At 33.6% G+C, this 52,182-nt stretch overlaps 7 protein-coding genes and 1 pseudogene across 18 annotated transcripts; 7 read left to right on the top strand and 1 right to left on the bottom strand.

The window, feature by feature from the left end:
* Positions 1-14,497: 14,497 nt before the first annotated feature.
* LOC107922405 (bidirectional sugar transporter SWEET9) lies at positions 14,498-16,059 on the top strand. The gene is made up of 6 exons (XM_041109224.1): positions 14,498-14,679; positions 14,785-14,821; positions 14,901-15,111; positions 15,181-15,342; positions 15,451-15,570; positions 15,656-16,059. The coding sequence occupies exons 1-6, from the start codon at positions 14,628-14,630 to the stop codon at positions 15,881-15,883; spliced, it is 810 nt and encodes a 269-aa protein (XP_040965158.1). The 5' UTR covers positions 14,498-14,627; the 3' UTR covers positions 15,884-16,059.
* Positions 16,060-16,150: 91 nt separating this feature from the next.
* LOC107937001 (syntaxin-related protein KNOLLE) lies at positions 16,151-17,147 on the bottom strand. Its single transcript, XM_016869816.2, has one exon. It carries the CDS (start codon positions 17,145-17,147, stop codon positions 16,206-16,208), a length of 942 nt encoding a protein of 313 aa, XP_016725305.1. The 3' UTR covers positions 16,151-16,205.
* Positions 17,148-18,279: 1,132 nt separating this feature from the next.
* On the top strand, positions 18,280-20,743 carry LOC107937017 (aquaporin SIP1-1). The gene is made up of 3 exons (XM_016869831.2): positions 18,280-18,896; positions 19,321-19,593; positions 20,306-20,743. Exons 1-3 carry the CDS (start codon positions 18,597-18,599, stop codon positions 20,453-20,455), a joined length of 723 nt encoding a protein of 240 aa, XP_016725320.1. The 5' UTR covers positions 18,280-18,596; the 3' UTR covers positions 20,456-20,743.
* Positions 20,744-22,959: 2,216 nt separating this feature from the next.
* LOC107937027 (apyrase 2-like) lies at positions 22,960-27,235 on the top strand. Of its 2 annotated transcripts, XM_016869841.2 has the most exons (10): positions 22,960-23,713; positions 24,183-24,311; positions 24,383-24,439; positions 24,529-24,621; positions 25,349-25,554; positions 25,725-25,816; positions 26,136-26,350; positions 26,427-26,616; positions 26,710-26,834; positions 26,927-27,235. In XM_016869841.2, exons 1-9 carry the CDS (start codon positions 23,393-23,395, stop codon positions 26,823-26,825), a joined length of 1,419 nt encoding a protein of 472 aa, XP_016725330.2. In that variant the 5' UTR covers positions 22,960-23,392; the 3' UTR covers positions 26,826-26,834; positions 26,927-27,235.
* A 7,392-nt stretch (positions 27,236-34,627) lies between these two features.
* On the top strand, positions 34,628-43,417 carry LOC107937035 (pentatricopeptide repeat-containing protein At5g15010, mitochondrial). 11 transcript variants are annotated; one of them, XM_041109223.1, is made up of 5 exons: positions 34,871-39,007; positions 39,177-39,270; positions 39,928-39,979; positions 40,350-40,414; positions 43,281-43,417. In XM_041109223.1, exon 1 carries the CDS (start codon positions 35,379-35,381, stop codon positions 37,170-37,172), a length of 1,794 nt encoding a protein of 597 aa, XP_040965157.1. In that variant the 5' UTR covers positions 34,871-35,378; the 3' UTR covers positions 37,173-39,007; positions 39,177-39,270; positions 39,928-39,979; positions 40,350-40,414; positions 43,281-43,417. The 11 variants fall into 11 exon arrangements, with proteins under 11 accessions (XP_040965149.1, XP_016725339.1, XP_040965157.1 ...); XM_041109220.1 differs by having other exon boundaries at positions 39,928-40,001; XM_041109219.1 differs by having other exon boundaries at positions 39,928-40,001; positions 40,342-40,414.
* LOC107937056 (NAC transcription factor 47-like) lies at positions 42,613-44,461 on the top strand (annotated as a pseudogene).
* A 131-nt stretch (positions 44,462-44,592) lies between these two features.
* Positions 44,593-47,022, top strand: LOC107937045 (pentatricopeptide repeat-containing protein At1g09220, mitochondrial). Its single transcript, XM_016869858.2, has one exon. The coding sequence runs from the start codon at positions 45,168-45,170 to the stop codon at positions 46,665-46,667; it is 1,500 nt and encodes a 499-aa protein (XP_016725347.2). The 5' UTR covers positions 44,593-45,167; the 3' UTR covers positions 46,668-47,022.
* A 1,033-nt stretch (positions 47,023-48,055) lies between these two features.
* LOC107937068 (thioredoxin-like 1-1, chloroplastic) lies at positions 48,056-50,772 on the top strand. Its single transcript, XM_016869879.2, has 4 exons — positions 48,056-48,643; positions 48,980-49,165; positions 49,684-49,848; positions 50,185-50,772. The coding sequence occupies exons 1-4, from the start codon at positions 48,395-48,397 to the stop codon at positions 50,437-50,439; spliced, it is 855 nt and encodes a 284-aa protein (XP_016725368.1). The 5' UTR covers positions 48,056-48,394; the 3' UTR covers positions 50,440-50,772.
* Positions 50,773-52,182: the final 1,410 nt, after the last annotated feature.

Below are 52,182 nucleotides of genomic sequence, written 5' to 3'. Positions count from 1 at the left end.
TATCACTTTAAACTACCTTATAACCTTTGGAAATCAGAATTTCAGCACTAAACTTTAATTCCAAACTTTTTCACAATTAGGTCCTACAAATCAATTTCTATTGGAATTACCTAATAAAATCATCTCATAAACAAATTAAAGCATCAATTTCATCCTATTTCCTCATAAACTTCCAGCACATATTCATATCAACTTTCAATATCACTCATAAAATAAAAACTAATGAATTTAGTAATAGGACCTAGTTGTAAAAGTCTTAGAAACACAAAAATTACAAGAAAAAGGCAAGAATTAACTCACTTGGTGCAAAACTTATGAAAAACCAGCTTGAAGAAACCCTTAGGGCGTTTTTTTGCTGATGAGAGTGCAGAAAAATAAAGAGAAATCTAGATAATTCCACTTTAGTCCTAACTTTTAAAGCAAATTTTGTAATATTCCAATTTTACCCTTATTCTTCAATTCTCCTTATTTTTCTCAGCGTATGCCGCCCAAAATATCTCCTTTTGGGGTTATTTGCAATTTATGCCCCTCCTCATTTCACAATTGAGCTATTTAATCCCTCTAGTAACTTTTACACCTTTTTCAATTTAGTCCTTTTTACTTAATTGACTACCCAAACATTAAAATTTTCTAACGAAATTTTAATACCATATTACTAACACTTCATAAATATTTATAAAAATATTTTTGACTCGGTTTTATGAGATCGAAGTCTCGATATCTTATTTTTACCTAATTTCTTCAATAATTTCTTTTTCTAACTAACCGCTTAATCAGTAAAATTTTTCTATCGATATTTTCATACGATTTTTCCTATCATATCAATATTCATGCAAAAATATTAAAATAAATTTCTCTTTAAATTGGATTTGTGGTTACGAAACCACTATTCCGATAATTTTGAATTTGGGCCATTATAGCTTAAATCTGCTTCCCTACTACATTGGGAATATAAGATTCACCGTCTTTGATCTGCTCCACTATCGCTTAGGGAGACAGGATCTACAATCTTCAATCTACTTCGCTGCTAATATAAGAAGACAAGATCTGCTATCTTCGATCTACTTTGCTGCCAATACAGGAAGATAAGATCTGCTATCTTCGATCTACTTCGCTGCCAAGAAAACCCACTTCTCGAAGCCAAAATTCACATTTATTGAATTTAGCATATAGCTGCTTTTCTCGCAGAGTTTGCAACACAATTCTCAAATGTTCTGCATGCTTATTTTCATCTCGGGAATAGACCAGGATATCATCAATAAAAACTACCACAAACCTGTCTAAGTACGGTCTGAATATCCGATTCATCGGTCCATAAATACTGCAGGTGCATTAGTCAGCCCAAACGGCATAACCAAAAACTCGTAATGCCCATACCTGGTTCTAAAAGCTGTCTTCGGTACATCTGACTCCTTTACCCGTAACTGATAGTAGCCCGATCAGATATCAATCTTTGAAAATACAGTGGCACCCTTCAACTGGTCAAACAGATCATCAATCCGAGGCAACGATTCATCGGTCCATAAATACTGCAGGTGCATTAGTCAGCCCAAACGGCATAACCAAAAACTCGTAATGCCCATACCTGGTTCTAAAAGCTGTCTTCGGTACATCTGACTCCTTTACCCGTAACTGATAGTAGCCCGATCAGATATCAATCTTTGAAAATACAGTGGCACCCTTCAACTGGTCAAACAGATCATCAATCCGAGGCAATGAGTACTTATTCTTTATAGTGACTTTGTTGAGCTGTCGGTAGTCGATACACAATCTCAAAGACCCGTCTTTCTTTTTTACAAATAAAACTGGAGCACCCCAAGGTGAATGACTTGGTCGGACAAAACCCCTGTCAACAAGTTCTTGCAACTATGTCTTTAACTCCTTTAATTCCGTAGGAGCCATACGAGACGGAGCTATGGAAATTGGAGTAGTTCCCGGAATCAAATCTATAGAAAATTCCACTTCTCTTTCTGGTGGCAACCCTGGTAATTCCTCTGGAAATACATCAGAAAATTCAAATACAACTGGCACTGCCTGTATCTTTGACTCGGATACCTTAGTGTCTAACACATATGCCAAATAAGCATCACACCCTTTTCTGATATACCTCTGAGCTGTCATCACTGAAATCACATTAGATAATTCCTCTGTCTGTTCAGATTTAACCCGAAGTAATTCTCCATTCGAACAAATTCTCTTTCATACTCAGATACTGATTTGTTGCCCTGTTTCAGCTCAAGAAATTCTTTTCTCTTCTGATCAAGGAACCTCTGGCTGATATATTTCTTTTTAAATTAGTTCTGAAAGAACTCCCATGTAATTTCTTCTTTCGGAACAACTGAAACTTTAGTATTCCACCAGTGATAAGCTGTATCTTTTAGCAATGATACTGCACATTTCAGACACTCTTCTGGTGTGCAAGATAATTCTTCCAAAACCTGAATAGTATTCTCTAACCAAAACTCAGCCCGTTCGGGATCATCATCAGCTGCAGCTCTGAATTCTTCTGCCCCATATTTTCTGATTTTATCAACCGGATCTTTCTCTTTTCGGATAGATTCAGTACCTGTACCCTGTGGAATCTCGAGAACCGGTGGAAGAGGAGGAGGAGGAGCTTGAGCTTGCTGCACTACAGGGTTAGTTCTTATATACTGAGCAAACCATTCATTCATCATTTGGTAGAAGGCCATTTTAGCCTCTTCACTTTGGTCCCTTGTCTCGGACCTTCTACTACTAGTAGCTTCAACTTCTCTTTGTTCTGAAGCCGGAGCATGACTCTTGGCTTCCTCGGGTTGAGCTCGGTCGGCAGACATTTACTATAAGAAAATCACATTTTAAATGGTCAGGAGATATCACACTATCAATAATAATTTAAATGGCATGTATAGCTAATCTCATATTTGCTATGTCGGTCCGAGAATCGGCTAAACCGTAGCTCTGATACCAACAAATGTAATACCCCCTACCCGTATTCGTCGCCGAAATAGAGTATGAGACATTACCAGATTTTACTGAATTTTTTTTTCAAGATAGATTTATCATATTCATAAGATAATTTCACCACATACCAAAACCAAAATTTGTTAGCCATACCAATGGCTAACCATACATTCATTTCACAATAACATCTAATTTACTAGCTCATACATGCCATTGATTTCCAAAATAAAGTTTCTTTATGTACCGAGATCTCGAGATTGATAGTGTGATGTGTCTCCGACCAAATCTGACCTCCGAGCTCTTAACTCTACTAACAGGGGAAAAAAAACAGGGTAAGCACTTTGTGCTTAGTAAGTTCATGCGACAGGAATTATACTTACCATACTTATACATCCATCATTTATTAACACAAGCACACAGCCAATTCACATAAACATATACCTATCACATACAAACTCAACCTCATACAAATTCATTACAAAGATAAATGATTGATGAGCTCATCAATTCCATGATTTCCATTTCCTTGTTATTTTTCCATATTTATCCCGTTGAACTACTTAGAATTTCGATGGATATTCAGGGGTACACCTAAGTGTACAAATCCGGGTCCGTCAATTCATATTCATGTGCGCACATTTCCATTTCAGAGAGCACACTCCCGCGAACCTCATCCTTACAGCGGGATTACCAGTCCAGGCTAAATCCCCTGTAATATAAATTCACAGAGTATTGTCGGGATTACCAGTCCAGGCTAAATCCCCTGTAACTTTTACACATTTTTCAATTTAGTCATTTTTCTTAATTGACTACCCAAACATTAAAATTTTCTAACGAAATTTTAATACCATATTACTAACACTTCATAAATATTTATAAAAATATTTTTGACTCGGTTTTATGAGATCGAAGTCTCGATATCTTATTTTTACCTAATTTCTTCAATAATTTCTTTTTCTAACTAACCGCTTAATCAGTAAAATTTTTCTATCGATATTTTCATACGATTTTTCCTATCATATCAATATTCATGCAAAAATATTAAAATAAATTTCTCTTTAAATTGGATTTGTGGTTACGAAACCACTATTCCGATAATTTTGAATTTGGGCCATTACAACTCTCCTCCCTTTAAGGATTTTCGTCCTCGAAAATCTTACCAGTAAAGAGATTCGGGTATTGTTTTCTCATTGTCTCCTCCGGTTCCCATGTCGCTTCCTCTATCCCGTGCTTTTGCCATAATACTTTCACCAAATTTATCTTTTTATTTCTAAGCTCCTTTGTTTCCCGTGCCAATATCTTGACCAATTCTTCGTTGTAAGTCATATCCGGCTGAATCTCCACTTCTGTTGGAGAAATAACATGTGAAGGATCTGATCGATACCGTCGTAGCATAGACACATGAAAAACATTATGAATTCTATCGAGTTCCGGTGGTAACGCCAATCGATAAGCGACTAGTCCAATTCTTTCTATGATTTCATATGGCCCGATAAATCTTGGACTCAATTTACCCTTTCGACCGAATCGGAGAACTTTCTTCCAAGGAGACACTTTTAAGAATACCTTATCACCCATCTGAAATTCAATATCTTTTCGTTTAAGATCAGCATATGATTTCTGACGATCAGAAGCTGCTTTTAGACTATCTCGAATCACCTTGACTTTTTCTTCTGTTTCTCGGATCAAATCCACCCCATGTATCTTCTTTTCACTGAGCTCTGCCCAATATAATGGTGTTCTACATTTTCTACCATACAAAGCTTCATACGGAGCCATTTTAATACTGGACTGATAACTATTATTATAAGCAAATTCAATCAAAGGTATATACTTCTCCCAATTACCTTCAAACTCTAATCTACAACATCGAAGCATATATTCTAATACCTGAATTACACGCTCAGATTGGCCATCTGTCTGAGGATGAAATGCAGTGCTGAAATACAATTGAGTACCCAAGGCTTCTTGCAATTTGTCCCAGAAACGAGATGTAAATCGGGGATCTCTATCTGATATAATGAAGATTGGCACTCCATGTAGTCTGACAATCTCAGATATATACAGTTCAGCCAATTTATCTAGAGAATAATCCATACGTACCGGGATAAAATGTGCTGATTTTGTTAATCGATCAACGATCACCCAAATGGCATATTTCTTCTTCGGAGACAATGGTAATCCGGACACAAAATCTATAGTAATTCTTTCCCATTTCCATTCTGGTATAGTAATTGGCTGTAACAATCCTGAAGGTACCTGATGTTCTGCTTTGACCTGTTGACATATCAGACATCTTGATACAAACTCAGAAATATCACGTTTCATACCTGGCCACCAGTACATTTTCTTCAAATCATTATACATTTTATTACCTCCCGGATGTACGGACATAATACCACTGTGTGCCTCGTGTAAAATCTTCTGTACAAGCTCTGAATTCTTTGGTACACATACTCTGCCTCTGAATAATAAACAACCATTAATCCCAATCTGAAATTCTGAATCATCACCTGACTCACATTGCACCCGTTTAGCCTGTAGCTTCTCATCATTTTTCTGAGCTTCATATATTTGTTGTAGAAATGTCGGTCTAACTCTCAACTCAGCTACAACTGAACCATCATCAACTAAAGATAATCGGGCATTCATAGCTCGTAAAGCAAACAGAGATTTTCGACTCAGAGCATCAGCTACAACATTAGCCTTACCCGGATGGTAATCAATAACCAAATCATAGTTTTTTATCAGTTCAAGCCACCTGCGCTGTCTCAAATTCAAATCTTTCTGTGTCATCAAATATTTCAGACTTTTATGATCAGTATAAATATGACATTTTTCACCATACAAATAATGCTGCCATATTTTTAATGCAAATACAATAGCAGCTAATTCAAGATCATGCACCGGGTAATTTCTTTCATGTGGCTTAAGTTGTCTTGAAGCATAGGCTATAACTTTACCTTCTTGCATCAAAACACAACCTAAACCATTTAATGATGCATCACTATAAATAATAAATTCTTTACCCGATTCAGGTTGTACCAACACAGGTGCTTTCGTCAACAAATCTTTCAATCGGTCGAAACTCCGCTGGCATTCATCAATCCACTCGAATTTAACATCTTTCTGTAATAAATGGGTCATCGGAGAAGCTATCATAGAGAACCCCTGTACAAATCTCCGATAATAACCAGCTAAACCCAAGAAACTTCTAACTTCAGATACATTTTTCGGTGGACTCCAATTGACAATAGCTGAAATTTTACTCGGATCTACTCTGATGCCTTCTGCGGATACAATATGTCCAAGAAAACCCACTTCTCGAAGCCAAAATTCACATTTACTAAGTTTAGCATATAGCTGCTTTTCTCGCAGAGTTTGCAACACAATTCTCAAATGTTCTGCACGCTTATTTTCATCTCGGGAATAGACCAGGATATCATCAATAAAAATTACCACAAACCTGTCTAAGTACGGTCTGAATATCCGATTCATCAAGTCCATAAATACTGCAGGTGCATTAGTCAGCCCAAACGGCATAACCAAAAACTCGTAATGCCCATACCTGGTTCTAAAAGCTGTCTTCGGTACATCTGACTCCTTTACCCGTAACTGATAGTAGCCCGATCAGATATCAATCTTTGAAAATACAGTGGCACCCTTCAACTGGTCAAACAGATCATCAATCCGAGGCAATGAGTACTTATTCTTTATAGTGACTTTGTTGAGCTGTCGGTAGTCGATACACAATCTCAAAGACCCGTCTTTCTTTTTTACAAATAAAACTGGAGCACCCCAAGGTGAATGACTTGGTCGGACAAAACCCCTGTCAACAAGTTCTTGCAACTATGTCTTTAACTCCTTTAATTCCGTAGGAGCCATACGAGACGGAGCTATGGAAATTGGAGTAGTTCCCGGAATCAAATCTATAGAAAATTCCACTTCTCTTTCTGGTGGCAACCCTGGTAATTCCTCTGGAAATACATCAGAAAATTCACATACAACTGGCACTGCCTGTATCTTTGACTCGGATACCTTAGTGTCTAACACATATGTCAAATAAGCATCACACCCTTTTCTGATATACCTCTGAGCTGTCATCACTGAAATCACATTAGATAATTCCTCTGTCTGTTCAGATTTAACCCGAAGTAATTCTCCATTTGGACAAATTCTCTTTCATACTCAGATACTGATCAGTTGCCCTGTTTCAGCTCAAGAAATTCTTTTCTCTTCTGATCAAGGAACCTCTGGCTGATATATTTCTTTTTAAATTAGTTCTGAAAGAACTCCCATGTAATTTCTTCTTTCGGAACAACTGAAACTTTAGTATTCCACCAGTGATAAGCTGTATCTTTTAGCAATGATACTGCACATTTCAGACACTCTTCTGGTGTGCAAGATAATTCTTCCAAAACCTGAATAGTATTCTCTAACCAAAACTCAGCCCGTTCGGGATCATCATCAGCTGCAACTCTGAATTCTTCTGCCCCATATTTTCTGATTTTATCAACCGGATCTTTCTCTTTTCGGATAGATTCAGTACCTGTACCCTGTGGAATCTCGAGAACCGGTGGAAGAGGAGGAGGAGGAGCTTGAGCTTGCTGCACTACAGGGTTAGTTCTTATATACTGAGCAAACCATTCATTCATCATTTGATAGAAGGCCATTTTAGCCTCTTCACATTGGTCCCTTGTCTCGGACCTTCTACTACTAGTAGCTTCAACTTCTCTTTGTTCTGAAGCCGGAGCATGACTCCTGGATTCCTCGGGTTAAGCTCGGTCGGCAGACATTTACTATAAGAAAATCACATTTTAAATGGTCAGGAGATATCACACTATCAATAATAATTTAAATGGCATGTATAGCTAATCTCATATTTGCTATGTCGGTCCGAGAATCGGCTAAACCGTAGCTCTGATACCAACAAATGTAATACCCCTACCCGTATTCGTCGCCGAAATAGAGTATGAGACATTACCAGATTTTACTGAATTTTTTTTTCAAGATAGATTTATCATATTCATAAGATAATTTCACCACATACCAAAACCAAAATTTGTTAGCCATACCAATGGCTAACCATACATTCATTTCACAATAACATCTAATTTACTAGCTTATACTTGCCATTGATTTCCAAAATAAAGTTTCTTTATGTACCGAGATCTCGAGATTGATAGTGTGATGTGTCTCCGACCAAATCCGACCTCCGAGCTCTTAACTCTACTAACAGGGGAAAAAAAACAGGGTAAGCACTTTGTGCTTAGTAAGTTCATGCGACAGGAATTATACTTACCATACTTATACATCTATCATTTAATAACACAAGCACACAGCCAATTCACATAAACATATACCTATCACATACAAACTCAACCTCATACAAATTCATTACAAAGATAAATGATTGATGAGCTCATCAATTCCATGATTTCCATTTCCTTGTTATTTTTCCATATTTATCCCGTTGAACTACTTGGAATTTCGATGGATATTCAGGGGTACACCTAAGTGTACAAATCCGGGTCCATCAATTCATATTCATGTGCGCACATTTCCATTTCAGAGAGCACACTCCCGCGAACCTCATCCTTACAGCGGGATTACCAGTCCAGGCTAAATCCCCTGTAATATAAATTCACAGAGTGTTGTCGGGATTACCAGTCCAGGCTAAATCCCCTGCAACGACAATTACTCTAATGAGCTTGGATCTGAATTACGAGTCCAGACTAAATTCAGACCCTAATTCGGATTACCCGTCCAGGCTAAATCCATTTTCACATATTCTTCGGGAGGGCTATATCAGGATAGGATCACCCGTCCGGGCTAGATCCTTTTTACCGTCAATTCCTTTTCAGAGATCCATCGAATTTTCCTTTCATTCAACCGGGATTTATTTCCTCTTTTCATCCAGAATATCAATACTTCATCAATTATCATACAATAAACATCCAAATCATTTTCACATCAATAACAAACATTTCAAGCATTTAAGAATATAATTCAAGTTACACGAACTTACTTCGACAATTGTTCGTAAACAAAAATCTACTAATCCCAAACTTTTTCTTTTCCTCGATCTTGCTTCGTATTTGAATTTTCCGGATCTAAATAAATAAATTTAATCATTAATCTAATACATTTCATGTTCATATGTAACTTTCTCTACAATTCCATTATTATTTAGAGTGCATTCAAAGCTGCCTCACTGAGTCACAGTCACTAAATTATTTATATCTTGAGCTACAGAACTCCAAATTAAGATCTGTTAACTTTCCCTGAAACTAGACTCACATATATTCTTACCATAAAAATTTCAGAATTTTTGGTTAAGCCAATAAGTACAGTTTATTCTTTAAAGTTTCCCCTGTTTCACTGTATGACAGTTCTGACCCCTCTTCACTAAAAATTAATTATCTCACTGTACAGAATTAGGATGATGCTTCCCTTTATTTCTTCAGAAAATAGACTCATTAAGGATTCTAAGCATATAAACTATAACTCATAATCATTTTTGTACAATTTTTAATGATTTTCCAAAGTCAGAACAGGGGAACCCGAATTCATTCTGACCTTGTCTCACAAAATATATTATATCTCATGATTTACAATTCCATTGCTTACACCGTTTCTTTTATAAGAAACTAGACTCAATAAGCTTTAATTTAATATTTTATTCATCCTCTAATTCGATCTCTACAATTTTTGGTGATTTTTCAAATTCAGAGTACTGCTGCTGTCCAAAACTGTTTTAGTGCATGGTGTTAATTACCATTTTTCCCTTAAACTTTCAACAATGATAATTTCGTCCCTGCTCAATTAACCTCTCAATTGAGCTGATTTTTCTCAATAAACACTTTATTATATCACTTTAAACTACCTTATAACCTTTGGAAATCAGAATTTCAGCACTAAACTTTAATTCCAAACTTTTTTACAATTAGGTCCTACAAATCAATTTCTATTGGAATTACCTAATAAAATCATCTCATAAACAAATTAAAGCATCAATTTCATCCTATTTCCTCATAAACTTCCAGCACATATTCATATCAACTTTCAATATCACTCATAAAATAAAAAACTAATGAATTTAGTAATAGGACCTAGTTGTAAAAGTCTTAGAAACACAAAAATTACAAGAAAAAGGCAAGAATTAACTCACTTGGTGCAAAAATTATGAAAAACCAGCTTGAAGAAACCCTTAGGACGTTTTTTGGCTGATGAGAGTGCAGAAAAATAAAGAGAAATCTAGATAATTCCACTTTAGTCCTAACTTTTAAAGCAAATTTTGTAATATTCCAATTTTACCCTTATTCTTCAATTCTCCTTATTTTTCTCAGCGTATGCCGCCCAAAATATCTCCTTTTGGGGTTATTTGCAATTTATGCCCCTCCTCATTTCACAATTGAGCTATTTAATCCCTCTAGTAACTTTTACACCTTTTTCAATTTAGTCCTTTTTACTTAATTGACTACCCAAACATTAAAATTTTCTAACGAAATTTTAATACCATATTACTAACACTTCATAAATATTTATAAAAATATTTTTGACTCGGTTTTATGAGATCGAAGTCTCGATATCTTATTTTTACCTAATTTCTTCAATAATTTCTTTTTCTAACTAACCGCTTAATCAGTAAAATTTTTCTATCGATATTTTCATACGATTTTTCCTATCATATCAATATTCATGCAAAAATATTAAAATAAATTTCTCTTTAAATTGGATTTGTGGTTACGAAACCACTATTCCGATAATTTTGAATTTGGGCCATTACAGCTTAAATCTGCTTCCCTACTACATTGGGAATATAAGATTCACCGTCTTTGATCTGCTCCACTATCGCTTAGGGAGACAGGATCTACAATCTTCAATCTACTTCGCTGCTAATATAAGAAGACAATATATGCTATCTTCGATCTACTTTGCTGCCAATACAGGAAGATAAGATCTGCTATCTTCGATCTACTTCGCTGCCAATACAGGAAGACAAGATCTGCTATCTTCGATCTACTTCGCTGGCAATACAATAAGACAAGATCTGCTATCTTCAACCTACTCCATTGCTTCTCAGGGAGATAAGGCTAGTGGCTTAAATCTGCTTCCTTATTACCTTGAGAAGATAAGATTCGCCGTCTTCGATCTGTTTCACTACTGCTTAGGGAGACAAGATCTACAATCTTCAACCTACTCCACTGCTTCTCAGTGAGACAAGGCTAGTGGCTTAAATCTGTTTCCCTACTACCTTGGGAAGATAAGATTCGTCGTCTTCTATCTGCTCCACTACTGCTTAGGGAGACAGGATCTACAATCTTTAACCTACTCCACTGCTTCTCAAGGAGACAAGGCTAGTGGCTTAAATCTGCTTCCCTACTACCTTGGGAAGATAAGATTCGCCGTCTTCTATCTGCTCCACTACTACTTAGGGAGATAGGATCTACAATCTTCGACCTACTCTACTGCTGCTTCGGGAGATAGGACTGATAGCTTAACCAATTTGTTCTCTGGAGAACATGACCTGTATAATGAACCTAATTATGCCTAATGATTAGGATGTCATGATAAAAAAATGAATCAAATGCTCCTAACTAGACGTGTATGCATGAATGCAAAATGTAATCTTCAAGGTCCAATCCATTGTAATTCTAGGACATAAAATTTGAACCATCCTCCTCCCACTGAGTATAAGATCTAGTTCTTTCCCAATCCTCTCCCACTGTAATTCAGGGATATAGGATCTGAATCTTTTTGATCTCTTACACTATTCCTAAGGTGTCGTACCAAATGTTTATGCACAATTGTAGTACTTTCTCTTCCAAGAAACCTCTTCTTATCACTCGTTGATCATCTTGTCATTTTGTTCAATCAATGTTTGGACAACAAAATCTGAAATGGTAGTCTTAGGCTTTTCCTTCTTAGACATTTCAACCTTTAAACTTGGTGTGTTCGAAACAATAGTCCTATTTCAGGTTCCTGTATTATTTAGAAACTTCTAAAGTAATATATTATTCTTATTAAAATGCTAAGGTGAATTTTTAAGAATTATCAACACCGTTAAAATCTCTATTAAATTCAAGCCCATTATAATATCATTTTTTGTTACATGAATACCAAAGGAGGTTTTTTTTTAATTTTAAAATGTCACATTAGAAAATTTAACATAATTTTAATAGTGTTAACAAATTGACCTAAATTTTAAAACTAAAAAACTATAGGGATCAATTGCCTAAAAATAAAAGTATGAAAATTAAACAAAATATATAAAGAGTGCAAAGACTTCGAGCATATTATAACCTTTAAAAATTTATCCTATAATTTAGCAAAAAATAATCAACCTAACATGAAGTGTGGTTGAGAACCATACTAATTTAAGATAATGCAAAAATCTTGAGTTGCAAATAGAAAAAGATAAAAAATTTCAATTGCTACACAATGGGTTTTTTTTTACCAAAATATTACAAAAAAATAAAAAAAAATACCAAAATAATATACAAAAAAGATTATTTACCAAAATAATACAAAAAAAACGGCTGAATAGAGGGCCTGCCACAGGCGGCACCAATGGTGCCTATGGCAGAGGCGGCACCAATATACTAAAATAATGTAAAATAATAAAACTAGAAAATAATATATATTTTTTTAAATTAATAAAATCGGGGGAAAAAATAAGAACAAATGGCTGAAATATGAACATGTTGGTGCCGCCTCTGCCAGAGGCACCATTGGTGCAGCCTGTGGCAGGCCCTACATTCTGCCTTTTTTTTTGTATTATTTTGATAAATAGTTTTTTTTGTATATTATTTTAGTTTTTTTTTGTAATATTTTGGTAAAAAATCCTACACAATGATTGTTCTGAAATAGTTTGGCATCGCCTAGTCTAGTTATGATTTTTATCCTTCGACTTGTATAATATATATGTATTTCTATAAGTAATTTTAAATATTTTTTAATAGAAAGAATGCAGTTAGGAGTGGGCGCTGGCTAAGTCAATTAAAATTGCAAAATATCATTGTTTCGATCCAAGTTGATTCAAGTTGGGTTGAATGATTAGCTTTTCCTATGAACACTTTGATGAATTTAAAAAGAAAAAGGTTAGAAATATAATTAGAAAATTATATTTTCAGTCACTGCGATTAATGATTTATATTTCAAAAGATAACCTCCACATATTCTTTAAATTTAAAAAAAAAAAAAGATTTCAAAGAAATTGAATACAGCTATTAAGAAAGAAAGCAGGATGAAGCTGTTTCTTGAATTAGATACACTCCACAAGTATTTCTATCACAAAAAGCACTTCTACATTGTTATCTTTCATATCAAAAATATAACATTAGATAGATAAAATAAATGATTTTTGTTGTTAAAATTATAGTTTGAAATTAAATAAAAACAAAATATTTTTCAGCTCAATAAAATTATTTATTACAAGTATTGAATTTATTAATTAACTTACATATCATTTACAAATATGAAACTCTAGAATTTATAAATTTTTAATCTCGTTATTAAAGGTTAGTTTAGTATTAAGGTTGAAAAGGACGGATAATGTTTACCATTACTATAAAAAAAACTTTTAAGAAGATAAAATGTTAATTTTAGACATAATATTGTAAAGTAAAAGATTTAATTGGATAATAAAAATGTAACTTTGTTGGAAAACACTTTCCCAAAAGTCAAGAGCTAAAACTTTTTAGCTTGAGTTAAAATCTCAATTTAAAATCGAGGTTGAACTTAAAAAGATGCTTGTTTACCAAATTTTTAAAATTTGAAATCAAGATTTAAGTTGAAAAAGTGCTTGTTCAGCCTTGATAATAAAGAGATAAATTTTAAAATTATACTTGAACTTTGATTCATTCTGCAATATGATACACGAACTTTGATTTTGTGCAATGATACACATGAAACTTTGATTGTAGTTTAAATGTATACATGAAACTTTAACTTTGATTCAATCATACACATTTTTAAAGAAATAACAACATCAATTCATTTTTATATTTGATAAATATAATTATATATGTATGCAATAAATAAACATAAAATGATGTTAAATCAATAATTATATTAAAATTTGTGAGAATTGTATCAAATCAAAATTTCACGTATAAAATTATACAAAATCAAATTACTTTTATAAAATTCAACATTAGAACAAAGCTTTAGTCAATCTCTCCTTTACATACGGATATTTATATTTTAAACCCACTTTTTTTTTTTTTTTTTGGACGCTGGAACTAATCTAGTCCTTATTGGGTTTGAGTATTGCTCATTTATGGTAAACAAAACAAAGGGGCTAGATCTTATGTGCATTTACGTGGCTGAAAATGCTTTGCTTTTCTAACTCAAATTCACTGAAAATGATCACATTTGCCTCCCACTTTCTTTTGATGAAGATGAACAACTAACTTCTTTCTTGGAATGTAAAGGTCAACATAAAGATTTGAGAATGTTGTTCTTCAATCATCCACCAATGTATGATGAGGATGAAGTGGAAAATTAAACTCGGCCGACTTATCTCCCTGGCATGACACTGTATGCTTTGAACTTGAAACATCAATTACTGTCCTAACTCTTATTTTTGAATATATATAAATAATGGGATTCTAGTGTATTTGGACTTAAGTTCTTTTCTACTGAGAATCAGTGTAAAGAGCTTCAAGCATATATCAATCAAAATGGGATTCTTTGGACCTCATCATCAGCTTGCTTTCATATTTGGGGTCTTGGGTATTTTTTTTTATGTAATTCAGACTAGAGATGAATGTTGCCTTTGCTTTTACATATTGCTTATTGATGTTGCTATCCTTTTTTCTTTTCTTTTTTAATTTTCAGGTAGCATTGTTTCATTCATGGTGTTCTTGTCACCAGTGTAAGAGCCTTATACATATTATTAGTTCATGAACCAATGGCACATTGCTAATAAATCTGACTCATATTATCTCTCTCAGGAAAACCTTTTATACAATATACAAGAAAAGAACTGCTGAAGGGTACCAATCAATCCCTTACATGGTTGCACTTTCCAGTTCAATGATGTTATTGTACTACGGTATGCTTAAGACCAACGCCAATCTGATCGTCGGCATCAGTTGCTTCGGATGTGCCATCGAAATTATCTATCTTATATTATACATTGTATACGCACCTAAGAGGGATAAGGTAACATTTGTTAACTCAGCTGAACTCAATTAAACTCGGTACTGGGAATTTGATTTTTGGAATTTGCAGGTTTTTACAGTGAAATGGATAATCTTATTCAACCTAGGAGGGTATTGTTTGATAATGGTGGCCACCAATTTGTTTAGAGAAAGGTCTAAACGTGTGACAGTGATGGGATGGGTTTGTGCTGTTAACAGTGTTGCAGTCTCTGCTTCTCCTTTAGGCATAATGGTTTGTTTACAACAGTTTCTTTGTTTGTTTGTTTTTTTTTTTTTTTTTGGGGGGGGGGGGAGGGGGGATGATATTATCTCAACAAAGCAATCACCATTTATGTTGCAGAGACGTGTGATAAGGACAAAAAGTGTGGAATACATGCCATTTCTTCTCTCCTTTTTTCTTACATTATGTTCCACAATGTGGTTCTTCTATGGACTTTTCTTACAAGATTTATACGTGGCTGTAAGTCAAATTCATACATTCATAGTTCTTAAATTTAACCATGGTTGATCTTTCATAACATTGACATGTTTTGTTTTTGGTTCAGTTTCCAAATGTGTTGGGATTTCTGCTTGGAACAGCTCAAATGGTCATCTATGTGATATACAAGAATGCAAACAAGGGTGTTGAAAAAACAGAAAAGATGCAAAAAGGAGATATGGAGGGCTCAGTGGGGGATATAAATCCATGTTTCCCAGATCATGAACAAGAAATCAAAGAGATTACAATCGTTATTGCTGAGAAACCAGTTGAATCCGACGAAATGAAAGCTTGATTTTGATTCAATTTGTGGAAATTGCAGAAATCGAAGCTTTTAAAGACGAGGATGCATAGATAGCCTTCTTGGGAGAGAAAAGTAGTAATTTGTTATTAAGATATGTAAGAACTACTTAAATAATTCAAGAGTCTTTATGAATTAAAAAAGTAAAAAAAAAATCCAAATTTAAGGAATGAATCCAAACTATTACTACACAATGAATTTTAAGGATGTGAGTCCCAACATAAGGACTATATGCATACTCCAGATCATACAATTTCAAAGTAAAATAAAGCAGAAGGAATAACTGGACATTAAATCCTCTGTAAGAACATCTCAATCAAGAACTGGAAAAGCTAGTAGCAATTGGGATGACAATCACTAGAACAATGAGCAACAAAAGAATAATCCCAATACACATACACTTCCTGCTGCTCCTTTGATACTGTTTTGCAGTGTTGAGCTCTTTGGAACCATCTTTCACATAATGGCTTGCATTCATCACATGATGCTCAATATCATCCATTTGTTCACCTTGTGCCTCCACCATCACCGCCATATCCAAAAACACCTGGTGCAGTTCCAGCAAACTTTTCTCGATCTCTTTCGCTGCATCATGCCTGTCTTGAATCTCAACCACCGTCTCCAGCACTTTCCCTCGACCATGTTCTTGTATCGCCCTTGTTAAGAACCCCTCCCCTCCATTCCCATCTGATATTATCTTCTCGATGATTTCCTCATCGGGGTTTTCGCCAGTCACTGTAAAATACCTTCTCCCTACTGTTTCCTTATACTCGGTCATCATCTTCTGCCTCAAACCTTGGAAATCCATCATCAGCTCCTTCAACTTATTGCGCAACCCATTGGTTACTGCAATCCTAGTCCTGTAATCTAACGTGCCTTCTTTGCACCCTGAGAGGCGCTTGTTAGTTGCATTGGCACGGTCCATTTCTTCGAGCTGTGCCTTGATAGTCCTTGCCTTCTTTTGCACGGTGACAATGTCATTGTTGATTTTGTTCCGCAAGGCCTTTAAAGACTCCTGTTTGTGAAGTGATTTGCTCTCTTCATTTGATTCTTGGAGCTTGCCTAACAGTTCACGGATTACTGCCATTTCTTGCTTAATTTTCTCAGCTTCTTCAAGGAATAGACCAAGGTTTTGGTCCATGGTGCTTGCGTTGGAAGACATTTCGAGATCATAGTCAGGTCCAGCTTCAAGATCTTTCATTGCCTCTTTCTTGAGGTCTACATAGCTCATAAACGATTTGGTCATCAGATCATTCATCTCTGCTCTCTGAAATTCCCAAACAACCATCAGATAAATAAACGAAATAGTTGGTATTATGAAAACGATCCCAAAAATATCATATCAACAGGACGAACAGACTAAAGCTCTAGAGAAACAGGGCCATGTTCACCAATGGAAACTTAGCATAACAACAAAAAAGGATCCCAAGTTGATGAAACGGGATTTCTCAAATCAGCAGAACAAAAAAAAAAAGATCAGGTTAATATTTACTAAATTCTTCAATATATATATATATATATGAACTGATGAAATGGATGTTTTCATACCTTGAATGTAGCAGTGTTGCTTGCTCTATCTCTGGAATTAGCCGACAAAGAGAGGAATATAAAAAAGGAAAGAATTTGATTAATGGGGTGTTTGGCTTGGAAAGAAAATTAGGGAGAAAGTGAAGATGAAAAATGGAAAGGGAATCTGAGATCTCGGGTGTTTGAATTTGATTGCTAGCTGAGAGATAGCACTTAAAAGAAATGGGAAAATCTGTTTTAAGAAAAGAAAACTAGCCGTTGTAGCCCTAAGCTCCGAGATTCCAACGGCTATATTTTGGATGCCCGTTGTTTTTAATTAATCCTTCTTTTTTCCGTTTCAAAAGGGGTATATTTCAAATTTTCCATTTCTTTGTGACCGTCTAAGAAAATTTCAAATCGGGCCGAGAATTGTTCATGGATCTAAGCCCAATAGTTCCTTTATTCAAGGCTTTTCTCGATTTGTTAGAGTCCATAATTTTATCTCAAAATATATTTTTCATGTGTAATGTTTGATATTGTCACCTCTACTACTTTAGTGATTTACCCAAGGAACAATGATATTAGTGGTGCTGATTTTTTCTATATATATTTGATGCATTATATGATTTGCATACATCATCACATGATATTTTATTATTAAATAGCATAAAAAAATTTGAAAGAATTACTAATAATTTTATTTAAATAGACTTAATTATAATTGTTATAAATAATAATAATGTAGTTAACAAAGCCTTTATTGTAGTTAGCTGATGTCAGGTCGGTATGGTTTTTCATATTTATAGCTTCAATAATGTTTGAGTTGGTAAGTTTAACGATCGATTATACTTGGATTAAACTGGTAAGTCTTGGGGAGATCTTACGTCGATTATATGCAATGTTGGAGCTAGACAAAAAAATTTTTGAGATCGAATTAAATTATATATTTTATCTATTATTTTAATAATGTATTTTTTATAATTTTTAAAACATTAAATTAAATTTTTATAATTTTGAAGTATATTGGTCTATATATACGTATCAGTCCCTATCTAAACCAAAGTTTTTCTTTGTAACAAACCAAATCCTTCGTCTCTATTTTCTTTTTCTTTTTTTAGTAATTATCCACTCCATTTGCTTGTTAGTTGAAAATTCTCTGGAAAAGGAAATAACCCAGTAGAGTGAACCGAGAAACTTAATAATGAAGGGTCCAATAAAGATTGCAATCGCTGACATGTTGATCTCTTTCATGTGGGTATTTTGTTCATCTGCGTTTGGTCTATTAACTTATTTTATAACCACCGCCGCTGGTGTTCAAACCGTACCTTGGGCTTCTATTGTTATCATCACCGTCGTCTTTTTCGTTTTCCTTTCCATCTTTAATATTATTGGTGGATTTCTTGGTGGTGCTAGTTTTGATCCTGCTGCTACAACTGCCTTCTACGCCGCCGGTTCCGGCGCCGATACCCTTATCTCCATGGCCCTCCGCTTCCCAGCTCAGGTAAACAAAATTTTAATTTGGTATCTTTCTTGGGTTTTTGGTTTCTTTAAGAAATTCTATTGGATTTGACATGGATTCCGCTGTTCTCTTACCTTTTTGGATCAAATTATATGATTTTTTTGCATGGTTTAATATTATTGGTATTTTAACTGGTTAGACATTCATTTTACTAGTTCAAACTATAAAATATTAAAGAAAATAATTTTGCTGGTTTGACACATTCTTATATTTGTCTCGTGATTGTATTACTTTAAGACAGAATAATGCATTGCAAAGAACAAATCATGTTAAAATCTTTGCCTTGCTTTTCCTTTCTAGCAACAGAGTCATGTCATCTTAAGCTGTTTAAATGACAAATTTAAAGGATTAGCTAAAGCTCAATGTTGAGATACATTACTGAAAAATACAAGTCTCTCACTGGTAGGCTTTTGGTGCCGTGGGTGGTGCCCTGGCAATCATGGAGGCAATCCCTGAACAATACAAGCACATGATAGAGGGACCATCTGTGAAAGTAGATACGCACACTGGAGCCTTTGCAGAGGGGGTCTTGACTTTTGCAATCACCTTTGTTGTTCTTTTAATCATGCTTAGAGGCCCGCAGAGTGAAATCTTCAAGACGTGGTTTCTTTCTATTGTGATCGTAACATTAGTAACGTTTGGCTCTGCTTACACTGGACCTTCCATGAATCCTGCATTTGTAAGTTTTGCCCTTTCCATTTCCATATGGTATTCTACTTTGAATTGTGTCTAACTTGCCTATATTTGGATATGGATCGGACATGGATATTGGACATAGTTAAAGAAAAATAAAGAGTAGCAACATAGGTTATGTGTGTCCAACACGAATATGTTCATTTTTCTTTCCCTAGATTTCTATTAATATTGAGGGCCTCTAAGATCATATCTCCGTATGTGTCGGACGTGGGTTCTTCAAGAAAAAAGAAGAGTTAGAGTAACATAGACCATCACTGCTGCCTCGTGTTTCCAGTTTTGCATTCCGATTAGGTAGGGAGCTTTTACACAGTGCTTCTTTGGCTGGTCACTCAAGGACAGTTGTCACTGAAATTTGGCCTTATGGGCAAAGATTTGATCAATGTTACTTAGACTTAGATACGAGGGCTAGATACCAGTACGTGCCCAATACGAGCATGTTCAATTCTTTTTTTTAGTTTTTGTATGCATTTAGAGGGTCCTCCTATTGCATTGTCTCCTTAGAGTCCTGATGACACTTCCTATTCAATAGAGTTCTACGCTAATGTGTTTGTGTGTGTATAAATATAGATCATACTATCATGTATGTGTTTCCTCACTTATGGATTCTTTAAATTTCATAAGTTGGTAAATCTTATTACGGGTGAAGACATTGTTATAAACCCGTAATGCATTTGGAGTTGTGAATCATATTGCAGGCCTTCGGTTGGGCATATGTACACAACCAGCATGACACATGGGATCACTTTTACATTTATTGGATCTGTCCATTCATCGGAGCTACATTAGCTGGGTGGGTTTTCCGGCAATTCTTCTCCCTACCACCGGTGAAGGTGAAGAAAACATAAGGTGGCTTAAAAAGATTCGTGTGCTCATCAACAACAGATAAGCTCAACTTTTATGCAATAAACAGTTGTTTTCTGGAATTGGTTCTTTCAATCAGTTGTGGATAATATGAAAGAACCATCCTTATTTTGGAAGAACAATGTTGTTTCAGCTCTTAAATTTTAAACACATATCAGAAGTATGTTTGGCAACAGAGAGTCTGAGCTCATGCAGAACTTTGCAGGTTTTGAACCAATCATTCTGAGCTCTCTAGTATAATATAAATAAAATATATCTTAACTAGTTGTTTACCCATGCACTACACAAGCTGATTATATGTACACATGTATAAATTAAAATATGTTAAATCATTTTATAATCTTTTCTATAATGAGAAATGATTTTAAATATATTATTTCAGAATTAAAAAAAAAGGTTAAAATTGACGAATTGTAAATAATATATTGTAATTTAAAAATAATTAATATATGCTCATTATTTAGGATATAAAAAATTATTTTTAAAATTTTAAATTTGATATTGAATTTTTTTTAGATAAGAAAAAGATAGTTTTGAAATTTCAAATGAAACTGACTAGGTATATGTTTAATTTTAAGATAATTTTGTTAATTTTAAATTTGATATATAGTTTGTTAATTACCTTATTGAAAATATTTAAAGGTTAAGTAAGTAGATAATATTTTGAAAAATTTGGATATCATGTTTCCTTTTAAAAACAATTTAAATGAATAAATTAAATATTTTTAAACCTGTTTATGTAAAAAAAAACTTTTAAATTTGATATATATATTATTTTTAAAATACAAAATTTAATTTCCATTCGTGATTTAAGATATATGAAAATTTAATATAAGTAATTTTAAACAAATAATATTCGTTCTTCATTTAGATATAAATTTTTTTTTTAAAATTTGATACTATATTTTTAGACACGTATAAAGATAACTTTGAAATTTAAAAACGAATTTAGTTATGTATATATATTTTAATTTTAAGTACAGTTTTTTAAATTTGAAATAAAAATTTTAATATCAGTTCATTATTTAGGATTATTAAAAAAACAACAATAAGTAATTTTTATTTTTTGTGAATTACAATAACAGGGTAAAGCCTGAACAACAAATGCAACTAATGTGTTTTTTATTTAGGTTGTATAAATTAAAAAAAATTAAGTTATTAGATTTTTATGAATTAAAAAATAATTATAAAAGAAAGATAATTCTATTAAAAATAAATAATATAAAATATTCATTATGTATATTTTTAAAATTTTATAAATATTTTCTAATCAAATAAAATATTTTAGAATTTCAAAAATCCTAGATATAAATGAAATCTCTCCTCAAAATCTCTGATCCAACTAAATCTTAAGGTAGCGTTTATAAGCTAGGTTAGAGTAAATTGAGTATTAAACTATTTAGAAATGTAATATTTATGATAATTTCTCAAATCTGTGAAATTATTAGATGTGTATTTAGTAACGATTTTGAAAATTTTAAATTATTATTAAATTTGACAAATCTATATTTTATATTTTTTTAATATATATTGTATGGAGTCTCAATTAATTTACTCATAATATATGCATCACAATCTTATCATTTACATAATAGATGAAATCCAAATTGAAATTAAAAAAAAAAAACATGTTCCCAAACTGAGCATAAAAATTACCTAAAAGTTATAGTGACCCAGCAAAAAAAAAAAAATCCATATATAAGATAAGTAATTAACAACAACCATGAATCCAACCTTAAAAAAAACTAGAATTTTACATATTCTAACAATACAATATTTCCAAAGAAAGGCTATGTTTTTCTAACAGAATCTTTGGGTCAATAGATAATCAAGATGAAGAGTTAATTGGTAGATACAAATACCTAAATGGGTTAAAGATTACGTTTTTAATGGTGCAGGATATTTTATTACAAGTTCAACGTTAAATAAAGTTGAGGTTTAAATTCAACTTCCTCTTTTATAACTAAAACAACAAAAATAAAAGCAATGTTTTTTGAGCATCTAGTGAAAAAGAAAAAATAATTAGACCTTCGAATACTTAACATTGTCTAAACCGAGAAACAAGAAAATTACTTTGTACGTTAAACTCACACACATGATTTCCTCACATTTTATTACTCTATCTTGTCTCCTTATAAATATTTTTCACTTCCAAAATAAAATTGTTGGATATTAAATTTAATCATGTTACCACGTGTGTGTTTATTTCTTCAATATTTATGTATTTTTAATTTATTTATACAATTTTATATTAATTAAAATATTCACATAATTATCATTAAAAATATAATTCATAATATACACTATTAATATTTATTAATTTCCATAGAACTTAAAAAAGATTTATTTGTATTTTTAAATTTATTCACTAATTAACTTTCATAATTAATTTTTTAATTCCTTAATAATAATGTTTTACTTTAATAATTTCACCCAACAAAAATTAAAATATTATAAATAAATATTTAAAAGTAAAATGTAGTATCTCTTTATTTATCATTTTACATGTATGAAATCACTCACTGTCATCAACAATCGGCATATTACGATGTATATCTCTATATAACAAAATAATTTCTCCCTCCCTACTCTATTTCCATTCCCTTCGTTTCCTCCCCAAATCCCTCCCTCTACATTTTCTCTTTCCCTTCTTTTCCTTTTCAATACCAATCCTTTCAAAATCACATCATAATTTCACAGATTATTTTTTTTAATTTTTTGTGTTTTTTAAGGTTAAATTTATTATAAATTCGAAGATACCGAAATTCAGAAACCTGGAAGATCTGGAGCCATTACCGGCTTCCACCGGCAACGGCCAGATCAGGTACCGAACACCATCCTCAGCCGAGCTCCTCGAGTCCGGTCCAAACGGAGGCTCATTATCTCCGACCGGAAACGGCACCGACGATCACCTAGAAAAGATGATCAAGCGTTCAATGGCGAGGCATGACTCCATCTCCGACAAGATCCATAAGTACCGAGGCGTTCTTCTGGTCATATCCATCCCTATCGTTCTTATAACCTTTTTTTTATACGTCATGCCGGGGAAATCGGCGTCTGATGCTGCCGTGCTGGAGGAGATCGAGTTAAATAGCAGGAGAGTAGGGGCGAATTCCAGAGGGAATAGGAATTATGCGGTGATTTTTGATGCGGGGAGTTCCGGGAGTCGAGTTCATGTTTATTGTTTTGATCAGATTTTGGATCTTGTTCCAATTGGCTCTGATTTAGAGCTTTTTGAACAGGTAATTTATTTTTTTCCCAGTTAGTAATTTTTCAGACCGAATTATATTTTCTTGGAATGGAGTTTTGTCGATGATGTACTTGTGGATTTAAATCTGGAATTTGGATGAGAACCGTGACTTTACGATGATAATTTATATGGTAATTCAATGGCATAGTATGGGTTTTATTTTTCCTATTTCATAGCTTTTTTTTTTGTTGGAGGGGGGGGGAGATTATATTTGTGACCTTTATTTGATATTTGTGAATTGTGACATGGTTTGACTCAAATATTGTAAGGTAGGATTTTAACTTGTATCCTCTAGAAAAGGATTTTACTTGAATTGAACAAAAAAAAAAAGTTTAAAACATCAATTCTTTGATCTCTTTTCAAGGTACCATTTTACTTGTGTGCTGTGGAACATTTTCTTCAATTTTATGGAGGTTTTTGTCGAAGTATTAATTAGTTTTAAGTGTGTTGTTTTGTTGTAGCTTAAACCAGGTTTGAGCTACTATGCAAAAGATCCACAGGCTGCTGCAAATTCATTAACTTCACTTCTTGACAAGGCAGAAAGTGTTGTTCCACTAGATTTACGATCAAAGACCCCTGTGAGAGTTGGGGTAGGTATTACTTTCATGCGTTATGCATTCTAAGCCTTTTAATTTGCTGAACAATGGGACTCTGTGTGTAGGCAACTGCTGGTCTGAGGGCATTAGGAGGCGAGGCATCTGATAAAATTTTGCAATCGGTAATTTTATTTTCGGATACATGTTTGTTATGGCCACAACATTTACTTTACCATTTCCTCAAGCTAATGCAATTTAAATATGTATTTAGGTTAGGGAACTTTTGAAAAGTAGAAGCACCCTTAAATCCGAGGCAAATGGGGTCAAAATTCTGGACGGCTCTCAAGAAGGTTCTTATGAGTGGGTATGATATGCTGAATTTTCTTGTACTTTTATATTTGCTTTTACTTTGCATACTGTAACTGGGGTTAGAGTATCTTGGCGATCCCTATATTATAGCTAAAATGCAATTTAATCCTTGTATTATAGAACCGAGTAATTTAATCTTTAAGCATTTGATATAGGTGCAAACAAGTAAAATTGATAACAATATTGATGTAAAATTATTTAAATGCTGATGTGGACTTTTCTTCTCAAATCTTACAAAGTACATGAGTTGTACATGAGTTGCAATCCGACAATATGTAAGTTCTTAATTGAAAAAATGTTGCTACTTCAATTCTATCTAGAGATCAATATTATTGCCAGATTTCGGGGGTCTATGCTAGCTTTAAGATGGTTTCCTGTTAACATTGCTATCGACTTTACTTATTTCTCCAATGTCAAACATGGAAGAGATTGAAGGACTCAATTCTGTAATATAATGGATTAAATTGTACTTTTGACTAAGTACAAGGACTACTTGATATTTTAATCTTATAACTGGTCAACATGATCAGTCTTGCTTAAGATGATTTCATGGTGGTGCCGGAGCCAACTGGAGAAATCCGAGGGGTTTCTCTGGGGTAACTTAGGGAAACTAGAATGAAGTATTTACATGCTGTCAGGGGCTAGGCTCCGTTGCAATTTTTCCTACTGATTGAGCCAATGGACCTAATTTGGACTTTCTTAACCTCCATCTTCTTTTATAGGTGACAATAAATTACCTACTAGGGAATTTGGGAAGGACATATCAAGACACAGTTGGCATAGTTGATCTTGGTGGTGGATCTGTTCAAATGGCGTATGCCATCTCCGAGAATGCTGCTTCAAGGGCTCCAAGTGTACCAGCTGGACAGGACAATTATGTAAATGAAATGTATCTCAAGGGATCAAAATATTACCTCTATGTACACAGGTACCCTCCATTTTAACAAAATAGGATTCTATTAATGATTTGAAATTGACTATAAAAAGAAATCTTAATGGCTTGTGATTCCTTCTGCAGTCTTATCAGACAGGTCTCTATTCTGTCATTTTTATAATCTTTATATTTTAGTTATATGCTTATGGCTTTCTTGTGTACAGTTATTTGCATTATGGCTTACTGGCAGCTCGAGCAGAAATTTTGAAGGCCACTGAAGATTCTGGCAACCCTTGCATCTTGGAGGGTTTTGATGGTATGTTTGAATTTCTTCAGTCGCAACCAACACTATAAAGTGCTACTTTTTTTTAAATATATATATGTGTGTATGTGTATTTGGGCTGCAAATGGCAGGCACGATTTATGAATAACTAAGTTTATAGCTACGATGACTGAAAATGTGGCAATTGTCTGTATTTGCTTCCTACTGCTAACTGTATTCATCTCTCTATTCTGAAACTTTGAATGCACTGAATAATGGAATAGTTCGAATTTTTGTAACGTCTTATCATCTTTGTTCAGCAGAATATTTGCCATTTAAGTACTTGACATATTGGGAATTTTATCTTTCCAAGGTACTTATAAATATGGAGGAGAAGAATATAAAGCATCAGCGCCGTCATCTGGTTCAAGCATGGAAGAATGCAGGAGGGTGACTCTCAAGGCTCTTAAAGTAAATGATTCATGCACGCATATGAAGTGCACATTTGGCGGCATATGGAACGGCGGAGGTGGAGATGGACAGAAGAATCTGTTTGTTGCTTCATTTTTCTTTGACAGGGCTGCCGAGGTATTTACCCGTTTGAGAATCTTATTGCCTGAAACAAGCCCATTAGACATTCTAACTAAATTGTTTATGAATTCAGGCTGGTTTTATTAAAGCCAGTGATCCTGTTGCAAAAGTTCAGCCCCATTCGTTTGCAGATGCTGCTAAACGTGCTTGTCAAACCAAGTATGCAGATGCTAAAGCAATATATAAAGATTTGGGCGAGAGTAACCTGGCATATATATGCATGGATCTGGTTTACCAGTACACGTTGCTCGTCGATGGATTCGGTAACTTTTAGCATCAAATTTAAGTTATGCAACTTCGTAATAAATGGGCCTCCTAGGATTCTAATTGACCGAAGTTATCTTTTTCTCGTTCAGGTCTTGATCCGTACCAAGATGTTTCGTTGGTGAAGAAAGTGAAATACCGAAATTCCTTTGTTGAAGCTGCTTGGCCGCTAGGCAGTGCCATCGAAGCTGTGTCAGCAATGAAGTAAAAATTCCAGGTCAGCATCATCAACTTTAAATTAGTCACTGAAAAATTGCATGACTTGGGTTAATATTGGCATTTGCTAATCGAATACACTGTAATTTGCAGAACGACTCAGAAATTGGATTTTTTGGTGCGGAATAATCGGAAGAGAAAACAGTTTGATTTAATCTTCTTCATTGGTAATTTACAATTTTCCCCCCCTGATTTTTATAATTTTTGTGAGAGTTAATTGAATTAGTTCATTTAGTTTGTAAACTGATTATGTTATGTTACCAATGTGTTTGTGTCCCTAAAACCTTTTTGTTAGTTAAAATGATGTTCAATTCTCATTTGTCTCTTGTATTACATACTCTAAATCTTTTTTTTTTTTAATTGATATTTAGATAATAAAAAATTTAGTTAGATTATTAGATATTTGATTTGGTATTTTGTAAGTTAGATTATTTAGAAGCTAATTCCGTACTACGTGGCATATTTATTATCTGCAGCATTATATTAAGATCTCCTTTCAATCGGATTATATATTTGTTATACCCTTTTAATTATTCAATTCAATATGAAATTATTTATCTCTACATCCACAAGTTATTTAATTAAGAAATAATTAAAATATTTTTTAAAATAAATAACAAATATTATTACCTTTTACATAAATAAAAATTTATAATAAGATCTTTAATTGAGTTTGGGTAATGATTAATTAGTCTTTCTCTTTTAAGTTAGATCTTTTTGAAAGACTTTTTATCTTCTTTATAACATATAATAATCAAATCAAATATAACTTGGAAAAAGAAAAAGCATAATTTGGAATTTAAAATATGTATTTGATTATTTCGAAATATTTGACCTTTTATCATATTTGAAAAGCTTTTGATAGATTTAAGATCTGTTTGGATGAGATATGAGATTAGTTCAAATGAGAATGAAAACAATAGCGATGAGATTAGCTATTGGATTGTACAGCAATGAGTTTTAACACTAATGATGAAACATAATGGTTGTAATTAGAATAAAAATTGAAGTTAAAAGACATTAGATCAAGGGTGTCTTTTAATAAATAATTAAAAAAGTAAAAATTATATTAATATTAACTAATAATATACAAATACAAATTATTGTGTTAAAATATAATTAAAATATTCGTTGAGGTTGTTTTTATTAAAAATTAATGAATTAAAAATAAATAAAATAAAATATTGATGAAATTAGAAGGTGTGAGTTTGTTTAAACACACTCCAATTATTTCTGGATTTCCAAATGTTTAGTGCATAGGATCCCAACGCACTGATGGAATCTCACCCATAATGAAAATGGAATCTTATTGATATGTGCCTTTTTCCTTCTCTCTCACTAACACCAAAATTGAGATGCTTTTACTTTTATTTATTTTATTCACTTAAGTAATCAATTTTATTATATAATAATTATATTTATTTTACATAATAATTTAATAAATATGTAAAAATAAAACCATTATACATATTATTAATAAATTTGTAGTTTAACTTATTTTTAATAAATTTATATAAATCAAATAACCAAAAATTTTCATTGTATACAATTTTGTTTTAATTTAGGCCCAGGCTCAGCCCAAAAATGGGCCTAAATTTTGTTCAAGCTCGACCAGAATAAAAATGTTAAAATTTGGGCCCGATCCGGCCCGCCCGTATTAATTTTCATATCATTTTTATATAATTTTTAAATATATATAATACATCAAAAATACTAAAAACATCAAAATAAATATCTTCCAACAAATTGAAAATAATTTTTAAAAAATATGTAGACTTAAATAACACATTTCCCAACAAATTGAAAATAAATTTTAAAAAATATGTAGACTTAAATAACACTAAGATAAATGTAACTTAAAAAGTAAATGCCTCTAAAATAATAACAAAATTAACAAATGTCTTTAAAATGATAACAAAATTAACAATAAAATAAGTTTTATACAATATCTAAACAATAGCAACAAAATAGTAGCAACATAATAGTAAAATGGTAGCAAAATAGAGATAAAACAACAAGAAAATAACATTCAAAAACAAAAACAAAAAAGAACAGATTTTTTTGTCCTTTTGTGAATTTGGGCCGGGTGGCCCGACTCATTATCAAGTTTACTTTAAAATAATAACAAAATTAATAATAAAATAAGTTTTATACAATATCCAAACAATAACAATAAAATAGTAGCAACATAATAGTAAAATGGTAGCAAAATATGGAGAAAATAATAAGAAAATAACATTCAAAAATAAAAAAATAAAAAGCAGATTTTTTTGTTTTTTAGTGAATTCGGGCTGGGCCCGGGCCAAAATACCTTACCCAAGGCCCGACCCATTTTTTAAACAGGCCTTATTTTTTTGTCCAAGCTTATTTTTCGGGCTTATATTTTTGCCTAAACCCTCCTACATTTCGGGAGGGCCTTCGGGCCGGGCCGGATTGCCCGACCCATGATCAAGTCTACATTCTTCAGTCTAGAAACTGCAGTAACTATTGATTGTTTCGTAAAGAACTATCCGTCTCTAAATGCTTGAGAATTTGCATCCCATTTGCTCTTCATGAGGTATTCATATGCCCCATTGGTCGAAAATCTTTGCACACACCCCCAGAGCCAATGCCAAAACAAACATCCAGACCATCTCTTGCAATTGATGGTTTGATGTTGGCAATGTGAGACAGAACATTGCTGTTAAACCAAGAACTAAGAATGTCCTATCTCCATAGCCCCTTACAGCCAACGAGATCCCGTACCAAAATGCCATCATCTCGCACACTATTACCAACGTACACCTTGCAAAATGGCCCAATATTAGGAACCCAATCATCATTCTAAAATATAACTAATTCTCTATCCGATTTTGCTTTTTTCGTGACCAGAATCATTGTCGCAATCACAGTCGTGCCCACGACCTGTGCATAACAATGCTAAAAAATGAAAAAAAAGGAGGTTTTAATTGATAAAGATAATAAAATAAGTAAATACGCAATGTAATAAAATAAAAATAAGAACAGATTCAAAATTACAAAAATAAATTTAAGGAAATAAAATAAATGAGTGAATAAAATATTTTTAAGCTTAGCCTTAGTCTCGGTACACCTTGAACTTGAACTAGTCCTTGAAAGAATGTTTTTCCTTCTAACAAATAAGTTGGTTATAGCGATCGAGGACGCCTCAAACCACCAGCTTTTCCTCTTGTAGTCAGTTTCAGTACGACCTGCAAATCGACCATTGTTGAATTTCTAACCACGTGATACGTACCCGTAATTTAATACTTTGATAGCCTTGCGATTTGAAAAGCCCAACTTGAATTAATGGCCTCAACTGCGTGGGTCATTTAAATCTGATCACTATCTCCCTTGACGGAATCCAACTGGCTTTTTCCACCTGAACACATTAATTTGTTCGTGAGATTTTGAATACAGCACGTGGGATTTTGAATATAGCATGGCTGACCTAACTTTCCAACTGTACTCCAAACGATTTCAACCCAATGTGCACTTTTTGAATTGAAATCGAATCAACTTTAAGGGACAAATTTGTACTATCCCATATACCGGGGAGATAGCGAATATCGAATTGCAAAGCATTTAGTGTGGGTTAATCATGAAATAAATCATGGTAGATGGAGTATGGAAGTGGCTTTTAATGGGAATTGTGGAAAGGGGAAAGGGCTTGGAAGGAAATTAAACCAAAAATGTTGAAAGTAAAAGAAAATAAAAATGGCAGAGTGAAAAGCAACTGACGGCGGGAAGGGAAAAAAAAGAAGGAATTGTTTTATTCCAAAAAAAAAAAACAAATGTGTCCAGTTGGTTATAGCCACTAAATATTTATACACACTTTTAGTATTAAAATTTAGTTAGATTTTCTCTAAATATTATCACTAGATAAATTAAAATTTAAACTAATTATAGAATTTTAACAATATCAAAAATAATTTGATCTTTATCCAGCCAACTTCAAATCTTTAATCTTTCAATCTACCCCTCCTCTTTGCGTCTTGTTCCAATTTAGCCCATTTTTGTATGATTTTGAGTTTTAGCACTCTAACTTCATTCCTGATAAGAAAAATAAATTTAGTAGCACCTTATTCGATAATTAGCCAAAAATAAATGCATTAAAATACAAATTTATCTTTCTATCAAATTCCCCTTACTTAGCCCATGTTTGTCCTTAAGCATGATGTCTACTAAAAATTGTTCGACAATCCTTTTTGAAATCAAACCCCCTTTCTCAGTCAAGTATAATGCAAACAGTTAGTTAATAAAAAATAAATAATTGCTAGATTCAATCAATAAGCATTTTATAAACTCTCGAACAATATGTCAAACTCAACTACTTCACTAAATTTAAGATTAATCAAACTTGCAAGACAATCTTACTCAATATATATATTTTTAAACTTATTCGTGACATGGTCAAGTCTTTTGATGCGAATTGAGATGACAACCAAGCACCTCACCCTAGTTACTCAACTTGACATTTTTTATTATTATTTATTATTTTTTACGAATTCGAGACATAGCCAAATCTTTTGACGTGAAATGAGATGACAACCAAGCATCTCACCCCGGTTACTCAACTTGGCATGACTTTAACTTATTTATTTCTCTTTTCTTAAGGCAACTTAGTTAGCGGAATGTTACAAGTTCCAATTCGTCTCCAAATCTTTTGACGCGAAATGAGATGGCAACCCAAGCACCTCACCCTAGTTACTCAATTTGGTCACATTTCAAGTCCTTCACTCTTATCAAAGCCATTAACAGATTACTTATTTATTTATTAAAATGAGTACTTTCATTAGACAAGTTTAAAAGAGCCAACAACTTATACGAAATATTGACTAAGCCATAACATTTTCAATTCTACAAAATATCTATTGATCAAGTAAGCAATAGTTCTTCATGACTCAACCAAATATTTAAATAAACTTATCATAAGAAATAAAGGTTTATTTTCGAAAAGAATTGAGGAATTATCTTAGTGAATGAACACATGCAAAGAAGCAATAGTATGACATGCCCCTCCACTTATCCCACATTGCCCACAAAGGGCAAAAAGAACAACAAAAATTGAGGTAAAGTGTACTCCCCGTGTATATTCAATGGGTTGGAGGACGGTGGAAGTGACCGCTTTTTAGTATGGTGAGGATGCTTGAGATGTTGACTTTCATTGTTTTGAGACGAGCTTCAATGCGATGAAGTCATCCGTCCACAGTGGAAGGTAGCTGCTCCTCTTATTCTCTAGTAGCTGGATTGCGTCTTTGTCGAAAGACTTTATTGCTTTGAGTGGTTCGTATACCTGGGGGGAACAAAATAAAACATAGTAGAGGTACCGACAAGTAAACCCATAGAATCCAAACAATATTCATCCAAATGATCCATATTATAAGCATGCGTTAGGGATGAAAAATTAGCTCTGGATGGAAGAATATTTCTAGCTAAATGTGTGATGTAAGGGTCGAGTATGAGAGGTCAGTGGGTCCGAATTACAGTATAAAAATTACATGCAAACCAATATCCTAAATTGACCCTAAAACCAGAATGCATGCACCATAAGAAAAATAGTTTTGTCTTAGTTAAGACAGATGTAGAATCATTACGACTCGAATAATTAAAAGCGAGAAACCTATGAATGTACCTTAGGGTCAGTTCATGCACTAACAAAGCTTTAGAGGTCTTAGAATTGTAAGACCGGGATATTGAGTTAGTCAAAACCGAATAAGCTAGATCGACATCAAAACCACTAGGTATCTCTAGAAGAGCAGTATGGTACGAGTCAAACTGAACATCGTCAGGGTCAACAAAACCAATGGCTATGTTAAAATAAAAAATAGACATAGTAAATGAATGACCAAGCAATCTGAATTTAATTACATTTGGGATTTCAAATGTCCTAACTACAGACATATTAAAATTAAATGTCGAATAAAATTCGAACATAAGTTCAACTAATAGCAACAAAATAATTAAATACCGACTCACGCATGTTAAGTGCATCAAGGGTAAAAAGAAAGATATATTTATAGACTGAAATTGGCCGAGGTTGAATTTCCTCGTATCTTGTTCGGTGTTCCGATGTCGTGAAATTTAGAAACCCTTGAAGTCTTTGTTCTGGCGGCATTGTATAGGTTCAGCCTCGGCAACAACACCAAAATTTGATGGGTGTCAAAACCACCAAATATAAATTCCTACAACAAGATAACACTAAATAGTAGTATAGAGCAGTAGGGTCAAATCCACAGGAACTGGCTATCCAATTTCACCTTTTTTCATGACCAGAATCACTGTCGCGATCACAGTCATGCCCACGACCTGTTTGTAGCAATGCTGGAAAATGAAAAAAATAGGGTTTTAATTGATAAAGATAATAAAATAAGTAAATACGCAGTGTAATAAAATAAAAATAAGAACAAATTCGAAATTGTAAAAATAAATTTGAGGAAATAAAATAAATAAGTGTAAAAATAAGAACGTTTAAATCCAATTACTATCTCCTTGGCGGAATCCAACTGGTTTTTCCCACCTGAACACGCCAATTTGTTCGCGGGATTTTGAATACAGCACGATCAACCCATCTTTCCAACTGTACGCCAAATGATTCCAACCCAACGTGCATTTTTAGAATTGAAATCGAATTAACTTTAAGGGACGGATTTGTACTATCCCATATACCAAATATATAACGAATACTGAATTGCAAAGTAGTTAGTGTGTGTTCATATTTTACGATTACTTTGTCGGAGCGATAACCGGACTAAGGCTAAAAGGGACTTAGTTAATCATGAAATAAATCATGTTAGATATAGTATGGAAGTGGCTTTTAATGGGAATTGTGGAAAGTGAAAAGGGGAAAGGGCTTCGAAGGTAATTAAACAAAAAATGTTGAAAGTAAAAGAAAATAAAAATGGCTGAATGAAAAGCAACCAACTGCAGGAAGGGGAAAAAAAACGAAAGGAATTGTTTTATTCCAAAAAAAAAAAAAACAAGTGTGGCCTGTTGGTTATAGTAACTAAGTATTTATATACACTTTTAGTGTTAAAATTTAGTTAGATTTTCCCTAAATATTATCATTAGATAAATCAAAATTTAAAAATTAAATTTGAACTAAAGATCAAAATTTAGTAGCATCTTATTCGACAATTAGCTAAAAATAAATGCATAGAAAATACAAATTTATCTTCCTATCACATACCATACTCTTTTGTAGGCAATTTCAAATCCACATTAGAAACCTTCATAGAAAAAAAAAACAACAATTGGATCGGTTAAATTTTCCGAGACACATCACTTGAGTTCGATACTTTCTGTGAAGAAGCCAAACCAAAAAACCTTAAGCATTGGTAATAAATGTGAACCCCAACTTTAGAATAAAAGACATTCAATATAATTCCGATCCGAACGCACATTATTAAGAGGTTGATGTATCGACTCCCAATTAGCCAAAAAAAAGTTCCTTTCATCCTCATTAGCACCCTATGTAAATCTCCAAACTAACCTTTCAATCTCATTATATATGCGAACCAAAAGCATCATTGTCTCCATGAAATAGTTAGAGATTGTTGTAAGAATTGACTTAACAAAGATCACCTGACCAATTTAGCATCCGATCTATTGAATCGACTATGAAATTTCTCAACAATGAACGGATATGTGCTATTACTCACACGTTTATGTAGCAAGGGAACACCCATACTCTTCCCCAAATCATAAACCGACTGAAAACCTAATTTATCAATGATTGCCATCATCACTTTTTCCTTTGTATTTGGTGAAAATTAAATTAATGTTTTACGAGCATTAATTCAATGTTCAATCTGAACCCAGATTGAATACAAACAATATAAAATCTGTCCAGTAAAACAAATTCAAATCCTCGACAAAAAAGAAGTGAGATGTAGGATCACTCCTCCTAGAAAGGTAATTGGCTCCCATTGCAGTGCCTTAGCAATGTTATGTCCCAACCTTTTCATGCCAGATATGAATTAATCTCACTTCATCGCTACAGTTAACTTTAAATTCAAATATATATTTCACTATTTTTTATATCACCAAAATCAATCTCAAGTCCAAACTGTTACTAAAATATTTGGCCCAATTTTCCATAAAAAAATATGCACACTTGGTGGAGAAAGGTTTTCATCTGGGCTAAAATAGTGCATAGAGATAAATAATAAAGCGTGATCAATTGTCTTTCAGAAAAGAGGCGCGAACTGCTTGGGAGATGGGAAAATTTATAAAGCGTGATCAATTCAGTACCATTTTGATTGATTGTTTTAATCGACGTGCGGTAATCAGATGCGCGAACTGCTTGGGAGATGGGAAAATTATCTGTCCCGAGTCCTCGCATGAGAATTTGTAAAAGCACGGAAAGCAGAGAGGAAAGCAGCGGACTTACAAGAAACAAAGAAGCTTGATTCAAAGTTATTTCACTCCCAGAGTCAAATCGTTGAGACAGTAAGTAGAAAGATATTGCTCTCCTGTTATAATTTATTGCTCAACACTTTTCTACTTATTCTGTCATTTTCTCGAACACTTCCTGTACAATCTAGGGATGTGGGGAATCAGGTTTACAAGATCAAAGCTTTATGCTTTTTCATTTTTCGCAAGTGCCCATTTGAAAGAAATGCATTTAATACCAACCCAATATCGAAATCCCATCTTTGAAACAGTTGTAACAACAACAAAATCAATAGCTACCACCAACCCTTTGAATCTATGCTTCTCATTTCAATTATCTTCTTTTGGTACTTCGAATACTGATTTGCCAAGAGAACATAAGGTTGAAAATTTTGATGAAAATAGTGATAATGATAATGACGGTGGAGAAGATAGTGATGATTTTGAGGGCAATAAGGGATTGAGTTTAAGCGATGGTGTTATTGAGGACGTAAAGGAAATTATGGACATAATCCGTGTAACTGGCAGGAATTATCTTGAATTGAAGATTAAGCTTGAACAATGTGGTGTAAGGGTTTCCTCTGCGATGGTGGTGGAGGTGCTTTCTCGGGTTCGACATGATTGGGAAGTGGCCTATACTTTCTTTTTATGGGCCGGGAAACGACCTGATTATGCTCCTTCATTGCGTGAATATCATTCAATGATTTCTATTCTAGCAAAGATGAGGAAGTTTGATACTGCGTGGGCGTTGATTGATGAAATGAGAGGAGGACGGGCAGGCCCTTGTCTTGTGACTCCACAGACTCTATTGATCATGATAAGGCGTTACTGTGCTGTGCATGATGTGGGGAGGGCTATAAATACATTCTACGCGTATAAAAAGTTTAAGTTTGATGTGGGAATTGAGGAGTTCCATGGTCTGTTATCTGCCCTTTGTCGATACAAAAATGTGCAGGATGCTGAGCATCTGATGTTTTGTAACAAGGATGTCTTCCCACTTAATACCAAAAGTTTTAATATTATACTGAATGGCTGGTGTAATGCCATCCGTAGTCCACGTGAAGCAGAAAGGATTTGGAGGGAAATGAGCAAGCGAGGTGTTAGGCATGATGTTGTGTCATATGCAAGTATCATGTCCTGCTACTCAAAGGGTTCTAATCTTAACAAGGTACTGAAGCTTTTCAGCCAAATGAAATCAATGAGGATTGAACCAGATAGGAAGGTTTACAATGCAGTGATCCATGCTCTTGCAAAGGCTAGGCATGTAAAAGAGGCCATCAATCTTCTCAAAGTTATGGAAGAGAATGGTATTGGTCCAAATGTTGTTACTTATAATTCACTCATAAAGCCTCTATGTAAAGCACGGAAGGTAGATGAGGCTAGACAGGTATTTGATGAAATGTTGCAGAATGGCCTCTCTCCTACAATTCAGACCTACCATGCTTTCTTTCGTATTCTAAGAAACGGGGAAGAAGTGTTTGAGCTCTTGAAGAAAATGAGAAAGTTGGGCTGTCAACCAACCAATGATACCTATATCATGCTGATAAGAAAGTTTAGTCGATGGTGCCAGTTTGATAATGTCTTCAAGTTGTGGAATGAGATGATTGAAAAGGGGGTTGGCACTGACCGTAGCTCATATATTGTATTGATTCATGGGTTGTTTTTAAATGGAAGGTTGGATGATGCATACAAATATTACATGGAGATGAAAGAAAAGCAGTTTTTGCCGGAACCAAAGATAGATCAGATGCTTCAGGATTGGGTTTCTGGTAAGCAATATGCTGATCGAGTAGTGGCTGATCTGAAGAATAATCAATTGCTAGATAAAAAGTTGAACAACCAGATCAGAGTTCAATCGAAAAAACATGATCAGGAGAAAGATTTTCTCAAGCAACCTGAAACCAGAAGAGTTGTCAGAGAAAGAGGTTTTTCTTTTCAGGAGCAATAGGTTTGCATGGTACCATAAAATGCCACAATATCTACTCTGCAGATGGGACTATAGGCTTCAACACTGAGATTACCTTGGATTCTATCCAGTGCATGGGATTCTCCATCAGCAACAACAATGCCGGATGCCTTATTCCCTTGCAACTATTTGATAATACTAATATTGTGGTTGAGAATATTCTTTTTGAATACTGAATATCCGACCCTAAAAATGCATTGATTTCATATTAATTGGGTGTTACACGATGAATGTCATCTATACATCTGTATGAAATGCACATGGTATCCTTTTATGGATGGTAAGATGTTATTGTGCTGCTCCTCAAAACTGTTTTTGGATCCAAAATCTTACTCGGCCTAATATGAACTATGCTTTTTTGTGTATCTAACATGGAACTGTGTGGCTACTTAGTCTAATGGGCATAGAGTAAGGAGGCTAGCACAACTGTTGCTTCAGTACAAAGATTAAATGGATATTGTTGCCTAGACATCTATAGCTATACTTTTGCCGCATTTTAGGCACGAGAACCAAGTATCTCGATTGTTTACAGTTCCTTTGCTGTGAGCTCATCTCTGTCATGCTGGTTACACTGTTCCTAGTAGTACAATTTCTGTAAGACATTATTGGCACTAATTCACATATTTTATGCTTGAGGGTGTAACGTGAGACCAGCAATTAAACCTTGTTTTCTCTGTCATTTTGTTTGCCCTTGAAAGAAAGGTCTCAGTGCTTCAGAAAGCATTGGAGATGCGGAAATTAGAGTTCCATAGAAACCCAACACAGCATATAATGAAAGATTGCATAACTTTCAACTTGGAATTATGAATCATTCTGAATGATCTCCAGAACTCATGAAGTCTGTATTCTCCCATGCTTTTTCATGTCTCCTATACTATGAATCAGATTGCTTTTATTCCCTCAACTACTCACTGCATTGAAGAAAAAGTGAAAATGATTAAACCCAACATCCTTGAGCTCATTTGCATTCCTACTTGTAAGTAGTTGGTTTAATGAAGAGTAATCATGCATGTATAGATGCATGGATTTACATAGTGATATGGTAGCTGTAATGCATAATCTCACACCATTGACTGGATTATTTTCACTCAACTGTAACTCGGCCTCTTTTATATTGCCAATTTATTTTCATCCATTCATACTTGTGTTCTGTGTTGACTGTAATAGAGCCTGTTTCATATTGCCAATTTATTCTTATCTAGTAATACTTCTGCTCTATGTTCCTCTGACTCTTCATCGTTTTTGAAGTGCCCATGTTTGAAATTTGGGGGTAATGACTCTCAATTCCTGTAAAGATTTAGGTGAAGAACATACCTGTATCCAAGACTCATGTTTATTTTTGAGCTACGTAGGTTGTCTTTTTGTTCCTTCAGGATCTCAAGAATCTTAATTCACCCACTTGCATTTTATGAGTGTGTTGTTTATTGACTATAAGCATTCTTATACTATTTATAGCCACTGACCTCCAAGCCATGTCCATGTCTTAGTTTAAAAGGTCTTCCATCCAGCAAGGGATAGTCAAAGCTTAATACTGTTTAATACGTCATATATGTTATGTTCTAAGCTGAGCTGAGCAATCCATCTTCTGTTATGGGGAGAAATTCATTGAAATCTGGCTGACAATTGATGGATTAGAAGTACAGATTTTGAGATTTGATTTGAAATCAAGATCTCAGGCAGCCTATCAAGTTGGTCTAATAATCACCAGCTTTTTAGTTTGGTAGTGAAATTAAATGCTCATTAAAGCCTACTTTGACATCTTGTAGCTTCATCAATGGCGGAGTTACCTAGTTGTCCTTACGTCCTTTCATTTCAAAGTAAGTAAACTTCTCTTTCTCTACTTTTCTTTGCCTTCTCAATTCCAATATCACATAAATTTCACTAGTGAATTGTGAACAGGATTGTGAATGAAACGGCACTATGTTGTTCATATTCTTATATTTTTGGAATATTTGTTTTTGACATCCATGTCCCGTGCATATCAAGGCATGGATATTAAATATGACCTTCCAAAGACTTGGAGACGGTGGATGATGGCATGTGATTATGTTACTCTGGCACGGATAGGTGTTGGATACTGGTATATTATATATTCTTCCAGGTTTTATCATATATTAGAGCGTCCTTGGAGTATCATATCTTCATATCCATAAGCATCATATCTATATCCAAGTATAATTATCGGATCCAAATACTTTGATGATAAGAAAAATGAAGAGTCAGAATAATTGTAAATCAGTATGGATTTAGTTCCAAGTTAGGCTTAACTCATTATCTGGTGGGGTGCCTTCATATGGGAAAAAGCTGGTGTGTTGCCATTTGCATGAGTTAACCACTAGCCTATAGATTAGGTGAACTACACGTGGAAAACTACAAGGGGTCATTTTCATGACTTTTTCCACACTTGGAACTTAGTTAGCTGATGCGTATTCTTATATGCCATCCAATTGCCTTTGACTAGTCTTAACTTGTCTGTTTATATGATCATCCCTTTCTCAGTCAAATATCTCTATCTTGATGTAAATTACTGATTCCATTGCTTCTATTCTTTTATTTCTATTGAACTCGAATTCGAAACATTTTTGGATATGGGTATGGGACATCCTTCAAGGACTTTCAAATACATAGAAAAACTTGAACATATCCGTATTTGGTACTCACATTCAAGTCCTAATAATACGATGAACTTTGAAAAGGAACTGATTAACATTTAATTGCCCATTGCTTATTTTCACAGGTGAATTAAAAGTCTAAGGTTCTCACAACCAAGTAAAGAGATGCTTTTGAAGGTATTTATCAACAATCAAGGAGGTATTACACCTTCCCTTTCCCATATTGGCTTTTCTTAAAGTTTTTCACTATTCTCTTTCATGTCTATCTGCAAGCTCAGATAATGGCAACTTTTAAAAAATATCATTAATTCGAATTTGGGGATGATTATTGGATTACCAATATGTGTTAAATACTAATATTTTCAACTTTTTAAACCTTTTTTTTCCCTATATATTTGTAAAAATCATGTCGTATATTCATGTTTGAATATGAACCGAATAGAAGTTGCGAACACGAATGCTTTAGAAGAAAACAAAGGTCATTGGCTACTGGATCAAGGGATGATATTATAATTGTGGTTTTGACATGTGGGTATTAGAATTTCAGCTGAACAAGTTACCTGGTACATGGAAAGTAATGGAGGTTGAGGGCAAGAAAGCTTGAACTCCCAGGTACTTTTGTTTTTTCTTTCATCATAGATGACATAATAATAAGATTCAAAGCATGGAATCCCTATTCTTTGCATTTAGAACAAAATGAACGAGAAAAAACTCGTATTCAGCCGAACAAAAGCATCTTTGAAGGATAAATCTCAAAATTTCCAAAAAATGAAATAAAATTGTGGATAATCATAAAAACAACTTTTTCTCACTCTTAGTATTCTTCTTCTTTAGCATATGCTCCTAAACCCATCATCTATCTATTCCCTCCCCTTTATTTTATTCAACTTCTTTTGTGAACTAGATCAACGGGTTGAATAAAAAAATTATGTTTCATATCACAACAAGAAGCTTCCATGAAGCATAACAAACACCATAACATGAAATCAAATACATATTTCTATTAACATTTATTAATATAAAAATAACATTTAAGAGGAATTATGCAACCATAGGTTTTTGTACCTCTATTTATTTAAAAATGTGCAAATTAGTTCATGTGGATCATATTCATTAGATCAAAGAGTAAATTAGTTGTTCTGTTAAAAAGTTTGTCCATTTTTATTGTTAAAGTTTAGTTTTTGTACATCAAAACGAGTATTGGTTAGTTATTCTGTTAATCAAATCAATTTTTAACAGACAGGATTAGTTTGCTCGTTGATTTAATATACAAGGACTAATTCTAGTAGAACCGAGAAATAGGGTGTTCCTTTTTTGAATTTGTCAACAATTCTTCCTATTAAATTTGTCTTGCTCAATAATAAAATAAAATTATTAATGGTGGCTAATTCCTAGCCCATACAATACGTTATCGTTTCTTCCTGACATTAGATGGTAACGAAATAAACTGATTTAGAGATTAGATAATTGGGGCAGGGGGTCTATTAGGGGAAAAAGGGCGTAAAATTGTTGAGTTTTCCACGTAAAAGTTATTATGTGTGTTGTTTAGTGGTTATTAATTCAAATTATGGTTTACTATTCAAATGAAGTTTATTTTCTTTAAAAAAAATATTAACTTAATCCAAAATTGAATCCAATCAAGCCATAAGTTTCGAGATGAATTGTACCTTTTTAAAATAGCTGGATTCCACTTAATTTATATCAATATTTTTTGGTTAGGGATTTGGAGTTAGGCAAGATTCTTGGTTGTTTTATATATATATATAATTAGTTGATGAATAAACCAAAAAAATCACCCATTAAATTAAAAAAAAAGACTGGAAATAAATAAATAAATAAATACAAGCAATCCATGTTTATATCACAAGTGTGTAGGCAGATTATTCAAGAATTGACTTAACCCAATTCTTTTGTTTTCTTCATTTATTAAATGTCATTGTCAATTTTAATTTATTATAAAAAAAAATGAGCATATTTTCATATTACTAATGAAGCGTGATTAGGATCATGCTGACATGTCATTAAGTAAAAAAAAAGATTGATTAACTATTAGATTTGGTATGAGATCACTTGATTAAATTTCTTAAATAAAAAATAGTGGATAATGGTGGGTTTTCAGGGAAAATAGTTGTTTATTGCATCCTACAGTTGAAGCATTTGGAATAAGATTAGCATACTAAACTAGTACACTCTATTCAACCAAGTCTTTGTTAGAGTTAATTTTAGTGAAACGATGGAACCAAAAATAAATGATCTTGATGGGTTTGAACCATTTTTAAAGCATTCTGGATGGTATATAAATGAAGTCAAATACTATGGTATTACGAGTAACTTAATAGGATAACCTTGGATAAGAGGCCAAGACATTGGGAATGTGGAAGAGAAGAAACGTGGCACTTGAATAAAGACAAAAATGGAATGATGTCATGGAATTGACCTCATCCCCTCATAAGCCGCCACCTTTTCCCATCCCTTGGAGATGTCAAACCATTAGCCAATCATCTTCCCCATTCCCCACTTTCTATGCCATTATTCCTACACAGTTCCTATCTCTCTTTGACTATGTTTTATTATTATTATATACTTTTGTATTCTTTACATTTTATGCTTAAAGTTGGAGTTTATCTTTTTCAAAATTTAAATTTGTATTAAATTTTTTTTTTAAGTTACACCCAATAATAATATTAAATTTTATGCTAATATCATCAAAAAAAGGATTTTAAAATTAAATTCATTTATGATATATCATTCTCTAAATATTAATCCTAATATATTTTATGGTTATATAGATGTTGATATTTCGTATTATATACTAATAATTGTTTGGTGAGTAAGATACAGAGAAAAATTAGATTCACTTCAAAGAATTAGCGTTTATTAATCCTAAACAGAATTGTATAAATGAGATATTATACAAATATTTAAAGATCTTCCTATTAATTTTTTTTATTTTTTATTTTTAGCTTTAGTTTTAGTTTTATATTTTTTTTCTCCACAAAACGACAGTAATCCTACGTCCATAAAATGCCAACCTTTCTTCCCCTCTCAAAAATTTCAATTCCTTTCTTCTTCTTCTGCCTCTGTGTTTGGTTTGAGAGCTCTTAAACCCTTTATCCTTTCCATTTTCAGAGCTCTTATTTTTCTTCTTTTACTAACATAGTAGGGGGGAATTTTAGTTTAAACCATGAGGCTCCCACATTCAAGTTTGCCTCCAGGGTTTAGATTCCACCCCACTGATGAAGAACTCATCCTTCATTATCTAATGAAGAAACTGAGTTCCTCACCTTTCCCTGTTTCCATCATCGCTGACGTCGATATCTATAAGTTCGATCCCTGGGACTTACCAGGTGAGACTCCCTTTAATAACCCTTTCAATGTTATCATCTAAAGAATCATTCATAAATCATAACGTAGCTTCTTGTTATGTTTAAAGCTTGTTCTAATGGTGGTAATGTTTTTTTTTTTTTGGTTGGATCAGATAAAGCTGTATTTGGAGAGAAAGAATGGTACTTTTTCAGCCCGAGAGACAGAAAGTACCCTAATGGTGCAAGGCCAAACAGGGCAGCTGGATCTGGGTATTGGAAAGCAACTGGGACTGATAAGATTATAGTTGCATCTTCAATGGCAGCTGGGAGGGGTGGAGTGTTTTCCAATATTGGTGTAAAGAAAGCTTTGGTGTTTTATAAAGGAAGGCCTCCTAAAGGGATAAAGACTAATTGGATCATGCATGAATATCGCCTTTCACAGAACCCCAACTCCAATAATAGATCATTCAAGTCTAAAGATTGCTCCATGAGGGTGAGAAAACCTCTTCTTTATTCTTGCTTAAAATACCCTTCACATTGCATTTACACAGTTCCAATCTGCTCTCATTAATTCTTGCTATCATTGAAATAAGTTTAAATCTCTGATTTTTATGTTGTTGAATGTGTTTTTTTCAGTTGGATGATTGGGTTCTTTGCCGCATCTATAATAAATCACATGCTTTATCTTCAACATCAACAGCAACAAATGATCAAAACCAAGAGGAAGACGAAGCAGAACAGTTCATTCGAGATGCCCTTTTACCAGCTCTTGAAAGTCCTTCAAGCAACAACAATACTAATCTTAAACTTCAGCCCCAGAAGTCCTGTTCTTTCTCCAACCTGTTAGATGCCATGGACTACTCAATGCTTAGTAGTTTCCTTGCAGATAACCAGTGCAACACAGCTGGATATGAATCTTCTTCATTTGGCTTTCGAAACTTCGAACAGGCCCCGGTCGGTGACACCAGCAGGTTTCCCCAAAAGCTTCCCCAGTTGACCTCTTCAGTAGTTCCAGCCATGGAAAACAAACTCAAGCGTCCATATTCTAGCATTGATCAGGATTACTTGGAGCCACCAAAGAAACTTATCAGTTCTTGCAATCATACTAAGAGCACCACTCAATCTGATATGACTCAATCCAACTTTCTAAACCAGTCATTTTTCAACCATAGTTTACTTCCTATGCCCTCATTTTCAATTCCAAGGATAGAAGAAAGATTCTAAATATATATATATATATATATGAGAAAACTTGGGATGAAATATTTGCAACATATCAAAATTTTTGTAGAAAAATTGTATCAGATTCACACTTTGTAAATAGTGTATTTAAAGTTGAAGGCAGTTCATCATATATTTGGGTACAAGCTTGTGTTATTAGTCGATGCTTGGCTTTAAAACCTGTACGACAGTTGTCTTTTTTTTCTATAATTGGTGTTAAAGGATGGGATTCAACTCAAATAAACAATACTCTTGTTACCGGGTCTAGCTTACGAAAAGCCAAGGAAAAGAAAGGTTTAGGGCTGTTTATTTTTAGTGTAATGTATTTAGTTTTTTTTTTTCACGTTAGAATATTATTATAATATTTAATATTATTGTCACTGTAAAAATTATTTTTACAGTAATGACAAGTAAAGACACCATCTATCTAAGAGGTTGCAAATCTTTTCTTATTTATTTTAGGAGTGGCTAGAGCAAATGCTTTTCTTATTCTTGAATGTTGGGATTGTAGTATTTATTAATTTTATAAACTAAGTTTTGAAATTTCTCATCGTTCTTCATTTTTCATTGCTTGGTTCAAAGAAAATTTCCAGAAATTCCTGTTTTTATGTGGTAAATTTATTGGACTCTCAGCTGTCTAAAAAGTATAGCAGACTTAAAATTTTCAGCGCCATAATGAATTTCTTGTTTTTCCTTAAAATCTTTCCACAAATTGGATGTCTTGTCTTTCAAAATCATATCCCAAAAAAGATAGAATACGATAAACAGAGTTTTGACAACTTTTCAGTAAAAATTTCTATTTAAAAGATAGGAAACCAAAACATTTTCATTGGTTATCAATGTTGAAGTCCACAAACTCTCCGTTTCCATCCAAACCTAAATTTTCAGTATGGTTCTTTCGTTCGTTAACTTCTTTCCTTTCACCTAAACAAAACGAAGCCCATCTTTCCCTTTCACATCAACATAAACAAAACTATAAAAAATACTTCCTTTTCTCATTTTTAAACGAAAACCCAACAAATCAAAGAGTCTCAAAGCAAGTTCACTCTCACTTAATCACAACTGCCTCGTTTTCCCACTCTGTTAGGCTCTTCAATGCTGTACTTAGATGCTATGCTGTAAGTGAAAATCCCAAAGATGCCATCTTTCTTTACCAACAAATCCAAAGTTTCTACCTTTACTTCAAATTTGATAGCTTTTCTTATGCTTTCCTTATCAAAGCTTGTGCTAGTTTGAAAGACTTAGCTTTAGGCAAACAGTTCCATGGGGTTGAAATAAAAATGGGTTTTGAGTCTCATCTCTATGTGCAAACCGTGTTGGTTAACATGTATGTGGAAAGTGGGGGTTTGGTTGAGTGTAAAAAGGTGTTTGATGAAATGCCAGAGAAGAATAGTGTTACTTGGAATGTGATGATAACTGGCTTGGCTAAGCAAGGAGATGTTGAGTTCGCGCGTTTTTTGTTTGAAAAGATGCCTGATAGGAATATTGTTTCTTGGAGCGGGATGATTGATGGATATACTAGGATGAACCAGCATAGGGAGGCTTTAGGTTTGTTCCGAAGAATGGTTGCGGATGATGGGATTGATCCTAGTGAAATAACCTTCTTAGCTATTTTGCCAGCTGTTTGGAACATTGGAGATGTCAAGATTTGTCGATTGATTCATGGTTATGGAGAGAAGAGAGGGTTTCTTGTGTCTGACATTCGAGTCATGAATTCGCTTATCGATACCTATGCGAAATGCGGTTGCATGGGAAGTGCATTGAGGTTCTTCGACGAGATTTCAACTGACACTAAAAATTTGGTGTCATGGACGTCGTTGATTTCTGGTTTTGCAATGCATGGAATGGGGAAAGAAGCTGTAGAGAGTTTTGAAAGGATGGAGCAAGAAGGTTGGAAGCCAAACAGGGTCACTTTTGTGAGTGTTTTGAATGCTTGTAGCCATGGATTTCTGGTTCAGGAAGGGCTCAAGTTTTTCAAAAAGATGGTTAATGAGTATCAAATCTTGCCTGACATTAAGCACTATGGGTGTTTGGTTGACATGTTGGGGAGGACAGGGAGGTTGGAAGAAGCCGAAAAGATTGCTCTAGAGATTCCTAGTGAGATATCAAATGAAGTGGTTTGGAGAATACTGCTAGGTGCCTGTAGCTTTTACGGTGATGTTGAGATGGGGGAAAGGGTGACGGAGAAGATAATGGAGATGGAGAGGGGATACGGAGGTGACTATGTTCTTATGTCCAACATCCTTGTTGGTGCCGGAAGGTTTGCAGATGCTCAGAGGTTGAGAAGATTGATGGATGAGAGGAATGCCATCAAAGTTGCAGGCTCTAGTTTGACCTGATAGCTTGGTGCGTTATAATGTGCAACCATAGTTATTGCTTATGGTTCGTAATCGTTCGGTCATCGATAGGATCATAATTTTATGCTGTAATTTCAGTTTCAACATAGAGTCACAAAATGCTATATGAATTTGGAAGAGGTTACCCGAAGTCCCGCCCGAAAAATCGAAAGGCTTGGATAAAAATATAGGCTCAAAAAGTGGATTTGGGAAAAAGTGAGGCCCGTTTAGAAAATGGGTCTAGTCTTGGATAAGGTTTTTCTATCTAGGCCTGGCTTGAATTTGTAATTAAAAAAATAACTCGATTGTTTTGCTGTTGTTTTCTCACTTTTTGTTAATTTTGCTACTATTTTTGAGGTATTTACTTGTTAAGTTGCATTTATTTTAAACTTTTTTAAATTTATTTTTAATTTGTTGGGAAACATTTATTTTTATATTTTTAGTGTTTGGTGTATTAAATTTAAAAAAAATTATATAAAAAAATAAAATTAATATGGCCAGATCAAGCTGGGCTTGGGTAAAAATTTAAACCCGTTTTGTGGGTTGGGCCTAGGCATATCAATTGGGCCTAAAAATTTATTAGGGTTTGATCCGGCCCAACCCATAGACAACTTTAAGCAATATGCATAAACCTCGGCAGTATCAAGGCCATTCAATAGCACCAATTCTTTATTTTTGTTATGCTGTCAAATTTAGCCTTTGACTTTTACATTTTTTTATCAATTTGATTTTTATTTAATTTGATTATCAATCTTTTAAAAAGTGTTAAATCGTTTTTCTACGGAAATGTTAACTAAAATATTAATTTTTTAACAATATTGGCATGGCAGCAGTAAAGTAAAAAATTTTATTTAGAGTGATCAAGATAAGATTATAAAATTTGGGATAAAACTAAAACTCTTGTATTACAATTGCTTGAATTAAATTACTTATTTTTTAAAAGACTAAAAATATAATTTTTTCACTTAATCAAAAGTTCGATTTTTTTATTAATTTTGGAAAGGATTATACAACAATTTTTCCGTCAACTCACATATTAAAAAATCTCATGAAAGTGATATGTGTTGCGATATTTCAAATATAATATTTTCATTAAAAAATAATAATTTAAGTCCTTTTAAAAAATTAAAAACTAAATTTAAATTGAGAAGAGATAAAGGATAAATTTAATATGATGTAATAAAAAAAATAGTGTGAATGTTAGGGAGATAATCAGACATAATGAAAACATTGAAAATAGAAAGAAAGAAAGAAAAAAACATAGTGAAAACTTCCCTTACAAAAATGCAACATCTTAGGGATAATGAATGCCACTTGTTGAAAAATTCACTAATTACATGCATCTCCAGACAACCATAAATAGCGGCCAACCTTAGAAAGAAGCCCAACACTTTTCTTTTTTCATTACAAAACAGCATTAACCGTTAGATTCAAGTCAAGAGAAAACAGATCAACTGTTGAAGTCGTTCGTTACACCTTAAAATAACCATGAAAAAAACTAGCAGTGTGTTACGTTTATGAAAATGGAAACACCAAATTGGCAATGCCAATAAAGAAATAAAAGAAAAAGGCAACAACTTTAAGGAATAAACAGTACATGACATAGACACAGCAAAAAAACTCTTCTTTTATTTAATTTTGATTTTCTTTGGGAATTGGAGGGACAGGGTTCATTTTTCATTCTGGGTTTTGGTTTTTGTCGAGAGAAAAAGAGAAAGAAAAAAGAAGCAATGGCTAAGATTTTGGGGAAAGCAAATCTCTTTGCAGCTTGTGACTATAGCCAGAAGAAGAGTCAAAAAGGTGGAGGTGCATTCTATTCTAAGAGAATTTCTGGGTTTTGTTTTAAAAAAAGTAGATTTACTTCTTTGAAGATGAAATCTATGGCTTTGAGGTGTGATTTTAAAGGGCAAAGAGTGGTCTATTTCGAGAAGAAAACTGTGAACAAGAGAAGGTTTTATCAAGTTCCCATCAAAGCACAGGTTGGTTTTAATTAACTTCATTTTTCTTTTTCAATTTCTGGATCTTTCTCTTTTGGATAAGTGTGGGTATTTTTTTTTTTTAAGTATGTTCTCTTATAAGCTTTCTGTAGTTAGTTCCATGCCAAAGATCAAACCTTATACATTTATAAAATGGTTTTGGTTTTTGCTATTCATTATATGATACTAAAGATTAGCATATTTAGTAGTATATTAGGTTTATGATTAAAAGTCTATTTTCCCCCATAATTTAATATGTTTCAAAGATCAATAAACAAATACTAATTGGCTTCTCTTTTTCTTTTTTCTTTTTTTTTTCCTGGTATTGTTCTTCAATAGAATCAGATGCTAAGTGGCCTTATTGGTAGAACTCAAAACTGGTGGGAGAAGGAACTGCCACCAAATATGAAAGAAGTGGCATCTGCACAAGACCTTGTGGACTCGCTTTTGAATGCTGGTGATAAACTCGTTATAGTAGATTTCTTCTCCCCTAATTGTGGTGGCTGCAGGGCTCTTTTCCCAAAGGTTATAATTGTGTAGACTCATAGTTTTATATCCTTTGTTTTGCATAGTTGTGTATCTTCATGTATTTAGATTCTTTGTGGCAATTGCATGGATCTTTTTTTCCAAGGTTATAATGATGTAGGCTCATAGTTTTGTATACTTTGTTTTGCATAATTGTGTATCTCCGTGTATTTGGATTAATTGTGGTGATTGCAGGGCTCTTTTTCCCAAGGTATAATAAAATAGACTTATAGTTTTTATACACTTTGTTTTGCATATTTGTGTATCTCCATGTATTATTTTTTGGGTTTTTGTGGTTGGAAGGCACTTTTCCCCAAGATATAATGATCTAGACTCGTAGTTTTTAGGTGCTTTGTTTTGCATGGTTGTGCATCTCCATGTGCTTACACTATTTTGTTTGTATTTGGGTTAATTGTGGTGATTGTGAGCTCTTTTTAACTAGGTATAATAATTTACATACTTGTGTTTGTAGGGTTTGCATTAGGATTAATTGTAAATTTGGTTGTTGGGTCTGGAAGATTTGTCAATTGGCAAAGATGAATCCGGATTTGCAGTTTCTTCAGGTGAATTATGAGGAGCACAAATCCATGTGTTATACCCTTAATGTCCATGTGCTGCCTTTCTTCCGGTTCTACAGAGGGGCTCAGGGGCGTCTATGCCAATTTAGCTGCACCAATGCGACGGTTAGTCATGTTTTCCCTCCCTTCTGATACAATTTTTTTCAGATATGTTTAGTAATTAGAATGAGAACGGGCAGCCTATCTGTCATTCTATGCCCATTTATGAACATTGCGTAGTGCATAATAGTTATGAATCGGCTACATATGAGAAACCAAAGATGGTTTTGTTGCTTTCACTTAATTTTCGAGATTGTTGACAGATAGATTGCTGCTCAGCTGATGCAACTGGTTTTGCATCTTATTTGACATTGGCATAATATAGGTTGTTCTTTTTCGATTTTTTTCACAATGTTTATCATGATACATGTTCCAATTACAATGGTAATAATGATTCCACAGATCCATAAGTTTAAGGATGCATTGGCCAGGCAGACAGCAGATCGATGCAGCCTTGGACCGACAAAAGGTCTTGATGAGAAGGAGCTTTTGGCATTAGCAGCCAACAAGGAGCTTTCCTTCAACTACAAACCAAAACCAGTTCGATTGGATCCCAATCCTGTTCCTGCAGTGGAAGACATTCTGGTAAAGAAAACATCCGTAAACCATAAAGATAGTGAGGAGAAAACCTTGGTTGGTGCCCGGGGACGATGTTAGGCATATTTTTGGCAGACCTCAAATGTCCTCACCAGTTGCCACTGTATAGTTACTAGAGTTCCATGTTCAACTTACATGTACTAAAATTCATGTTAGAAAGGAACAAGCTAGTAGAGGATGAAATTCCAGTAATGGCATCTTGTCTCCTCCATGGGAGTTGCAGGCTTTTGGATTTATTTTTTTGGAGCCTAGCCTGCTTTGATTCAAGGGTGTCTGAAGAGCAAGTAGCTGTGAATATGTTGAGTTAATGTAAAAAAAAAAAAAAAAGAATATTCGTATTATGTAGAGCATATGATTATATATAAAGTGAAAGCCTTTTTCTTTTGTTTTGTTTATCATTTTCCTTTTTCTTATTCCTTGTATGTTTATATGTTTTATTACAAAAATTGAAAGGTGAGTGTCGGATATGAATACTTGTTAGATACAATAAAGTTGATTATTGTCTTATAATACCCCACCAGACTGATTTTTTTTTAACAAAAGCTAGAGAAACAATGAAACCGTAACAAAAATGTTAGAGCTCCACTTGAAGCTGGATAATCTAACACAATTTGTATTGAAATTGCAGTAAAATTAAATATTAGAGCTCCAGTTGAAATGTCAAAAGGGTTCTAAACTTGTTAAATAGCAAACATCCAATTAAGAGTACTTAATTCCAAAGATCAAAATCCAAACATTATTTCGGTTTTTTTTTTCTCTTTTAACAGTCTAAGGCCAAGCATGCAAAAATCAAAGTGGTGAAACAATCACAAATATTGAAAACTGAAGAGAGCAAGAGCATATCGTTGAAAATAAAATATTAAATATCGATGGAGGGTGAGTATTTGTAAATAAAACGTGTGATTCAACCGAGAGAGAGTGGGACACTTGCGGTTTGTGAGAGGCGGCTGAGAGAGGAGAGGGTGAGCAATTGAGTAGAGGCCAACTGATGGTAGAGGTGCGGCCGCGCGGGAGGAGGTTGGAGGCGCAATGGAGGTTGTGTAATTAGAGTTAGGGTAAATTATACCATTAGTCCCTAAACTATGAGTATTTTTTTCGTTTTGATCACTTAGTAAAAAAAAGTTATAATTTAGTTATTGAACTATTCGAAAGTTTTTATTTAAGTTACCGAACTAATTAAAAGTTTTTATTTAAGGTATTGGGCTATTAAGTATTTTTTAAAGGAAAAGGTTTCGCCAGCGAGCTCTAAGCGACGATTTGACAACCGGTACGATAGATTGATACCCATTGATGAGTAGAAGAACATATATTAGGTCCAAGTCGATCTGACGATCAATGCTGGAAATCGAAGAAAAAGTTGTTTGAATTTTGATTTACAGATTTGTAACATCTAAAACTATTTCATGAAAAAAAACTGAACTATAGAAGAGAAGAGAAAAGAATACTTTTGATTGATACAGACAGTGCAAACAAAGAAAAGCATATATCATTGATTTTAACTGTTTAGTGACGTAAATGAAAATTTTTGAATAGTTAAGTGATCAAAATAAAAAAAAATTACCTAGAGTTTAGTGGTTTAGGAATGGTGAAGGGAGAAATGAGAGAAATCAACGGAGGAAGCCGTAGATTGCAGATAAGGCTTAAACTTTGATTGTTTTAAATTTTAAACTGTATAATATTTTGTAATTTGTATTAAATAGGTTTGGGTAAATTATATGGTTTATTTTGGATTCGGCTCTATTATTGGATTTGGGTTAAAATGATTTTAAAATCTAAAATCGAAATTTATCAAACTGAATTTGA

Source organism: Gossypium hirsutum, chromosome D13 (genome assembly GCF_007990345.1).
Source record: "Gossypium hirsutum isolate 1008001.06 chromosome D13, Gossypium_hirsutum_v2.1, whole genome shotgun sequence".
NCBI lineage: Eukaryota > Viridiplantae > Streptophyta > Magnoliopsida > Malvales > Malvaceae > Gossypium > Gossypium hirsutum.
Note: the sequence above shows the minus strand (reverse complement) of the source record. Positions and strands in the feature narration are given on the sequence as shown.

Bases quoted from the DNA above. Each gene is read 5' to 3' on its own strand.
- LOC107922405 (XM_041109224.1), top strand. From the start codon at position 14,628: ATGGGATTCTTTGGACCTCATCATCAGCTTGCTTTCATATTTGGGGTC. The intron at 14,680-14,784 runs GTATTTTTTTTT...TTTAATTTTCAG, and splicing joins TTTCATATTTGGGGTCTTGG to GTAGCATTGTTTCATTCATG. The intron at 15,343-15,450 runs GTTTGTTTACAA...TTTATGTTGCAG, and splicing joins CTTCTCCTTTAGGCATAATG to AGACGTGTGATAAGGACAAA.
- LOC107937068 (XM_016869879.2), top strand. From the start codon at position 48,395: ATGGCTAAGATTTTGGGGAAAGCAAATCTCTTTGCAGCTTGTGACTAT. The intron at 49,166-49,683 runs GTTATAATTGTG...TGGGTCTGGAAG, and splicing joins GCAGGGCTCTTTTCCCAAAG to ATTTGTCAATTGGCAAAGAT. The intron at 49,849-50,184 runs GTTAGTCATGTT...ATGATTCCACAG, and splicing joins TTAGCTGCACCAATGCGACG to ATCCATAAGTTTAAGGATGC.
- LOC107937017 (XM_016869831.2), top strand. From the start codon at position 18,597: ATGAAGGGTCCAATAAAGATTGCAATCGCTGACATGTTGATCTCTTTC. The intron at 18,897-19,320 runs GTAAACAAAATT...TCTCACTGGTAG, and splicing joins CCCTCCGCTTCCCAGCTCAG to GCTTTTGGTGCCGTGGGTGG. The intron at 19,594-20,305 runs GTAAGTTTTGCC...ATCATATTGCAG, and splicing joins CTTCCATGAATCCTGCATTT to GCCTTCGGTTGGGCATATGT.
- LOC107937045 (XM_016869858.2), top strand. From the start codon at position 45,168: ATGTTGAAGTCCACAAACTCTCCGTTTCCATCCAAACCTAAATTTTCA.
- LOC107937001 (XM_016869816.2), bottom strand. From the start codon at position 17,147: ATGAATGATCTGATGACCAAATCGTTTATGAGCTATGTAGACCTCAAG.
- LOC107937027 (XM_016869841.2), top strand. From the start codon at position 23,393: ATGATCAAGCGTTCAATGGCGAGGCATGACTCCATCTCCGACAAGATC. The intron at 24,622-25,348 runs GTATGATATGCT...CTTCTTTTATAG, and splicing joins AAGAAGGTTCTTATGAGTGG to GTGACAATAAATTACCTACT. The intron at 25,817-26,135 runs GTATGTTTGAAT...TATCTTTCCAAG, and splicing joins CATCTTGGAGGGTTTTGATG to GTACTTATAAATATGGAGGA.
- LOC107937035 (XM_041109215.1), top strand. From the start codon at position 35,379: ATGTGGGGAATCAGGTTTACAAGATCAAAGCTTTATGCTTTTTCATTT.